Here is a 72,089-nt window from a genome sequence, read left to right as displayed (position 1 = left end):
ATGAAGTTTGGCACCATAAAGATTTGACAATGCTCTCTCTGTGCAGCAAGCTTTAAGGTCCATTATCAGTGATTCCAAAAATACTATTTGTATATATTCTTTCAGATGAATCAATTTCCAGCCCCCTACTGCCCTGCAAAGTTATCCATCAAGGCTACTAGAAAGAGCTAACAGGGGAGAGGCTGAAATGTACCTAAGCCTAAACAGCTTGCACATAGCCACCATAAGTGGCATTCCATCCTGGATGAAAATCTGAGTGAGTCACACTTAAAACAGCAAAGAGCTCTGATTTGCCCAGATTTATAACAAGCAAGAAAAATAACCAACATAAATCTTATGTCACTTTTCTCAATGAAAAACTTTCAGATCTTCCTAGAATAAGAACAACACTGTTATAGAAACACCCACACTTTTTGGGTTGTCAACTCTGATGGGTCACTTGGTAACTGCCCTGTGGTTAGTTCCTGGTTGGTACTACCTCAAGATTGTTATCTATAAGTCTGATTATAAATTTAAACAAAAATTATCTCAATAAATAATTAAAAATAAAAGAACCAGGAACACAGACAGGAAACACAGTGTCAGGTATCTACATTCAATGCAGGGAGGATGAAGATTGTTCAACTTTCCTACCATTGGGAGCCAAAAACCAGTTTTCTCTGAATTGGCAGGGGGTATTATGTTTTAAAAAAAGTTCATTGTTAGGTTGTGATATACTGTCTTAACTTCTTCTTTTGTTACTGTGATAAAAATGCCCTGAGAGAAACAACTTAAAGGTGGAAGGGTTTATTTTGACTTACAGTTCAAGGGTATAGTCACTATGGTGGGGATATCAAGGTTGCAGGAATTTGAAATGTCTGTAACATTGCATCCACACTCAGGACTCAGCAGATGGTGAATCCCTATACTTAGCTCACTTTCTCCTTTGTATACATTTTCAGATGCCAGCCCATGGAATAGGGCTACCCACAGTGGGTGGGTCTTCCCATTTTAATTAGTGTAAACAAAATAATCCTCCACACATATGCCCAGAGGACCATCTCTCAGGTGATCTTATGTCTCATCAAGTTCACCATTGAGATTAGCCATCATGATTCATCCCCTAGCCAACTTAACATTCAAGCATACCACTTTAAATCACAGCCTTGTCACCAATGTCTCATGTTTATGTCACAATCAAAAATATAACTTAACTTCAAAATCCCTATGGTGTTCTACAAGCTAATAGTTACACTACATCCCCATGTGTCTTAGTTGGACTTTCTATTGCTGTAACAAAATACCATGACCAAAAAGCAAGTTGAGTGAGTAGGTTGGGGGAAGAGAAAATAAGGGAACAGGATGGTTGAGCTGAAACATGGATGGAGAGGGAGAGCAATGAAAGAGACACCACGATAGAGGAAGACATCATAGGCTTAGGGAGAAACCGGGTGCTAGGGAAGTTCCCAGGAATCCACAAAAGGATGACCTCAGCTTAGACTACTAGCATTAGTGGTGAGGGTGCCTGAGCTGTCTTACCCCAGTAATCAGATTGGTGAATAACCTAACTGTCATCATAGAGCCTTTCTCCAGTAACTGACAAAAGCAGATGCAGAGATCCACAGCCAAACACCAGGAGTCCAGTCTAAGAGAGAGAGAGAGAGAGAGAGAGGAGAAGAATTCTATGAGCAAGGAACATCAAGATCACGATGGGAAAACCTACAAAGACAACCAAACCAAGCTAGTGATAACTCATAAAACTTAGATCAACACTTGTGGAACCTCCACAGGACTGGACTAGGCCCTCTGCATAAGTGAGACAGTTGAGTAGCTTGATCTGCTTAAGGGCCCCCCTGGCTGTTGGATCAGGATCCATCCCTGGTGCATGAGCTGGCTTTTTGGAGCCTACTGCCTGTGGTAGGACACCTTGAACAGCCTGAGGCAGTGGGGAGGGGCTTCTACCTGCCTCCAGCAAATGGACCAGACTCTGCTGAGTCCCCATGGGAGGCCTTACCTTCTTATAAAAGGGAATGGGGGGTGGAGGTTGGAGGGGTAGGAGGGAGGAAAAGGGGGAGATCTGTGATTGATATGTAAAATGAATAATTTTTTTAAAGCAGGTTGAGGAAAGGGTTTATTTGCCTTACACTTGAGCATTGAGGTCCATCCCTGGAGGAAGTCAGGACAGAAACTCAAGTAGGAGAGGATCCAAAGACCAGGAACTGATGCAGAGGCCATGGAGGGGCACTGCTTACTGGCTTGCTTCCCACGGCTTCCTCAGTCTACCTTCTTATAGAACCAAGGATCACCAGCCCAGGTAAAGCAACACCCACCATGGGCTGGGACCTGCCTCCTTGATCATAAAATGAGAAAATGTCTTACAGCTGAATCTCCTGGAGGCATTTCCTCAAATGAGGGTCCTTCCTCTGATGACACAAAAACAGCCAGTACACTGTGAGACCCTATTAAAAAAATACAATTTACATTGTATTTTAATCCAATCACACAAAATCAACAGTCCCATTCCAAACTGGAGGAATCTGGACACATCCAACAATGACTAGATCAAGCCAAGTCCAAGGTCCTGCAGATAAAATACAAAACCTTGCAGCTACATGTTCAGCAACTGGATTACATCTGATCACATCTCATAATGTAATCATCCAGGCTAAAATTGACCAGGGTACCCCCACTCCACTCTGCCATCTGCCTGCCACACATACAACCCCTACTTAATCCTTAAAACTTTCTTCAGTGCACATCCAGGGTATTGGTGAAATTATAAAGGCCACTCCACATAGTTAAAAGGGAGATTTATTTTATGGAGTAACTTACAAATGAAGGGATAGGTTGTAGGGTCTGGCAAAGGTATGGCGCAGTCTGGTGGTGTTCTCTGGAGAACTCTACTCAGTCTACCTCCAGCATCCAGCGTCCCAGAACCAAGAAAGCCCTCCTCTCGATCTTGGGTCTCCTGCTTCCTCCTCTGCCCCGCCTTATGGGCATGACCATTACCGAAGCCTCAATGGGGGTTGGAACTTCCAGGCCAATGCTGGGTTGGCTATCCACTACATCAGGGTTCTGGCATCTCCAATGTCCTGGGGTTTCAATTGCTACACAGGCTTTACCTTCACAGCTTCAAAACATAGCCTTTTGGGGCTCCTTATGAGGAACTCTGACCCTGTCACATATTGCTTGGTCTCTGATGCTCTTAAAACCATGGCTAAGGATTCCATGAGTCTATCAATGATCTATTATTTGTACCTACAAAACCAATCCACATGAACAACACTGCTGAATTTGATTGCCAGCTTCAGACATGTCTCCTTGGACCACAACTGTATCATCTACATGCTAACCCTGTGACACAATTCCCTAGAGAGTTTTCTTTTAAAGAAAACAGAGCCTGTTTGATTTATGCATTCTTTCTTCAAATAAATTTGTATTTTCACAAAGTGGAGCCTCTGATGGGTGGAACTTAGCCCTCAGGTAGCAGTTCATTTAATTATCAACAAGCAAGCAGGAAATCTCTCCAAATGCTTTTCAGATTTTTAATTTGACTATAATTCTAAAAGAAAGGGAGTGGCTCAAAATGTTACTGTGTATATGTGTTAACTATACTGTATTCCTTCATGTGATAACTATCTAATAATAAAGTTTACAAATTCTATTTTAAGCAATTTATCAAAACCAGTTACATTTAGCACATACAATACATATCTCTAAATACATTTACTGCAAGCAATTTTAAAATAGCCTAAATCTTAGAACTTAACCTCTCTGATGATCCTGTTTTCCTTCATTTTGCCATCCAAAAATAATTTAAGCAATGTTACATCAATACTTCTCATCATTAATGCCATAATAAATCTTATGCAGTAAGTATAATAAAGATCTATTGAGCATCTTCAAACATTTCTTAATTTCCATCTTGTATAACTTTGGAAAACAGTAAATGTCTCAGCCAAGGATTATATTTGGCAATAAAAGAAAAACAACATCTGATTGAAATTACAGCTAATAAAACATTTTTAGTTTTATCTGGAACTAATTAAGAAGACCAACTTCACATTGCAATGTTTACTAATCCTAAACTCTATGTAAAAATATTGCATTTTCAAACAATTTTTTTAGCTTTTATGGATTCATGGAAATAGAGAAAAAGTGAGATGCAAATTTGTTGGGGAGAAATTGGCTACCATGCTGTCTGAAAAGATTTGGAGAGTACACTAGAATTTTCTTATTCTACAATAAAACAGAAGTTTTGAGACATAAAATTGCAAATCAAGGAAAATAGAAAATATGGCAGAGAAAGGATGCATATAAAGAAAAAAAGAATGTTCTGTTAATATGAAAAGAGGTGAGTTTTACTAAAATGGATTGAAACCATGTATTTTAAATGGAATTCAAAATAGTATAAGTATAAAGGAACACAGTACTTCTAAATGTATGTTATTCTATCTGTATTCCTTGGATAACACACACACACACACACACACACACACAGAGAGAGAGAGAGAGAGAGAGAGAGAGAGAGAGAGAGAGAGACTATGTGCAAAATACAGATTTTAAAAAGTACACTTTCTGAGAGTGGGATATCCAAAATTTTTCAAGTTTTGCTTAGTGAACCAGGGCAAGATATTACCTGATTACATAATAACAGAAGAGGAAACAGTAAAGATTTAAAAATAAAGTGAAATGGTAACTTGTAACTTTTTCATTTCTAAAATAATATTACTTTTTGAGACAATAACATAATCACACTATTTCCTCCTCCTTCCAGACCCTTCCAGGTACACCTTGCTCTCTTTCAAAATTCATTATAATAATTGGTATGTGTGTGTGTGAGTGTTCCTAAATACATCAATACAACATACTTAGTCCATATAATATTATGTGTGGTCAGGTGGTGGTGGCGTACACCTATAATCCCAGAACTTGGAAGGCAGAGGCAGGTGGATTTCTGTGAGTCTGAGGCCAGCCTGGTCTCCAAAGCGAGTTCCAGGAAAGGCGCAAAGCGACACAGAGAAACCCTGTCTCAAAAAAAAAACAAAAACCAAAAAAACAAAACAGGACTCAGAGACCAGCCCCCAGCTTCTGTCCACCCCTTCTGTCCCATCTGGACCAGAGGTGAGTGCCTGGGGTTATAGCCAGAGAGGCAACTGCCCCTGGGTGCCACCGCTGGACACAGGGCACTCCGGGAGGACCTGACCAACTTGGCCCCAGTTTCCTGCCAATTGGCAGGCCCTGTGGGAAGGCTCCCCTTTTCCAAGACTGCAGGCAGACACTGCAGTCTACACACCCTGCTCCCACACCCATCTGAGGGAGACCCCAGCTACTTCCTGAGAATCAGAGACCAGCCCCAAGCTTCCATCCTGCGCTGGAACTCCCATCTGGACCAGAGACCAGAGGAACTCCCATCTGGACAAGAGGAACTCCCATCTGGACAAAATAAGGAGACCCCAGGGACTTCCCAAGACTCAGAGTACAGCCTTCCAGCTCCTATCCGGCCAGCACTCTCATCTGGACCAGAGCTCCCATCTGGACCAGAACTTCCATCTGGACCAGAGAGAGGCTACCTAAATCTATCTACATTGATAAGAACAAGAACAAACACAAGAGGAGATGGGCAGACATCAAGGCAGAAGTACATACAACAAAATAAAGAGTAATACAGCATCACCAGAACCTAGTCCTTCTCCAACAGCTAGACCTGAACATCACTGAATGGAAGAAGAAGAAGAAAACAACCTTATAAGTAACATCATGAAGAGGCTAGAGCCTTATATAGAAGAAATCAAAAATAAAGTAGAGGAACAGACAAAAATGGGAAGAACGCTATAAAAAAAACTAGAAGAAAGGACAATTAAAGCAGAAGAAAACAATAAGTCCTTGAAAGAAAATCATGAAAAAGCAAGGGAGAAAACCCAAGACCTGAATAGGGAAATAGAAAAAATGAAGAAGACACTAGCAGAAGGAATGTTGGAAATAGAAAATCTGAGTAAACAAACAGGAACTTCAGAGGCAAGTATAACCAAAAGAATGGAAGAGATGGAAGAAAGGATCTCTGGTGTTGAAGATACAGTAGAAGAAATAGATTCATCAATCAAAGAAAACACTAAAACCAACAAAGTCATGAGCCAAAATGTCCAAGAAATTTGGGACACCATGAAAAGATCAAACCTACAAGTAATAGGGATAGAGGAAAGAGAAGAATACCAACTCAAAGGCACAGAAAATACATTTAACAAGATCATAGAAGAAAACTTTCCCACTTTAAAGAAGGAAATGCCTATGAATATATAAAAAGCTTATAGAACACCAAACAGACTAGACCCCCCAAAAAAGCCCCCTCGCCACAGAATAATTAAACAACCAAACATACAGAATAAAGAAAGAATATTAAGGGCAGCAAAGGAAAAAGGCCAAGTGACTTATAAAGGCAAACCCATCAGAATAACACCCGATTTCTCGATGGAGACTTTGAAAGCCAGAAGGACCTGGACAGATATAATGCAGACACTAAGAGACCATGGATGCCAGCCTAGACTAATATACCCAGCAAAACTTTCAATCATCATAGATGGAGTGAACAAGACCTTCAAAGACAAAACCAGATTTAAACAATACTTATCCACAAACATAGCCCTACAGAAAGCACTAGAAGGAAAATTCCAACCTAAAGAGGGCAGATACACCCATGAAAACACAGGCAATAGATAACACCATAGCAGTAAACCCCAAAGAAGAGAAGTACACACACACTACCACCAAAAAATAAAAATAACAACAGGAACGAACAATCACTGGTCATTAATATCCATTAATATCAATGGACTTAATTCACCTATAAAAAGACATAGACTAACAGAATGGATATGAAAACAGGACCCATCTTTCTGCTGCATACAAGAAACATACCTCAAATTCAAAGACAGACACCTCCTAAGAATAAAAGGCTGGGAAAAGACTTTCCAATCAAATGGTCTTAAGAAGCAAGCTGGTGTAGCCATCCTAATATCCAGCAAAATAGACTTCAAACTAAAATCAATCAAAAGAGATGATGAAGGACATTACATACTCATCGCAGGAAAGATCCACCAAGATGAAGTCTCAATTCTGAACATTTATGCCCCAAACACAAGGGTACCCACATATGTAAAAGAAACATTTCTAAAGCTTAAATCACACATAAAACCCCACACATTAATAGTGGGAGACTTCAACACCCCACTTTTACCTCTGGATAGATCGGCCAAATTGAAACTTAACAGAGACATAATGGACTTAACTGATGTAATGGCTCAAAAGGACTTAATCGATATCTACAGAACATTCCACCCAAACAAAAAAGAATATACCTTCTTCTCAGCACCCCATGGAACCTTCTCTAAAATTGACCACATACTTGGCCACAAAGCAAATCTCAACAGATACAAAACAATTGGTATAACCTCCTGTGTTCTATCAGACCATCATGGTTTAAAGTTAGATTTCAACAACAGAAACAACTACAGAAATCCTACAATCTCATGGAAAGTGAATAATGCTCAACTGAATCACCAATGGGCTAAGGAAGAAATAAAGAAAGAAATTAAAGACTTCCTAGAGATCAATGAAAATGAATACACCACATACCCAAACTTATGGGATACTATGAAAGCAGTGCTAAGAGGGAAATGCATAGCATTGAATGCCCACATAAAGAAGCTGGAGAAATCTCATGCTAGTGACTTGACAGCACACCTGAAAGCCCTTGAACATGAAGAAGCAAAGTCTCCGAGGAGGAACAGACGCCAGGAAATTATCAAACTGAGAGCTGAAATCCATAAAATAGAAACAAAGAAAACAATACAAAGGATTAATGAAACAAAGAGTTAGTTCTTTGAGAAGATCAACAAGATAGACAAGCCCTTATCCAAACTAACCAAAACACAGTGAGAGAGCATCCAAATTAACAAAATCAGAAATGAAAAGGGGGACATAACAACAGACAATGAGGAAATCGTAAGAATCATCAGGATTAGTATTATTATTGAGATTGAGATTATTAGAATATGCCATACACATATTTCTAATCTTGCTTGAGATATTGTATTTATACCATTCATTTAACAATGTAATGCAATTTGCTAATCCTTGAATGTTAGTATTATCAACTATTAGGATATATAGAAATGAATCTTAGTGGTTAGACATTGCAATTGAACTTGTAGTCATATTAGGTGTGCTTTCAAGATCAAACAGATATATTTTAGATAGATAGATCATCTTCAAACCCTCAGAAACCTACAGAATGTGGCATTTAAAATGTTTTAATTACTTTGGAATTTTTCTTTTTTGCTATGACTATGAGACATGACAGCTTCTGGCAGTACCAATCTACTTCATAGAAAATATGGGCATTGAAGACACTGCATATGGAGTTAATTTTCATTGTGGCAAAAGTTAGCCACTGCACAACAAAGTATCCTCGAATCAACTGCTGACAAACAGGACAGACAGGACATGAAACAAAGGACTACCAATTCTTGCCAAATCAAGTGTGGTTGTGGCTTTAACAAAAGGCATCTTCTGAAGCCAGGACAATATGTCACCATCCCTGAAGTGAGTGGCCTTTGCAATCTGTAAAAGATACCGTGCCCATTTCTTAGAAGGCAGCTGAACAGGGAGTGGGCCGATGGCTTCTGATGTGCAATGGAACAGAAGATGAAACAGTTATTCTTGAAGAATAACTAAGCTCACCCCTCTCAATAGTAGACTGGCATTTAATAGAGGGATGTGGAGAAGAACGGGATGCCGAGATGAAGCCACATATACACAGCCAAGAAAAATGGACAGCTGAATTGAAAAAACATCAATAATTTCCAGAATTTAAAATCCTGAATCATGACATGACACTAATGGAATTCAGGTGTTTCTGGTACATGGACTGCCCTCACCTCAAATGTGAGGTCAAACTGTTGACCTTGTATACATCCTAGTTCACAAATGAGTCTGTTAGATACGCTAAGACTATAGGCTGAAGATAATGCCCCAACACTGTGGAGAAACCTCAGGTGACTGTCCAGGCAGCTGGCTGCTTCTGTCAACTCACTTTTTTTTTTTTTTTGGGGAAGCTGCTTGCATGCACTTCCTGTTTTTATTTTTTATTAGGTAGTATTATTTCCTTCTTGGGTCTCTGAGGGAGTTGAAGATCAGTTAGTTATAGTTATAATTATCTCTGTTAAGGATTTCAGAAAAACTCACTAAGAGCTGTAAGTGTATAAATTTGAAAGACGTTATAAGACATTTCTGTTAGCAATGTAAGTTAGGATATAAAGTGAATCAGGTACATTTTGGACTTACCAAATAGCATAGATAATGGAATTATTTTCTCTGAATTTGTCAAATGCAAATGGACTAGACATTGTTTAGGTATTTATTGTTTGTATATATGGTATATATAGTTATTGTACTTTTGTATATAGTTTTTCTTATATTAGTTATAACTTTTCCTTTTTTTCTTTTTATTAAAATAGAAAAGGGGAAAAATTATGTGTATGTATATATTTTGAGGGCTGATATTAAATTTGTGTGCTCTTCTCTGGAAAAGACTCTTGTTCTCAGCTCTCATTAATTGCCTGCAGACCTTCCTTTAAGTGGGGGTAGTGGTCTGTGACATTTCCCCTTTCCTTGTTAGCATGTCTAAAGTACCATCATTGTTCATGTCATATTTACATAATTCCATTTTACTGATAGCACTGTGATAGAGATGTGATAATGCCTACCAAAGAGAGAAAACACAAAGACCAAGGCATAGAGTCTACTGTCTAGAACTCTGAATAAAATCTTGCCATTCAGCCATAAACAGCATGTAGGTAAGTACAGTGCATGTTTCTGTTCTTTCTCCCTTGTCTGTAGAGAAAGGGTTTCTGTTTCTGTAGAAGAGATGATAAATTGTTGAAGTTACTAGCCATAAAATGTTTTCATTCAAAGATGTTTTTTAGACATCAATGAGCACAGTTTCCTCATTTAGGGAAGTCAGTGGATGTAACGTATATATTCACAAAAGAGATAGTTATTGTTATTTTTAAAGTTGGATGAAGTTGAATTAATGACTCTCTTTTTAGAAAATAAGTTTCATTTCTAATTTCTGATTATTATAATCTTTTATAAGCTGAGACTTTTGAAATTTCCATTGCCAAATATTTTCTTTAGTAAGGTTTACACAATACTTTGGTCTCTATCAAGTCTTCCAATGCTTTTCAAATGTCCTCTTGTTCTAAAAAGGCCTGTTGTGCCAATTTTATAAATTTTCATTGATCTCTGGGTCACATAGCTTATACTTGGCCTCAAAATTGTTGGGTTCTTAATCCTCAAGTATGCCCTTGAATGGTAACTCTTGGACAGTGTAGTCAGCCGATAAATGTGGAATCATCAAACACCTTCAAAGTAAGAACTGAAACTTTGAAAGACTAGCAGAAACTCAAGGATCTCAGTGTAGGTAATGGCTTCTGACCAAGATTCCAATAGCTCAGGAAATAAGGACAAAAAATAGCCAGTGATCCTGAATCAAATTAAAAGGCACAGGAAACAACTAACAGGATGAATAAAGAAACTATAAAATGTGAGAAAACTCTTCATGGCTATTCATCTGTCAATGGACTAATAACAGAGTCAGTAATTAAAGATCAATGATTGGGAAAATGATCAAAATAGACACATTTTGAAAGTAGGTAAATGACTAGTAAGTATGTGGAAAAAAATGTTCTACAACTTCATCTATCAGAGAAATTCAGATCAGGATACATTAGAATTCCATCTCACCATAATCAGAATGACTATAATAATGAAAAAAAGTTGGCAATAAATGGGGGAATGGAACTCTCTGTACAGAGGATAAAGACTGAAAATAGACCTGGAGAGATAGCTCAGTGGCTGGGAGAACTGGCTGCTCTTTAAGAAGACCCAGGTTCAATTCACACGTAACAACTCAACCATGGTCTGTAATTCCAGTTCCAGGAGATTCTACACCCTCACACAGACATACATGCAGGAAAATATCAAGCATATAAAATAAAAATCAATACATCATTTTAAAAACTGAACATAGAACTTCCATATAAAACAACCATACCACTCATATACCCAAAGGAGTCACAGAAACACCTGCTTAACCAAGGAATTGTGTAAACCTTACTAAAGAAAAGATTAATCATGCTCATAGTATCACTAGTCACAGTCCCAAGTAGTACAACAAACTTAGAGTCCACCCTCAGACAAACAGATAAAGAAAATATGGAATATATCCACAGCAGATTTTATTCGACAATAAATAAGAATGAAGTTATCTCTAATTGATGACCACCTTCAAATGAAAACTTAGTTTTCTCCAAAGGAATATCACTGGGGAAACCAAATATTCTTAAGTTAGGCTGCATTCCCAGCAGCTGATCACCAAGAAAAAACAAACTCAACAGCTTCTTTGGTGTTTCCTGTCTCATAACATCATGTCAGGGATTATTTGTTTGTTTGTTTGTTTGTTTGTTTAATATATATCCTCTTTTTAACCCTACAGTTCACTTGTGTGACTTCCAATTTACTGTTTTTATGAGATTCCTGAGTGTTTGAATGAGAGGATCTCTGTTTCTTGGGCCTTTTCTTGGGCCCTTTTCTGTGTGTTTGTTTTGTCCTATTGTGATGTGTTAGCTTTTATTTTATCTTATTATATTTCATCATACATTATTTTATTTATCATGTTCTCTTAGAAGCCTGTTTGTTTTCTGAGAGTCAGAAAAGGAGTGGATCCAGATGGGAGAGGATGTGAGGAGGAACTGGGAGGAGTAGAGGGAGAGGGGAACTGTAATCAGGATATATTATTTGAGAGAAAACATATTTTCAATAAAGGGAAACACTACAAAGCATTCAAAGTTGTAGGAAGTTTAGAAAAATAAAATAAGAAAACAAAACTCCAGTGTTTATCTTCTATTATTTCTCCTTACTCTCAGTATTGAATTCCCAATAAGCAAATTCTAAAATCAATACATTCCCAACAATCATTATTTATATAGTTAATCTAAATCTAATTCAAATTTATATAAATACAATCTACATAATGCATGATATTATCTTATACTGCAGGTTAATGACTATTATTTATATTTATTTAAGGAAACAGGAAATCAAATTTAAAAGTTCATGTAAAGATTTACATAGATACAAGATAATGAATGCTAATAAAGAGAATGAACAAATTTAAGTATAAACTTTTGCCAAGAACTGTGAATTTCTCACATTCTACCCTGTCTTAAAACCTGGTAAATTAGGCTGGCAGTTTTACAGACATTGATCCAAGCCATTTAAAACAGGCATCAGGAACCTTGTTGTAATGGCATTCTCCTTGCCCTCTGCAACTCACAGGACCAACAGTGAGTAAGGTGTATGTGTCCTGTGTGTTACATGCAGTAAATTCACTTATATCTAAAAAGTTTATGCAGGGCCAGGAAGATGGCACAGTGAATGAAGAAGCCAGAGGTCACAGCAACTATCTGCCATCCCACAATCCAACTGCAAGAAGAAAGGCAGAAGAGACTGTGCCTAACGTAGGCCAGGGTAGGAGCCTTAGCAACAGAAACAGGAGGGACTCTGCCTCGAACAAGGTAAAAGACCAAAAACTTGACTCCCAAAGAAGTTGGTTGACCTTCCCTTGAATGTAACATGTATGTGCCTGAACATACAATCACAAATACACACACACACACACACACACACACACACACACACACACACACACTCAAACTTTATCACTCTCAGAATGCAATGTTAGCATAGGCAGTGAACAAACTTACTTCAACCTTACCCTACACAAATACATCATATTTATTATACTAGACTAAAGGCAAATCTATACATTGTTCCCAAGAAGTCATGAAATGCACCAAGACAGCAGCACTCACCATGCAAACTTCCTAAAACACAACATGTAATGAAGACAGACAATGTCTCTTCTCACAACATGTCCAGAAACATGAGAAACTCATAGAAAGCTGCCTCCCAACATGACAGACTTGGTAATGAAGGAAACATATTAACTGTTGATATTCAGATATAGTCCAGAAATGAAACAAGCTCAGCTTTCCCAGGGAGTTTTGCATATATTCAGATCTGCTGAGGAACTTTTAGAGAATTGCACCATGGGCGTGGATCTGGAAGTAGGTAGGCATAGCAGAGTTGAATCTGATCCAAACACATTATTCTCAAGGAATTCATAAATAGAACATAATAAAAAATTACATAAAAGTGATGCTTTAAAAAAAGACATTATATATGATTACTCATATAGCAATTCAGTTGTATACAAGACTCCCAGCTTGAAAGGCAACATAGGTACCTGCTGTTAGTTCATTATCATATTGCCCTAATTAGTGGCATTTTTTTAAAGACGTTTTCAAATTAATGAAGTCCTGGTTCAAATGCAATATTTCATTTTAGAGTTGTTTAATTTTAAATTATTATTACAGAAAACCCAATTTGGTGATTACTGGTCTCCAAGCCATTGCTGAGTCTGTATTCTACTTCTTAGCTCATATAAACACTGAGTGTCATGTGAAAAACCATGGGGGAAGTTTTAAGTCAAGTTCATTCAAGAAGTAAGGAAAAAATACAGGAAAAATAGTTATGACTTGAGTTCTAGTTTATTTTGTATTTTATTTCAAATATGGTGGGCTGTTTATTTCAAGTCATTCATGATATTTAGCTGCAGACATCTTCAATTCTATTACACATGGTTTAATGACTATTTACTAGGAAAAACAAAATTCAACCTTTATCTTTTATTTTATTGTTTGTTTTCTGTAAAGGGGATAAAAGATCTTTGCACAAATGAGAAAAAAATGTCTCAAATATTTGCATTTTTTTCTTACTTAGTTTTCATTCATAATCATAAACTTAACTCTGCAATCCAGATAGATTTGGAGGGGACTGAGGAAAATGAGGTACTCAAAAACTTCAGTGAGACCAAATGGGGTGGGAGTGTTCTCCTGAGCTACAGAAGGAATGGTCTAGTGGGTAAGAGGCCACGAATCAAAAAGAGTTGTCTGCAGTTGGCAATGGTGATCATCTTGCTGGTCTTGCCATTCCTGGACCCAAGAAGCTCCATGGCTTACACATGTTCATGCCTTCTTTCACTTTCCTGAAGAACACATGTTTGCCATCCAGCCGCTCAGTCTTGGCGGTGCAGATAAAAACTGGGAACCATTGAGTTTGGTCCAACATTTGCCATGGACAAATATGCTTGCAGGACCCATATGCTTCTCAAATTTCTCCCTGAAGTTGGACCTGCCACCAGTGCCACGATGGCTTATGAAGTCACCACCGTGGCACATGAATCCTGAAATACTTCTGTGAAAGGAGGAACCCTATTCAAATCCTTCCTCTCCAGTACTCAGAGTGTGAGTTTTCTGCTGTCTTTGGAACTCTGTCTGCAAACAGCTTGAAGAAGATGTAGTAAAGGGTTCACCAACGGATGCAGTGTTGATGGAGTTGACCATGGCTGTAGCATGTGGCCACAGGGAACAGCGGTGTCTGCAAAGACAGTATTTGCATTTTCTATGGATAGTTTGTGTTTAAAAATATGTAAACGTGCATGTATTTTAGTGTCATTTCCACCTTAAATCATTTTCAGTTAGTGCAAGATATTCTACCCAGTGAGATTATATTATATGCTACATTAGAAAAGATATTTTCAAATATCTATTTTTCTTTTTTCTCCTTTTTTTATTTATTATATTTGTGATTTAATTTTACACATCAGCCATGGGTTCCCCTGTCCTCCCCACTCCCGCCCCCACCTCCACCTTCCTCCCCAGCCCCTCCCGTCCATTCCCATCTCCTCCAGGGCCAAGACTCCCCTGGGGATTCATTTAAACCTGGTGGATTCAGTACAGGCAGGTCCAGTCCCCTCCCTCCAGGCTGAGCAAAGTGTCCCTGTGTAAGCCCAAGGTTCAACTTGATATTAATACACTACAATTTTTATGATATGACTTATTATATAGTTTACTCTGCAATTATTCCTCAAGATAAAATTTCTTATCAGGAAAAACTCATAGGTTTCTCACCTGTATGTCTTCTATTTCCACTAGACAAATAATCCACATTTACTTATATAGTCACATTCCCATATTAATATAAAAAATACCACTCCCTCTACCAGTTTGCAGGAAGGAATGATTCATACAAGGAACTCTTGAAGAATTTTTTCAATTTGTTGAGAGACAATTTTCAATAAGTACATTTGGTACTTTATTATCAATGTAGTTTTTAAAGAATGAAAAGCTAAATTTTAAGCAAATATTATACATAAATAAATGATTATATCTCGATTTAGGTAATTTACTTGGCATATAGCAAATATGGAATTCAAATCTGAGTATGTCAGACATTCTACTCATTTTATGAAAATATTGAAGACCCTAAGCACAGTCCTCCCTGGATAAAGCTTTAGGTATTTGTAGATAGTTCTCTCTCTCTCTCTCTCTCTCTCTCTCTCTCTCTCTCTCTCTCTCTCTCTGTGTGTGTGTGTGTGTGTGTGTGTGTGTGTGTGTGTGTATGTGCCCTTGTTTTTGTGAGAAAAATGAATTATTCCCAGAAACCCTCATAAATGACAATGCTAGTACTGTTAAAGTTTGTGTGATTCCCAAATGGAAGCAGAACAAGGATGACATCAATGAGGACTCTAAAATTGACAAATGGACAGGAGAAAAAACTTGGGGCTTCAAACCTACACAAAGAACTTAGGGCAACTGAGAAAAGCTGGTAGTGGGAGAAGTGGTCCTTCCCATGGAAAAGCACACCAATTGGTTGTTTACTTCCAAACAGCCCTAAAATATATATATATATACAAATGACATTAGATGGATTCAAAGGCTCAAATTTAGGAATATATGTATATGCAAATGCCTATATGCACATATTAACATTTAGCTAAATATTAAAATATTTATTAAATGTTAAATAATCAGCAATTGATTTTAAAAAGGACATAAATTTGAAGGAGAGTGGGGAGGGGCATATGGGGGTTTTGAGGGAGGAAAGGGAAAGGAAGAAACATTGTAATTACATGACAATCTCAAACCAAAAACAGTGGGACAAAACCCACTAGGAATTGCAAAGACAAAATTACTTACAATTAGAAATCACACAAAAATGAATAGTGGATAAATCACACTCCAATGAGTCTCTTGCACCACAGTTAGTATGGGATAGAATATTTAATTTAACACATCCTTAAGTCTTTATAATTTAATTTATTTTTTAAATTTTGTAAATTCCCTATTTAAGGTCCCTTAGAAGCAAGTTTCTTCCAGAATATTTTAATTGTATTATACCGAACATTCCAATATCAGCCTCTCAATAATATTTTAAGCTAAACAAAAAGGGTACATTTGGTTGCTTTTTGTTGTTGTGTTGGTAAGTGTATTACCTCATAATGTTTTATTAATAAGAATCTTTATTTTTAAGAATTTTATATTTATATACTAGGAAATAGGATTTTCTTTCCTTGATTCCCCAAATAACACTCCCCAACAGTTTCTACTTCCAACTTTAGATCTTATTTTTAAACTCACCACATCCAATTAGTGTTGCCAATATGTGCATGGATTCGGGGATACCCACTGGAGCACAGGAAATCTACCAGTGGGCACTTCCACAAGGAGGAATGGTTTCCCTTTGCACACGTGTCACCCTCCAACAGTTTCTGAGTCAGCAGAAAGTCCTGGAGATCAGCTCCTTCACATATGCTGAGATTTTGGCTGGCTGTTTTGTGCACATATCATAAATGTTACCAAAGCAGCCAGAAAACTAGAAAGGAGCCTTGGAGAAGGGATGGAGTAACGCATGGAGAGCAGATAGTAGATTGTAGGTAAGACAAAAGTAAGGAAGTTGAATACTAGACATGGGAATCATTAAACAAGGAGGGGCCCAGAAGTACACAGGAATTCTGGGAGAAGGAAGGAGGACTAACTCAAAGAAGGGTTGTGAAAAGCCATGACAGCCTACTAGCCCACAAGTCAGTTAAGTACGTAATTGGAGGTTTAATAGAATACATGTGATAGGAAAGAATAGACAGGAATAACGGAGTAACAGGACTAAGAAGAAACGGATGGGTGCAGGGGAGAAGCAATGGAGAGATGGGTTGACCAAAACTACAGAGAAATATAAAATGTTTAATAAAACTCACTATTTAGTAAGCTAATTTCAAATTATAACTGTTTACAAAGAGTTTATATATAATTATCCTGTCTATGGGTATGCAATAACACTATCAGAATACATGGATTATCAGTGTAAGGCATTGGATGCCATAGTGAGGGAGGCCTCCAAAATTAAGTTACCATTTCTTAGACTACCATGAATAATTCCAGAGATGAATTTTTTACAATATTAATTTAATATTTAAGAATACTCCTAAACAAAACCGTGCTCAAATTTACTTATATATGGACAATCTCCAGTGGCCACATGAGACACAACAAAAGAGTGAAAAACAGCACAATTACTTAATGGGTCCCAGTTTAAGATGGACAGATGTGCTTCCAAGAGTTACCTTTTCCCAACATTTCTATATTTTTTAATTTGCCTCTGAATCAGTGACTACTCTTGTGCCTTTGAATCTGTTGAGAAAAGCAAAAATTAAATACTCTCATTTACTTTCCTAGAAGTCTTATATAATCATTCTGTCTAAAACAGATTTTACTTTTAAAAAAATCCCATGAAAGACATTAAAACTTAATATTTTGTAATTATTATTTTTAGATTATAATACAGTTACATTTCTTCCTTTCCTTTTCTTCCTCCAAACCCCCCCATACACACACACCCTACTCTCTTTCAAATTTGTAGTCTCTTTTTTCATTAATTGTTATTGCATATGTTTGGATTGAGCACTATAAACAATACTTACAATAAAAATTTCAGATAGTTTGATAAAGTAAACCATAATTGCAAAAGAAACTCAAGCCAGATACAGTAGCACACGCCTATAAATCTAGCATTGGAGAAATGAGGCAGGTGGAGCTGAAGCTCATGGTAAGCCCAGGTTTTATTAGAAAGAAAAGAAAAGGAGAACGGGGAGATGAAAATAAAAAAAAAAAAAACATAGTGTCAAGGGGAATTTAAAATATAAATAAGAATTGGTTTAGCTTAACATACTTATGCTAACTGCTTAGATAATCAGATGAATTAAAAGACATGACACACACGGAATTCCACAAATAAATGGTGGATACTGTCATCTTAATGGTAATATTTTTAGATACTCAAGTGTGAAAAAGTTCTGCACATAGACATAGGATGAATAAACCATTTTATTTGGACAGGATTTGTATAGAACAATAAGGGAACATGAACATAAGTACATGCACTCAAACCACACTCATATATATACAAATCCAAAACTAAACTAGGCAGCAGGATGAGTTCAAGTCCTAATTTTATAGCAGGGCCAGAGACCTGAGTGTTCCAGGTACAATGACTTCAATGCTTGTTTAATTTATCATCTAATTAATTAAAGTATCTGTGATGCTCCTTTGTGCATAAGTGAAAAATCATCACTTAATATGAGTAAAATATTCTGAGATATTTTAAGAGCCCTACTATCCTGAAAGGGAAACATATTTCTTGTTTGTTCTCTGCTTTCTCAATTGTTTTTAGTGTTTCCTTTTTAACCCAGCTTGCCAGGGAAGTAGCATTTTATAACTGGTTCTATTGCTAAGGTGCCCATATCTCTTTCTTACTATCAATCAGTATTTAGAATGAAAGACAAATGCACATCCATTTGAACCTGAGTGTGAAACAAGTGATGCTGGAGTGAATGGAAACAGCCTGGTAACGTCCTGCAGCTTTTACCATAGGTGAGTGAATAGGAAACACAACAAGGTTATTACTGAAGCTAAGAACTTTGTCAAAGGCCAGACATGTTTTATTGTGTTAGAAAGAGAAAAATATTCTATTTACTGTTATTATGCACAATCATAATACAGTGGTTCAAGAGTTCACTGGTGAGTGAGAGAATTAAATATGAGTGCATAGGAAGAGTTTCCTCGCTCTACAAGACATAGGCTTAGGTACTTGTACAGGAAAGGATATTTCCTCAAGCATAGCAATTGGATTAACTCATGTTTCTTTTACTGAGTTTTTTTTTTTTTTTTAATTATTTTGAATGGAATGCTTTATCTTCTGGTTCCTTCAACCTTTTATAATAGAACCTTCCTGTTTCCTGCTGGATTTCAGCATAGGTGATAGTGTTAACTTAAATGTATTTAAATTGATTGTCAAAACATGACTTGGTAAAAATCCATTAAAATAATCTCCCAAATGCCCTGATGCATTAAACATTTTAAGGTACACCATATTGCAGGAAGGGAATGTGTTTATCTCCATTTTATGAATAGTCTTCAATGGGAAAAAAAGAAGCCCAGAAATTGACAGCTGGTCCAGACAGAATTTCCAGAGACTGAGTGTATGCTTGCACAGAGCTTTTGTTCTGTTTGTATGGATAATAATATGGTTCCTTAATTAGTTTTGGAAGGCATCTATTGTAGACTGAATGTTATCTGGCAAACACTCAAAAGATGCAAGTTTACAATTTATTTTTCTCTTTGGTTGGATATTCCTTAAGAAGTGAATTTTAAATATTAGAAAAAACTATTTTCTTCATAAAACATAAAAAACACTGTAACAATAAAATACCTTTTGCCATTCTATTTAATTAAAATCTAGCTTTTGAAGACTCAAGTACATATAACTCAGAAAAAATATAAAATAGCTAATATACAAATTAAAAAGTACCAATAAAAGCAAGATATCAAAGATCTACTCATAGCAAAGTTTATATAATGAACCGTCTAAAATCCCTATTTACATATTATGAATTACTCTCTTCATTATTGCGGATGTTTTCATACAATATAATTCCCATATCTAATATCTGGTAAAAAAAAAAAAAAAGAAAGAAAGTGTTCTTGAAATAATTTTTGACAATCACTAGCTTTATTAGTCATTTAACAGCACTAACAAATAAATTATTTTTTCAGTCTTTTGTATCTTTTTGGCACCAATAATCCTTGCCTGTATAAAGGCACAAAACTTACTGTTTGTATTATACAAAATGTTTTTTAATATTTATATAACACTCATTGTATTCATGGTAGTCCTCTTATGAGATTCAGAACTTACAAAGGTTAACAGGGACTCTGTCTTCAATGAGCCTAGAGTACATGCCTTTAAAGTAAATACCTATGTGGGAGTCATTTCACAAAAATGTAAATCATTGATAGTTACAGTCCAGGGGGTAGGAAATTTTTACTTGGGAATAATTAAACCTTGTGCTGAACAGAATAAAGCAGGTGGAGAGCATTTGGGTTCAATGTCTTACACAATGGGGAGCAAGTGACAGAGGTACCTGCAGCAAGTACAGGAAGTTGAATAGTGAGATGTATCTGAAAATGGAACAGAGTACTAGTAGTTGTAAAAACACATCATGGAAAAGCCTTAAGTGCTTGTGTAAAGCATGGGATCTGTATTCAATGAAGGAAAATCATGACTTTTAAGAAAGAAAATATTCGGAGAACTTGTAATCAATAGTTTAGTGAATGAAAGTACTCTTTGAGAGAGCAAACAGCATAAAATAAATTCATTGTTTATAAGTCACTTTTTCCTTAGGTAAACTTCTTAAAATGCGTGAATTACATGATTATCAGCGACATGAATAAGCTGATGGAAGTACATTAAAATGCAGAAATGTGTACGAATAGTATCAGCATACAATGAGTTCTGGAAGCAAAACCATAAGCAGCACCCAAAACGCATGGTGATTGCAGAAGATGATTGCAAATTTTAAATATAACGCTAGCAATTTTCCATGTGGAAAAAATTAGTGAAGTGAAATATAAGTGAACAATTATCTGTAGGCAGAGTGGCACTCATCTCTCCAATTACAAGTTATATCATGTGTTGTTCCTAAGCATGTATATTCATATCTCAGGTGCATAGACTCTGAAATTTCAGGTGCATTTCTGAGTAGAGGCATTGTGTTCTACACTGCTTTCATAGTCAATAACTATAGCTAGTTTCACGCTTTTTAATGAGGTAAATTATCCACAAACTTTACATGAATCAAATTTCTGTACTTTCAAGAACATCAAAAATTCTACTCCAAACTCTTCAAGATTTGCATCATTGACTGATATAATTACTTAGTTTTGTCTGCTTACTGAATAGTTGCTACCTGAGAAGTGTGATAATAGCTAATTTTGCTCACTACACTTTAAAAATTATAGACTGTTAGAGAAAAATACAGGAATTTTCAAGTAATGTGGTTCACCAAAGGCCTTGTATGGGAGGAAAGTCCCACAAATTATTTGAGAAAGAGGGTTCTGTGATGAAATAAATTAGGAGACTACCATGTATAATATTTTCTTTCAGGTGGCTTTGGTTAATTTTAATAGTCAAATTTCCACAATTTAGAGTTACTTAGGAAAAGGGTCTTGAGTAAATGTCTTTTTCAGGTTTGTCTATGAAATTACCTTGATTGCTAATTGCTGTAGGAAGATCCATGACATTGTGGACAGCAGTATTCCCTGGGTAAGGAGAGGACACTTATATAGGACTAGATTGGACAGAAGAAAAATAGATGAAGCATGGGTATACTTGTTTCTCTCTAAAGACTAGTAGAGAAAGAAAGTGATCTTCAAGTTCCTGTATTGACTTCTCTACTATCATGTACTGTAACTGTGGAAGTGCAAGCTAACATAGCCCTTTCTTCCCCTGAATCACTGCTGGTCAGGGTGTTTTATGACCACAACAATAAATGAAACTAGAACAGATGGAACAGATGCATCGCTGATGTATAAGGGCTTGAGAAGGCAACTAGAAAACATCATACCTTCATTTCCTTTAAACCCCAATTTTTAAGTTATGTGTAAAGAATGTCCTTCAATTTACATAATTAATACTGAAAATGAGCTCTGCATACCCTTTCTCCTTCACAGAGCTCTCTTCTACACTCTCTTGTTCCTGCTCTTCATTCTCCGTTCCTCATTTCTCCATTCTAACAACCTGGTGACCTCCAGATGGTGTGGCAGGACATGAACAGCTTATGCCTTTGGCATGCACACTTTCAGAATCCTCTCTCTCTCTCATTATGTCACACCCAGCTGTAAATGACTCTTGTCCTAGCCAAGATTCTGTCTCTGCTTTAAGGTAACACACAAACTTCTAATAGCTTACAGAGCAATGGAATGCCAATGACACAGTAAGGGTTTGAAAAACACTGGTCTGTTAAGAACAAATCTCATTTTAAAATGCCAGGCTCCACATGTTAGGAGAAATGTGTAAGAAAAAATTTCAGATAGATTTATAAATTGCATTCACTAGTCTTTTATGGACTGACTTTTAATCTGATCACTTGTTAGGATTGCCAACTGGGTCTATTCTTTCATGGTAGTACACGGAAGTTATGTGAAACCAGGTTGATTGTCTTTTATATGGGCTATTAAATAAATGTTAATATATTAAACATGGCTGTTTTAACTAGTCTTTATAGTTTTCCAGTTTCCATACAGATTCCAGGTAATTATTCATAACCTTCTCATTAAATCTCAATGGATAAAATTGCTACTCTCCCCTCCCCTTTAAACTTACTAGAACATTTTGTTCCTTCTATATGAAAACTTTCCTTTGCTGTATAAAAAGTGAGTTTTATACCTGTGGTCTTTAGATACTTTAGTTCTGGTTAATTTTTGATAAAAATTATGTCACTCAGATTTTTCAGACATGCCTCACTTCTAAGGCTTTATGGAAATATTCTCAGCAGGTTCTAGAGTTAGATTGGCTGTATATGGACATATACCAAACCATCAGAAGGAATTAGAGCCAGCTCCGGCTTCTTACTTCTCTGGGGGAACCACAAAGAGAGCAGCCACCTCCTTCAAGCCCTTACAGCTCCCTGGGATATTTTGATTATTGCCTTCTGCAGTTTAAGACAGCTCCTCTCAGCGTGAAGCCTAGACTTCTGCACCAGGTCTGAGTCCCAGGCCTGAAATTTCAAAGACAGAGATACCTTCTCCCAGAATTCAGTATCCTGCCATCCTTTTCAGAGAAGACAACAAATTCTATTAGGCAACAAGGTCTCTGTTTGGGGGAAGCCTCTTCAGAGAGAATATAGGCAGAGTCCCTATGAGCTTATCTGACAGATTTCCTTGAGTGGGAGGTACATCTAAGAAGCCCCAGAAAGGGCTGTGGTCTTCTGTTGGAAGACATGATGACTGCAAGCAATCTTGATTCCAATTCCATCAAAGCTAAAGCAACCCTTTACACCTAGGGCTTCTCCATAAACCAAGCTGTGAGAGGACTCCTTTGAGACATCAAGAGTGAACCTGTGACCACAAGCTGGTACAGGAATATTTCCTGTCTTCTTCCCAAGCTACTTCCATCAGACGTCCATGGAGAGGGTCAGATTTACAATTGCAAGGCAGAATTTATTTCAAATGTGTATTTTCCATAGATGTTGCTTATTTCCAATCCCCCTATTATCCAGAAAGTTGAACATTGTTAATATTTATTGATCTTCATTGTCTCTTCTCATTTATGATATTCTGTTTGAGTATCTGTTTCTTTCATGTTGTGATGTTTTCTTTTTTTGCTTTTGGACCTTATGTTTGTACTGGAACTACTATTCTTCTCTTACTATACTGCAAATATCTTCTAGTAAGTGGAACTTTTTGTTGTTTTGCTATCATTTGTTTATAGCATTAACTTCATGCAGAATTATTTAATGTGGTAAAATTTATTAGCCTCTACCTTATATATTAAGAAATGTGATTATTTTAAAATAGATAACTATCTTCTCAAAACCACTGTGTTTCCAACCTGTTATTTAAAGGCTCATTCTTTTCCCTATGATTTTGCTGTGTCTTGCTCTGTTTAGAAATTTTCTGCCTGTGGTTGGCTCATTTAGCCTACTCCATTTTTAAGACATTTAAAATTTATTCTTTGGAAGTTTCACACACACACACATACACACACACACACACACACACACACACACACACACACACACAAAGTATTTTGATCAAACTACCCTCACTGTCCATTTACCTCTCCCAGAACCATCCACCAATGCCTCTCCCTCTCAGCTTCATGTTGAATTGTCCAATTAGTGCTGCCCACATGTGCATGGGCAACCTACTAAAAACCGAATCCCTGAAGAAAGCTGACACTCCCTCAGCAACCATCAGCTACCAACAAGCTCCTACTCTAGGAGTAAGGTCTCATGAGAGCCCCACCAGCCCGTGGTGGGACACTGACTGGCTGATTGTATGTAAGTTTGGGCAAGGGACCACAGCTGCTGTGAGTTCATGAGTGCCAAGACCATGTACTGTCCAGGGACACTTTCTCAAAGCAGTCCCCCGACTCCTGGTTCATACAATCTTTCTTGTCTCTCTTCAGCAGGGGGAGGGGTTGTGATACAGATGCCTCATTTGTGGCTGAGCACTCCACAGTCATTTGGTCAGTTGTGAGCCCCTTTATTAGCCACCCAGCAAGAAGAAGCTTCTCTGATTCTGCTTTTCTTTCACTATACTTTTAAATTCACTATAGCTTTTTAATGTTTATTTGTGTAAGGTAAAAACAAGGCTGATTTACTCATGACTGTGCAGTGTGAACTCACAGATTTTAATGCTACATATATTGTTCCAGACTTCTCTTCTCTAATCCTAGGAACCGCATTTGTGTTACGTTTGCCATAATGGAGAAAAAAAAAAATCCTTTAAAAACAAAGTCACAAAGGAAAAACCAAACCATTAGGTCATTGTGGGAATTTTCCCTGATGTGTATGAAAAGCATTACGAACAACAGAGTAGCACATAACATCATCCATAGACAGACAGACTGACTGACAGAGGGTTCAATTGGTATAGACTATGTGCATCGAACATTTTCTATAATCATGAATATTCTAATATTTTAAGAGATCAAAAGCTAGTGAATAAATGAGTTAGACGAGAAACATAAAAGACTTTTCACTTACTGCAGAAACAGGCATCTGCCTTCTTCACACAAAAGATCGATATTATCTCTAAGGCATCTCCAGAAATAGTACACAGTCAGCAGAGTATGTTTTTCTTCCGCAAAACAGGTGGGTGCTGGTGTATCCAATATTAACTAGAACCCAAAGCTGCTTAATTACAGAATACAAAAATGGTCTCTGAAAAACATTGTCTTGCTATTTCTTACTCACGAAGATATCTAGGAATAAGAACAGTCATCTCACAAACCATGGTGAAAAACACTTCTTTTGTTAACAAGTAGGAAAAAAAATCAACAAAAGCTGATTTAACACAAAGGTACTCTTAGAGTAAGACATAAGCTGGTTTCCAATAGAAGCATATAATACGGCTGTGTGAGGATGTCATCAACATGTCTCTGTGTCTTATTTCTGTATTAGTTCCTATCTCAGGAATAGTTTCCTATATGTGTGAAGTTATATAATATAGAGGTATGTGGTGTTGTATCCTCTCTCTGGACTGGACATCCCACCAGGATGTGATCTTCTGTGTCCTGACAGTGGCAGAGAAATCCCTAGGAATGGCATTTATTGAAAACGTTTGGAAGATGTGACTTGAATTTGAACCAAACTAGAGTAATTTAGAATGAAGATTAGATGATTCCCCAGAGGAAGTCAGATCATTTTTGTGAAAAGAATAGAGAGTGAATGGTCGTCAGACAAAAACGACAGATGTCCACCACATGCCCGACTCTCCTTGTTGCAGGCATCACGGGTCCCGTCCACTGAAGTTTCATCCCTCTAGAGAACACTTTGTATTTCAAAATTACTGTTTTCAAAAATCACATTAGACTACCAAGTATACAGCCGCCTTTATATTCAACACGGAGGGCTGTGTTAAACAATTAATACAGCAGCAGGTGCATGTCTCCTGAACAGAAGAAACGAACCTTCCCTACAGAAGCCGACCTTGTCAGATGCCACAGGAAGAAAACTGCTTCATGCACAGTTGAAGTCGAGCTGCATAATAATAATATATCACACAATTGCATGTGAGCTGTGCCAAATGCCAGGTTTAACAAAAATCAGTGTGATACTTCTCCTAGAAATGGAGCTAACAATTATTTTCAAATTTAATGCTAGTTAAAACTGATTGTTAAAGAACAATTTCCCCACACAGTGTTAGAAAGAAATATGTTTTCTTATTAATAATCATCTTAAATAAAGCCAGCATATCTCTACTTTTTTAGTTAATTTTCTGTGAGGAAATCACTCTATGGAACTTTGAAAAAGACAGACTGATGATGTCAAATTGCAATGATACCACTGGCAAGCTTCATACCCTCGGCAAAAAAATTCCCTACCACTAAGGCCTCAGTGGACTGAACCACAAAACAGGACCATCATCTCTACTTGAGCCCATAATTAATCAGGGGATTCTTAGAGTGCTTTTATTGAGCTCAACGATAAAGGGTATAAAATGCAAAATAAATCTCCGAGCATGGCTCAACTTTAAAGACAGAACGGCTCCTAAAAGCCCATAAGTTAAAGACTCGGGACTTAGTACAGCTCTATTAGATAGGGCTTTAGAGTGTGGGACTCACTGAAGGATGCCCTAGCCTTCAAGAGGATGATAATATTCTACTGTTCTTCTTTGCCTCCTGGCTTATGATATCAAAGTTCAGCTATGTCACAAGCCCCCACCACAATGTGGCACCCTTACCAGAGGCCCACAGAAATAGTGCCACCTGCTCTTAGACTTTGAGAACTATGGACCAAAATCAATCTTTCTTTTTGAAAGTTAATTGTCTCATATATTTCATTATAGTATGGAACGCTAAAACAAGAACAGCACAATTTACACATTGCAATAAAACCTTAATGACATGAAATAAAGTTGTACAAAAATATTAATACTTGATATTAGAGGTGTAACTCAGCAGTTAAAAGCACTCTCTGGTACTTCAGCGTGAACTCTAATTCTCTTCCTAGGACCCATGCCCCAACAACCTACAGCTTTAGCTTCCAGGGACCAGATACTTTCTTTTGTATACCATGGGCGCCTGCATGCAAGTGTCATAGACACAGACAGACATGATACATACTTCACAAATAAATATTTAAATTATTTTCAGTGCTATTATGGAGAAATAAAGACCATATCACCTTTATGTACATCTACTGCAGAAACTTCCTAGAATTTCTACATACAAAAAGAATTTAAATGGAGTTACCTTATAGTGGGGGGGGGGAGGTTAAAACACAACTAGACATCATATGCTACCAATTAAAATTCTCAATACCTGGAATAGGTTACAAATTTTTGAATTGTTGGTCAGTGGGGTCTGGGGAAATGTTACTGGTTACTGTGGTGGTTTGAATAGGTAGGGATGACTCCTATAGACTCATGTGTTTGAATGTTTGGATCATAGGGAATATTGCTGTTAGGAGGTGTGGCTTTGTTAGAGAAAGAGTGGAAGTGAGCTTTGGGTTCTCATAGGCCCAAGCTACACCCACTGTGGCACACAGTCTCCTTCCTTTGCCTGCAGATCAAAATATAGGACTCTCAGTTCCTTCTCCAAACCAGGTCTGTCTGTATGCTGCCATATCCCATTTCCTTCAGATTGTATTCTTCCTTCACCTTTTACTAAAATAGGTGCACTGAAGTACTGGGTTAGATTGTGGATTTTATCTCTGTTTGGTGTTGTTTTCATTGCTTAGAAGAAACAATGAATTCAAGGAACCTATTATATGAGGTCACTGCTTATCAACTGAAACTGCCACTAATCAGATGCAAATCTATGCGTCATAGAATCTTAAGACTCACACAAGGCACAAAGTGCTCATACATAAGATACAGACTTTCTGTCTAGCACACATTGGTCCCATCAGTACAAGTATGCAGTACTATAAAAGAACAGTGGTGGTTATATAAGGAACCCACTTCACTGTTCAAATCTCCTCTGCTACCCATCTCAACTTACTTTTCTTAAAGGCTCTCTTTGTCTCATATTGGAGATTAACCACACATCATTGCAATATCCCTGTATACATTCTTGATTCCTTATTTGACTAAGGGATCTTCAGAATTGTCAGAGTTACAATTATCTTTTATTACCATAGCCTAGCATGCTGCCTGGCAAGTAAGAGCCTACCACAAAAGTTTATCAGTTTTAATTTAATTCATAGGAAGTATTGTCAAAGCTTCTTAGGGATGACTTATTTCTTTCTTCAGAAACATTACTTCTTAGACAGCATTGTAGCCAAGATTGTCCATCTTTGGGTGCTAAATAGCAAGTGTGATGAATCTCCAGGATGGACCCCCTAAACACATATGTGAAAATAAGTAATTTGGGAGCATCCATATTTTCAAATATATTTTGGACCACCTCACTCAAAACATATAAAGATTAATATCACTGCCCTGTTGAAACTCATATTACAAGAACTTGGAATGGTGTGTGTCATCATTTTGCATATAAATATACATCATGAATCATCCTTTAATTTTACCACCTTTGGTGACCTGCTAGATTTGTAGTCATCTAGATTTTTCTTCAAGCATAGAAGAAAGATATTGCATAGAAAATAATGTATTTCTTAATGTGCTTTTGAAATTTTAATTTCAAAGGATTTCCTAGTTTCACAGCAGAAATACTAATATGAAAGCATTCCTTTATACATTTGATCAGGCTAAATAAATTTGTAATCAGAAATGCTTTTTGTCTACTCACGTCTAATATTATCCTGGAGTCTCCCACTTCAACTGTTTTCACATTTTCCGTGTGCTAATAAATGAAATAGAAATGAATAAATCTTTTAGCTGAAAGTTAAAGTCAAAGCATTTGAGCAAGACTTGAACTTAAAAGAGAAATGAGTTTGCTTTTAACCTCAAAATTGGTATTTTTCTTAATTTCAGAAGCTTCTCTTTCTCTAATTTTAAGTACTAGTTGTTTCAATTCTTTAGAGCTTTGAAAGCATCTTGACATTTTAACTTTTACAGCACTACTTCATAACTAATGCATTTGCTATGACTAAGTCAAAGAAAAGAAAGCAAAGGAGGAGAAAGGCTTGACAGCAGTGCCAAGTCTTTGTGCCAGTCTAGCACAAATGTGTCTGCCACCATTGCCCGCTATTGAAACTGTCACTCCATCAAGGACTTTAGGGATCTTTCTTCTGGATGGGCCAGAATAGAATCCACTTGTAATAACATCCAGAATAACTAACATACAGAGCCATGTTTTGACAGAAGCTTTGTATCAAAAACTCAGTATCACTAATGTATTTACTCTTTTTTTCCTTATATTAAAGACAGATTTGTTTTTCTTACACAATATGTTCTGATTATTGTTTCCCTTCCCTCTACTCCTCCCAGGTCCTCACTATCTCCCCTCCTACCCAGGTATCCCTCATTTCTGTCTCTCAGAAAGCAAGTGGGCTTCTAAGGGATAATAATAAAATAAAATAATATGAGATATAACAAGGCAAAACTAACACATTGGAATAGAACAAAACAAACCAACAGAAGGAGAAAGGCCAAAGAAAACAAGAGAAGTCACAAGAATAAGAGACTCACTCATTTGCACTCTCAGAGATGCAAAAAAACAAAAACAAAAAACACACCAAAAAACCCCACCAAGCTATAATATACACCCGAAGGACCCATGAAGGTCCTATGCATGCTGCCTCAGTCTCTGTGAGTTTACATGAGCTTTGTTCATGTTTATTTAGAGCGCCTTGGTTACTTGGCTTCTTCCTTTTCCTCCAGCTCTTTCACTCTTTTTTTGTTTTGGTTTTTGTTTTTTTGTTTTTTTGTTTTTTTTCTGAGAGAGGGTTTCTATATATAGTTTTGGTGTCTGTCCTGGATCTCGCTCTATAGACCAGCCTGGCCTCGAACTCACAGTGATCTGCCTGGCTCTGCCTCCTGAGTGCTGGGATTAAAGGTGTATGCCACCTCTGCCCACCCAGCTCTTACACTGTTTCTGCCTCCTCTTCCATAGGGTTCCTTGAGCTCAAAGGGGAGGGATTTGTGAAGACATTCTTTTTAGGGCAGAGTCTTCCAAGGTTTTCACTCTCTGCATATCCTCTGGCTGTGGGTTCTCTGTATTGTTTCCATCTGCTACAAAAGGAAGTTTCTCTGATCATGACTGAGCAAGTACAATGTTATTACTTTTGTAGGAGTCATTTTATTGAAGAGCAATATTTGGGTATTTGATTTTACCTTAGGTCCCTGGGCTTAGTCTCAGGTTTTTGGTCACCAGAGCAGTGTTAGATATGGGTTTACTCTACTTTTTAAGTAGGAATAATATGCTACTACAGAATAATATGTTAAAGCTTATAAATTATTTCTAGATTCACTATTATGAAAAGGCATAATAAAAATACATAAATAGGCAAGGTAATATATTTGAAAAGCCATGCAGTTGTAACAAGGTTCATAGACCTCAGAATTGATGGAGTTATCAAACTTCAACTCATGCTCAAGGAATCTGGCCTGCTTGTTCATCTTCCTTTCTTGGATGCCAGCTCTACATATTTCAGGTCTGGTTATCCAGCCCCTACAATTGCTTTAAAGATTTCAAAAAATACCTTATTGGTTCTTCTCCAGACTTCTGGAGTAGAAGTTGTTTCATTAATGCATTACTGTATACCACTCCCAAAAATCAAACAATACCAAACTATGTACATGTCAGTGTCTACCCAATGTGGGATACATTTATAAAATGTCAGATAGTTCTAATTCTACCATACTATATATTTTATACTAGAGATTCATTTCTGCCTATAATAAAGGGAATACAAAATTAGGACATAGGGAATTTCTACGTTTAAGCTAAACTCATCTGTGGAGCTGAGACAAATTTTGGAGGACTATGCAATGACTGTTATGCTGGCTTCCCACAAAGAGAAAGTAAAATAACTACCAGAGGTAATGAATTAGAGTGTTTCTGTCTATATGACAGTCATAATACCTTATTACTACATTATTGCAAGTAATGAATGAGCATTTTAAAATATAAACTATTATAAAGGCCTATCAAAGTAGATATTGGAATATGTTAATCTAAGACATGATATTATCTAATTGGTATATTTTCATTGGTATTATTTATTTTCCTTGAAAAGTTCTTTTCTATAAAAATTTTAATAATGGTCTTCTATAACTTATTGTGACTATAAATATTTGACAAATGGACACATTTACTTCTATAATATGTTTATATGGTTGGAAGTTATTCTCTAGGTGAGGAAATAATATAAACAACATGTGAATAAATTAGTTCACAGATCTTTTCATTGTAAAAGTGGTTAACCAAATGTGGTGGAAGAGATATTAAACAATCTCAGTGGTGTGTTCTAAGTTCAACCAAGTGCAAGTGGCTAAAAGTCTTGAGAACCATAGTCATTTATAAGTCTCCTGAAAGTACAGTTGAAGCACATCATTGATGAACTCATCAAACAGAAGCAGATGGTGGGTAAGCCAAGCACATATCAAGCATTTGAAATCAATGGCATTATAATTTACTTGTAAAAAATAAATAATAGCCAAATAAACAAATAAGCGAGACAGTAGAACAGACTATTTGGTGAAGCAACATTCCTAAAATTGAATTTTTCTTAAAATACTTGTCTCTTTAACTCTTTATAATGTCAAACACCTAAGTATCCTTCCCACTGTTGACAAATCAACAGAGGATTTGTTCATTGGTTTTATTAGGACCTCATTTTTTTAATGAGATGTAACACGAGAAAGTTTTATTTGTCCAAGCAATCACAAACATTGGTGGGTTTTTGCCTTTAGCAGCTGCCCAGGTTAGCACCTTACCGGATGTGTCATGTTAGAAAAGCTGTCCATATTTTTCTTTTCTTCCTTTACATCAGCAAATCTTGAACTACTTGGTGTTTCTAGCTTCTGACTTGTAGAGTGGAAATCTAATTATAGAATTGGACAGTGTTTCTAGCAGAAGGGGAAGGGGACCAAGCTAGGAGATGGAGAGAAACAACAATATATAAAAACAGGTGACAAAACACAGCGTTCGTTTTTCAGATTAATATAATTACAACTCTTCACTCTTCCCCTTTCCTCCAAACTGCCCCATATACCCATCCCCACTTTCCCTTAAATGCATGGCCTCCTTTTTTCACTATTTGTTATTGGGTATATATATATATATATATATATATATATATATATATATATATATATATATATATATATACACATATATAATTTTAGCTATATCCTGTTCAGTCCATATAATGTTACTTTTTTGGGACTCATTTAGGCTGGAGAACCAAGTGGTGCACTTCCCTAAGGAAGACCAGGTCTCGTGTTCCCAGCCTTCCTGGGTTGTTGCTTGGGTTTTAACAGCTCTCTGGGGGAGGGGGTGAGAAGGTGTGGCATCAACCACACAGGCATGGGAGACCATTGAAAGCAAATAATGAACTCATTTATTCAATAACAGGAAAGGTCTTATATACCCTCCTCCCAACACCCAGTCTGTGTGGTTGTCCCTCATTGGCTGAGCATGATCAGTAACTCTGCCCAGCAACTAAGGAACTCTGACAGCAACCAAAACCTCTAACAGTGACCAGGAACACTGACAGCTCTTATTGTTTGGCCCTCAGGCAGACTCCAGGTTGGCTCTTAAGGAGTACATTATGTACATGCCTTGACAACTGGTCTGGGCCAATTTCTCAACTCTGTGGGCCTATCCTACTACACTGGGTGACCTACAGTTCTTTGTGTAGGGTTGAGGCTTTGTAGACTTTCCCCATCCAGTTTGACGTGTCCATAGTTGTCTTTTGAACAGTGGGACATATGCAGCCATTTCTTCCAATAAGCACTAGTTGTTACTACTTTCATCTATTCATGCATTACGTCAGCAGTGTTGTTTTTCCAACTCACCTATCCTGCAATTGATGTATCACAGCAGAAGCTGCAGGGATGGCTCAGCACTTAAGAGCACTGGCTGCTTTCCCAGAAGACCTGAGATCAGTTCTTAGCACCCATGTGGCTTCTCACTACTGTCTGTAACTCCAGCTCAAGAGGGTCTAAAGCACTCTTATGATCTGTATGAGCACCAGATACCCATGTGATATATACAAATACATGCCAGCCAAGCATTCATATACACAAAATAAAATGAATAAATTATCTTTAAAGTATCACAACCATTTTTGAATAATTTTCAAAAATGTTAAAATGTGATTTAGAGTAATGATCAGGACAGAGGTCTGCAGTTCCCATGTCCAGTCACAGCTCTGCCACACACTAACAGGACCATTTGGTTAAGACCAATCACCCTAGACCTGCTTCCTCACCCTAAAGGCTTACCACAGAAGTCAGAAGTTTGGGAAGAAAATTTTTTAAAATGAACAAAGATATTTCTTTGTCTACATAGAAGAATGCCAGAGTTGGTTGCTAAAGGTATTTCTCTTTGTTTACTTTCACTCCAAAAATTATTTTTCTCAAACAACCGAAGAGAACCTCTTTGCTCTATAGTGTCAGCAATGCACACCTTCTATTCCAGACTGAGTCTGCTGCTGGCTGAGTTTAAGTATGGAAAATTCAAATTTGTGGGGTTTTTGACAACCCAACTGCTCCCTTAAAATTCACATCATTCTTGGCCTGTCTGTAGAATCTTCCATTTCTGTCTGTGTTGTTGTTTATGAAACTTATGTTGTTATTTACTCCAATATGCAATGGTTTGTCTTCCTTCTCTGTGCTGTGACTCTGGCTGCCTCTCATTCTTGTCCAAAGTTCTTCTCCCTAGACCATTCTTCCCAGAAATCAGTTCTCCTCTCATGCTTAACAATCTTTATCTGTTTAACATAAATTCTCTGTGAAGGTTCCAATCTAACAGGGGCCAGCGAACAACAAAAAAAATCTGTAACAAAGCAGGACATAAGAAACCTGCTTCTCCAGCTCTTACTCTGTTTGCTGTTGTTTCCAGATTTCTATCTCCAGTGTCAAATTGTCTCCAGGTTTTTCATACTGTGTAAGTGACATATTCCTCTGCCTGCTGGCAGATCAACCACAGAATTTGACAGAAATTACAGACTCTGTTTAAAAACCAAACTCATCACATTCTCTCATTAACATCAACTCTTAGACCAAATGTCCCTCTCCTCAGGCTTCTGAGAGCATTTAATGAGCTGATAATAGACATCCCCATCATTATTTTGTTAAACATTATTTGTTTCTGTTTATTTTTTAAAATTTTATTATTATTGTCAGTATGTATGCACACATGTGTATCATGGCAGGTAAGTGGAGGAGTCAATTAGTCCACTCATTCCATGATGGGATCCTGCTCTTAAACTCATCAGGCTCATGCAGCACACTTTATCCACTGGATCATCTTGCCAGCTCTGTTATTGTTTCTAAATCTCTTTTTCAATTTCATAAAATTTATTTTAACTTGCTTTTTAAATTTAAAATAAAGTTAAACAATTGTGAAATTTACTATCATTTCCTGTAGTAAGAAAACTTTCTTCAAAGAAATTTCACTACTCACCCTCCAAATGCTGGGACAACCTGACCTCCATCACCTTTGAGGGACTTCCTGTCAAAGATAATTGCTTCTTTTTCCTGAAAAAGAATTTATTCATGATTGGAACTTGCTACAAGCTAAAGTGGATGAATTAGAATTTGACTTCACCTATTCAGTAAATTTCATGAAAAAAAAAAGTCTCAGACCAGACCTAAATTATGCACTATTTAAATATTTGTGATAACAAGAACAGTGCAGTGCCCTGTGTGGAATGGAGGGGGTGTGGTTACCAGGATTGGAAAGTCTCCCCTGATTTTTTTTTTCTTCCTGATTTTATTTATTTATTTTTATTTTTATTTTTTGCTTTTCCATACAGAGTTTCTCTATGTAGCCCTGGCTGTCCTAGAACTCACTCTGTAGATACTCAGAGATCCTCCTGCCTCTGCATCCTGAGTGCTTGGATTAAAGGCATGTATCACCGCCACTCCATCTGGTTTTCTTCTTGAACTTACTAAAACTTCTTAGACAATAGAATGGCCTTTGTTACCCACTTTGGCCCATTTCCTCACTAAACTGAATTTTCCATACCTAATTCTAGTACTTTCTTACTATAGACTTAGATAAAAGCAAGTTATGTGTTGTTTTTCCAGAGTACAACACAAATGATCTTAAGTCCAAGGCCTTAAGTCTTTGTTTGCCTATGAAATGTCACAAGCCAGACCTCCAATATTGCATTTTCCTAGCATTCTGGTCTCCCAAACTTCCACCAACATGATCCATTCAGCCTTGCTGACAGTATTCTAATTCTTTTCTGCCCTGTGACCCTAAACCCTTCCATATACCTTTCATGAAGCAATTTAAAGGTTATATACTGTAGGATTAGATTTATCACACCAACCCATTTCTGGTACCAAAATTCTGTACTATTGTTTTTTCATTGTTTTCATAAATATCTGACAAAAGTTATTTAATGAAATAAGAATTCATTCTGGCTCACAGACTTTTTTTATTAACTAAATTTTTTTTCATTTATTTTACATCCTGATTTCCCCTCCCTCTTCTCCTCTCTTTACCTCCTTTCCTCCTCTCTGCCTCCCCCCATATACTGTTTCTATTCAGAAAGGCGCAGGCCTCCCATGGGTGTCAACAAAGTATGGCATATCAAGTTGAGGTAGAACTAAGCTCCTCCCTTTGTATTAAGGCTGGATAAGACAACCCAGTATAGGTGATAAGTTCCCAAAAGCCAGCTCACGCGTGAGGGACAGGTCCTGATCCCACTGCTAGGAGTTCCACAAACATACCAAACCACACAACTGTCACACACATGCACAGAGCCTAGGTCAGTCCCACGCAGGCTCCCTAGCCACTGGTCCAGAACCTGTGAGCTCCTATGAGCCAGGTTAGTTGTTTTCATTGTTTCCCTTGTGATGACTTTGACTTCCCTTGCTCCTACAATTCTCTGCCCACTCTTCAGTAGGATTTCTGGAGGTTGGCCCAGTGCTTGGCTGTGGATCTCTATATTTGTATCCATCAGTTACTAAGATGAAGGCTTTTCAGTGACAACTAAGATAGTCACCAATCTGATTACAGGAGATGGCCAGTTCAGGCATCCTCTCCACTATTGCTAGAAGTCTTATCTAGGGTCATCTTTGTGGATTCCTGGGAGTTTCCCTGGAACTAGGTTCCTCCCTAACCCTGAAATGCCCCCTACATCAAGATATCTCTTTCATTACTCTCCCCCTCCATCTCATCCCTCCCCAACCCACCCAACCCAATCTCTCATGTCCTTATCAACCCAGGAAATCTCTTCTTCTTCTCCTTCCCAGTGAAATCCATGAGTCCCTCTTTGCCCCACCCCTTGCTACCTAGTCTTTATGAGGCTGTGGATTGTATAGCCTGGTTATCCTTTACTTTACAGCTGGTACCCACTTATGAGTGAGTAAATATCATGTTTGCCTTTCTGGGTTTGGGTTACCTCACTCAGGATGATTTTTTCTAGTTCCATCCATTTGCCTACAAATTAAATGATGTCTTTTTTTTTTTTCAGCTAAGAAATACTCCATTGTGCAAATGAATGCACCACATTTCTTTTCTTTATCCATTCTTTGTTTGAGGGGCATCTTGGTTGTTTCTAGGTTCTCACTATTTCAAATAACACTGCTATGGACATAGTTGAGCAAGTGTCCTTGTGGTATGATTGAACATCCTTTGGGAATATGCCCAAGGTTAGTACAGCAAGGTAGCTTGATTCCCAGTTTTTTGAGAAACTGCAATGCCAGTTTCCAAAATGGCTGTACAAGTTTGCATTCCCACCAGCAGTGGAGGAGTATTCTCTTTGTTCCACATTCTCTCCAGCAGATGCTGTCATTAGTGATTTTAATCTGAGCCATTCTAACAGGTGTAAGATGGAATCCCAAGGTCATTTTGATTTGCATTTCCCTGATGGCTGAGGATGTTGAACAGTTCTTTAAGTGTATCTCAGCTATTTGAGATTCTTCTGTTAAGATTTCTCTTTTAGATCAGTACCCCCTGTTTTGATTGGATTATTTGGTATTTTGATATCTAGTTTCTTGAGTTCTTTATATATTTTGAAGATCAAATGTGGGGTTGTTGAAGATCTTTTCTCATTCTGTAGGCTGCCATTTTGTCTTATTGACAGAGTCCTTCATCTTACAGAAGCTTTTCAGCCTCGTGAGGTTCCAGTTATTAATTGTTGTTCTCAGTGTCTGTACTACTGGTGTTATATTCATTGGTCTCCTGGACCAATGAATTCAAGGCTACTTCTCAATTTCTCTTCTATCAGTTTCAGTGTAACTGGATTTATGTTGAGGTCTTTGATTCACTTGGAGTTGAATTTTGTGTAGTGTGACAGATATGGATCTATTTGCATTATTCTACATGCTGACATCCAGTTACCCAGCACCATTTGTTGAAGATGCTTTCTTTTTGTCATTGCATGATTTTGGTTTCTTTGTAAAAAATTAGGTGTTTGTAGGTGTGTGAATTTACATCAGGGTCTTTAATTCAATTCCATTGATCCACCTGTCTGATTTTATTTATTTATTTATTTTTATTAATTAATTTTTTGTCTTATAGTTTTAAGATATACTTCATCATGATATGGTATGAGGCAGCTGGGCACATAGAATCCACAGTCATAAAATAGCGATGCATAAATTCTATTGAACCATTTGCTTTTTCCTTTTTGACTTAGTCTGTGACCTCAGCCCATGATATTGTTTCCCCCATGTTTAGTTTGAGTCTTCCTTCCTTAGGGAAACCCTTGTGGATATTGCCTCAGAGAATTACTCAGATGTTGCTCTCCTGAATATTCTAAATCCTCCCAAGCTGACAACGATAATTAACCATAGCAAGTACATTGTTTCATCTATGCAAAGTGAATAAGTCCTACAGATCTACTTTTAGCATAGCATATGTAGTTGATAATATTGTGTTGTTTGCTTAAGTTTAGTACGATAGATGTTGGGTTATCATCAAAAATATAACAGAGAAAACTCCTATAGTTAATGATTATATGTATGGAACTATAATGTAATGATCTCATAGGTATGTACTTATTTTCAAACACAGACATGTATACTAGTTATGTATAGCTGTTGGTGTATTATCAACCATTCTGCAATCAAAATAAAAGATAAATAAAAATAAAAGTATAAATCATCTGTTATCTACTATTGCCAAATTGTATGACCTTAGCCAACTTACCAACACTCTGAACTTCAGTTCTTTTGGGATTACTGTTAAGATTAAATGAAAATATAGTGGCAGTTTGTTAAAATACTGTTCTGTCTTTAAGAGTATATAAGTATTGGTGAAAATATTTAATGGAGTACCTGGGACATATGAAAAATAGTATTAAAAATAATTGGTATTAATGCTGCAATGATGATTATCATGATGAGAATTACATTGGTTATCATGTGTTTATTGTGAGAAAAAAACTACAAAAAGCAAAATGGAGAAAATAGTTAATTCGACTCACAGTTTCAAAGATCCAAGGCTGAATAACTCATTATCTTTCAGGTCAGTAGCAAAGGGAATTATCCTATTGGAACAGCATAGCCGAGGAAGGATCTCATACCACAGGACAGACAGGAGGCAGGGAGCATTATGACCCTGCTCATAGGCTCCTTACTTTTTCTTCCTTATTTTATTTTTTTTTCTAGTTCCAGCTAAGTCAAGACTACCTGATGATGCCATCCATATCCATATCCAAGCTGGTCTTCCTATGTAATTAATCTTCTCTAAAACAATCCCATGCATCCAAAAGAGTAATGTGTTAATCTTTTAAGCATGTCTCAATTCAATCAAGTGACAATGAAAATTAACCATCACAATAATGAAGATGCTAAATTCAAAATTAAGTGTTCAAATCCTAGTCCAACTGTGTGGTACCTGTTCTCTGTGTAAGGCTGGCAATGTTTCTGAGCTTGCCTTTCTTCATTTGTAAATAGAAATAACAATTTCCATTTCTCTAAACTTTTGAGAATATCCAATGAAATAAAGTTTACAATGGTGCAATTTAAAATATAAAGTCATGTACCTAGTTTTATGTTGGCACAAATGATACTGTGCCTAACCATTGATAGACTTTGAAGTGAAGTCAACAGAATTTTAATATGTCTCCAGATGGATGAAAAATAATTGGATTGTCTCATGAGACTTTCTCAGCTATCAATAATATCTGCTTCAACAGTGAAGTGTTTCAAAATCATAAATAATCTCTCATTGGAACAACAATAAGAGGAAAGCATTTATAAAGTAAGGTTAAAGAATAACTTAAAACTCTGATTTATATCTGGATGTATCTGTATGTATATAGGAGCTTTGAGAGCAGAGGGATTTCAAACAGAGGGCAAAGAGCTCCAACTGTCAGGATAAGGACATAGATGAAGTGATACTGGATCAGAGAAACTAGATCATTCTAACTCCTTTATTTCACTAATCAAAACTATTGTTAAGATGTGGGGTGCCAAATGCACGGCATAACATAGACAATGAGAGTTCTAACTTTCCTGCATATAGGAAGTCCCAAGGACCATATTCTAACCCATAGCTACTCCAGAGGTTCTCTTCAATGGAGCCATGATACTTTTCAGAAATAGAAACAACTGCTAAACAAATAGCCAAGTAGAACAAGCCTCCTGTGACCCCAGGCAAACCATTTAACTGCACTGAGCCATATTCTTTCCAACAGTGAAATAATATTACCCCCAGTTCACCTCTAAGGAGTTGTCAATATAAACTAGTTATTTATCAGAAAGTGAAGGGATCCCAGGATGAAACATGCTTTACAAACCCAAAGTATGATCACTTTATAATTTATAAGTCTTGGAGAGGTTTTGTTTTGGTTTGGCTTTGAAACTGAGACCTTGAGTGGTTGTTCTACAAAAACATTTTCCCCTGCTGTATCTTTTCACTTACATGAGAAAGAGCTGTAAAAGTGAAGGGTCTTGCTATGACTTCGGTATCAACTGCAGAAAAGATAGAAACTGTGCAAAAAAAAAAAAAAAAAAATCTCTAAAATAGCTACCATAGCCATGACTGATATTTGGCTATATCCTACTGTGATAGAAATACAAGATTTATACACATTTGAAAAATATTAGTTGAGTTTATTCTCTATGCCAGAACATGTATAAATGCTAGTAATACGAAACAAAGATTAAGAAAGGTCTGGCCTTGAACCCATTCTAATTAGGAAAACAAACACGTAAGGAAGGAGGTGGAAGACAGAATATGTAGCAACTGTTTTCTAGCGATTATTAGAAGGTGGCAGTGGAAGTCACTAATTCAGTCTTTGATTGCTTTGTCTGTTTTTAATTATCTTCACACAATAATCACATATACTTGTGGTTGTTAGAATATTTCTGATCAGTGTCTGAAAAAACAGGCTATCTCCATTTTAGGCTAAAAAGCCATCTTATAGTAATTTCTGTTATAATTAAACCTCTGTTTTTCAAGGATTCTACAAATGGTTCTATACTGCTTGTTCCAAGAATGGCAATCATGTCTTTGTTTCAAAAATTTGTTTATGACCATCTTGAACCCTACTTTTGTTTCAAAATGTTATATGGCTATCTGTTGTTATGACCACCTTATTATGCCCATTGCAATCATATTTTTGTTTCAGGAGGTCTTTATGACTAACTTGCTCTGCTTATGTTCTGCTCCTGTAGCCTACCTATTTTGCCCACCAAATTCCCCATTTGGAAAGCCCCTGCCTCTGAGCTATAAAAGTCTTGTCTTCCTCACAGCCAATGCTGACCTCTTGAATCCCACAGAGGGAGGTAGCCAGCCTAGTCTACAGAGTGAGTTCCAAGGCAGCCAGAGCTACAGTGAAACCCTGTCTCAAAAATGTGGAGGGGGGTGGGGGTTAATATTGTTTTCTTATGTTAAGAAAAAAAATCTAAACTGTGATTTGGTAATGCAGACCAATTTAGAAGAATCAGAATTTAGGAGTTCAAGATAACGAACAGAGGTTATAACCCCTGCTGTGCAAGCATGAAGACCTGAATTCAAATCCTGAGCATTCGTGTTAAAAGCCAGGCATGGTCTTGTATGCATATAGCTTAGTACTGTGGGGGACAGGGACAGGAGGATCATAATTACTGGCTTCCTATCTAGCTCCATGTTCATAAGAGACCCTGTCCAAGTGGAATAAGACAGAATGATAAAGCAGGACACCTGGAGCCCTTCTCTAGCCTGCAGACATGTATCTCTATCTATCTATCTATCTATCTATCTATCTATCTATCTATCTATCTCTATCTCTAACATACACACACACACACACACACACACACACACACACACACACACACATTCAACATCCAAAAAATAGAAACAAACATTAAAAAAAAAGAATGAAAGAAAGAAATTGGGATTTCACAGAGACCCTTTGTCTGTTCCTGTCCAATGTTTTTACTCGGTTATGGAACAGATTAGTGTAAAGGGAATGGTGGCACCAATAGCATTACAGTATGTAAATGTAGGCCATAACAAAGCTTCCTAAAGAGAGAAAGAAAAAAAAAACAGATTAACAAGTTGGCTAAATCAGCTGCATATGAAAAATTGATCAACAAACTACAAAATAATGAACAGCCCTAGGATATTTCCACTGCCTGAGAAAAGAAAACAGATTATTTCTCATTTTCCAATCTCTCTGCATAAACACTGCAGACACTTAGGCCTCTATGACCCTGAAGAATTTCCAAGTCAAGGCTTCCAAGACAAGCTAAGCTCACAAATAGTTCAGACTGCCAGGAAAGGGCTGGGGGAGCTGACAGAGAACAAACTGCCTGCTGGGTTGTGAACTGTCAAAACTGCAGGCAAAAAAAAAAAAAAAAAAAAAAGGATTGTTTAAACAAGCTGTTATTTGAAGGCAGCAGGGGAAAGGGGGAATTCTTGGGTTCCTCTCTACCTTGAACTTCAGCTCCGGATTGTGAAGGAGTAGGGCGGCTTTATTTAGAGTAATGGTTTAATCAAAGCCCACATTTCCATGAGCGCCTGTCATTTTTCCTCTGCGGCCAGCTTAGCTTCCAGCATGCCAGAGACCAAAGGTTCCGCTGGCAGAACAAGGCTGATGCCGCCTAGCTGCTGCTCTTCCAAAGCATCCCACAAACCCTGCCTTGGGTTTCTGGGAATCCAGGAGCCCCAAACCTCGCACAAGCACGGCCATCAGCGGCAGAAGCGGCTCTCAGCAGATTCCTCATCTCTGGCCAGCTTCTGGTTTCCCTTTCAAGGTTTTTAATTGACATTTCCACTAACATCAGGCTCAAACTTGGTTTGTCAGCATGAATGTGTTTTGCTTCGCCTTTTAAAGAAAAGCTTAAAGCTCGGTAATTAAAATGCTGATTAACTTTTAAATACTGAAGTGTTTTATTCTGCTTCTGAGAACCTCAAGCTTCAAGCTGTGCTTTTATTTAATGTGAGGCCAGGGGTGTTCCTACTTATTTTCAAATGTGGAACACTAAGAAAAAGGGCAAGTGAAGCTCAATTGAATGCACAGGGGATGTTATGATCACAAATGAAGCCCAAGGATGAGTATTAGTGCTATGGAGCATAAACCTTTGCAAATGCCAGTGGATGGGCGAGATTGGAGCACTGACCTTCAGAGATGGTAAGGGGGAGAATAGCCGAGAGATGAAACTGGAGAGGAGGAGAGGTAATGGGAAGGAGTTTAATTTGTTTCCAAACCTATAAGAACTTGTTGAAGGTTTTGAAGTAGGTAACTGATGTAATCTGTGTGTTTGAAAAACATCTTGAAACTTCCTTATGCATATCAGGGAGTATATGTGTACTTGATAGTTAACTTATATGATTCCTGGCCGTGCATCAGAGTGTATTCTACAGTCTTCAATAGAGCAGGGTTTTTTTTTTTTTTTTGCTCAAAGCAAAACCCCTTGAACTAGGATAGAAGCCAAGCAGCAGGATTACAGCATCCCTGCTTCCAGAACACTAAGTTGTGCAGAGCTAAACCAATGACCAAGCAGCTCATGGACCCTGGTGTTGTCCCGCACATACTACATAAACTGCATTCCATAGAATTGATAGAATTGAGTTTACTTCCTAGTGCTATAGGCAGGTAATGGTGTCACGGATGATGACATCTGGTCTTTCTACCAATATTCTATTTCCTGGTAATTAGAAAATATGAATACATCTAAATGTACACCAAAGCCTTACATAAGCTCTCCCATATTGGATAACCAATTGCTTTGCTCATCTCAGGTCTCAAGGGAAGACTATTTCTTCAGCCTTCAGCATTCTTTTGTTGTTGTTTTGTTTTGATCGATCCATTCATCCATTCATTCATTCATTCATTTGCAACAGGGTCTCTCTACATAGCCCAGGTTGTCCTGGAACTCCCTATGTAGACCAGACTGGCCTTGAACTCACAGAGACCCTCTTGCCTCTACTTCTCAGGTGCTGAAATTGAAGGTGTGCACCACCACACCCTGCTAGTTCTCAGCATTCTTTAGTTAGCTATAGTTCTTGTGTGGCGTTGCAGCTTCCTTGACTTTCCTCTCCCACCATGTATTGTTGTTGTCCTTTTCAGCTTATAATTAGCCAGTCATGTTGAGGAGACTTTACACAGACTGAGCACGTTGTATTTAGGAATACATATGTATGTACATAGACTCATAACAACAATCAATGAAAAAGATGCCATTAATTGAAAGAGAACAAGGAGAGGTATATGGGAGGGTTTGAGGGAAATGACAAAATTATATTATAATCCCAAATAAGAGAAATAATTTAAAAAAGTATTGATAATCAAAATAATCTCTAATATAGAGAAGGTGAAATCCTCTCTATTTTCCAGTGTCTCACAGACCACCATAATATTGTGTCACTTTCCCAAACCCAGCTTTGATTCCATAATTCATTATCATAATCATCCCTGCATACTGACCTCATCTGATGCCACTTCCCTCCTGCCCAGCAAAGATCTGTTATTCACTAGATTTGGTTTTATAATTTCTAATTTTAAGCACAAGAGTGACTTTGCACTTGAAATTTGCAGCAGCCAATATCAAACACTGTGTGCATCCTGTCTCCTCCCACAGCTAGGTATCTCATGCCATGCCCAAGCAAACTATTTGGAAAATTTAAAAGATGCCTGAGCTCTAAGTGAATTGATCCTTAGGGAGATTATGATAAAAAAAAATGGACATGCTTTAAATTGTTTTCATAATGTAAAGTCCAAGGTTGAAGAACCACCAACTTTACCACTTTCAGTGGCTGACTTTATCCAATTCTGTGGTGTGAGATAAACATCTAGGCAAGCCCTAATGATGCAAGTTTATATTCCCAGCTATTACAAAGGCTGATGCAGGTGGATCACTAGTTTTAAGCCAGTCTGGGTGACAAAGTTCAAAACCAGTCTGGGCAATTCAGTAAGATCTTGTCTCACAACAAAAAAATACAAAAAGGACTGGGGACCTAGACTGGAAGACCCAGACTGACCATGCAAAGATAGTTCCTAGTATTGAGAAAAACAAAAGAAAGACAGGAGATAGAGTAGTTACAAAAGGGAAGAAAAAAGAAGGGGAGAATAATGAAGGAAGGAAGGAGAGAAGAGGGAGCCAGGAAAAGAGTGAGGGAAGGAGGAAGGAAGGAAGGAAGGAAGGAAGGGAGGGAGGGAGGGAGGGAGGGAGGGAGGGAGGAAGGAAGGAAGGAAGGAAGGAAGGAAGGAAGGAAGGAAGGAAGGAAGGAAGGAGGGAGGGAGGGAAGGATGGGAGGAAATGAAAGAGAAAGAAAAGATAAAGGGGAGCGAAGGAGCAGGAAAGACATCTTTTTGGGAATTCTTTCATCTTCCTAGAGAACGTCTACAAACCCTGTCAGTTCTACCTGCATATTGTTACCTAAAATCTCCATCTCCAACCTTGCACCTCACCCAGGCCATCAGTCACCCCATACTCATTCCCATTCATCTCCATAACTCATTTTTATCTCTATTGAATCACTCACTATCCAGCATCAAGACAGATTCTTCAAATGCTAAAACTCTTGCATATTACCTCTTTGCAATGTAAAGACACAATCTTATACATTAATATAATACAAAGTGTTTGCCAAGGCCAATAAGACCAGTGTCCTTTATTCCCCAGTTCACAATCAAATCTCCTTCTCTCTGTGTCTCTCTTCTCTCATATGGTTCACGTGAATCAGGAGCCTCTAGCTTCTTCCTTTCTTATAATGTATTGCCTTTTTCTTCTTAATACTTTCCCTTTTTGTGCCTATTTCTTTTAAGTTTATTTGTTGATATTTAAAGGCTTTATGTCCATGAGGTCATTAATCATGTTGAATTTTCCTTCACTACGAACAAAGTGCCAAATTTGGTCCTTGTCTCTTGTTACAAAGGAAATAGTTATGCACCAAATGGGCAATATTTTGAAAACAAGTATAAATTTACTTCTGGTTATTTCTAGACATTCCTAGCAATTTTATCAAGGTTGAGGGGATAGCTACGAGAGTCTGGAAGTACTGAATGACCTTAGTGTGATTCTGCAGCACCTATGAAAGATGCAAGGCATGGTTTCCATAGGCCTCAACAGGCATATCCCAAGAGCTCAATATGCAAAAGGGTGAGCATATGGTTCAGTGAGGCACCCACCACAGGATAATATGGCTATGGCAGAGAGTGACAGAGGGAGACATCTGAACTGCATGTGCACACATGGCCATGAACAGCCTGTGAACTCTCATGAGTTCACCACAAATACACACACACACACACACACACACACACACATCATGGAATCACAAATTCTTTTGATGTTTAACAATATTTTTAAAAATTAAGACAAACTATTTCCTTCACTATAATCATAATGATGTCAAATTATACACAAATTCTAGAGGAAACACTTCCCATTATTTTATATTACCAGCTAAGCCATATGTAAAGTGTTCTTTTTCACAGCAATTAACACATTATTTATGTTCCTTAATTCCCAGAGTACAGCCTAGTCTGTAGTTACAGTATATTCATATTTAAGTGTACGTCAGAATATATTTCAATTAAATAAATATGCTGGTTTTGTCTGGCATTTCTGATTTTGTCACTTTGACAAAGCTGAGATGTAGTAGTTCAATTTTATTAATCAGTTCAGATTCAGTCATCTTGTGTATAAACCAATCTTCATTTTGAATATATTTTAAATTTAATTTGCTTTACAAAATTTTATTCTATCTGTCTGATTTATTCTTTGATAAATTTTTTAAGTTGCATGCTGAACTCATTAATTTTCAGTGTTTTTTTATATTATAAAAATTAAAGACTGTATAACCCAGTAAATCAAATTAGCAAACTCCAACCTGTAGGTCGAATTCAGACAAATTTTGCGGCACATCCCCAGTACTATGATGCTTTGACTGATTCCTTGTCGCTCTTAGTCTTCTAGATTCCCTCCTTTGTTTCTTTTTTTTTTCATTTTTAAACATTCATAAGTATCTTCTAAAAGAGAACATGTAACAGAGACCACATGCAGTTCACAGAACACATGCTCTCATCCTTTTCAGCTAGTATTTGTTTTACTAATCACCGGGTTTTTTTTTTTTATATATAGTTGTATTCTACATTTCTTTGGCATTTAGAATTGGTTAATGAAGCATATGAATTTGCCGTTGTAATTTCTTTGACTTTGAATTCCTTAGAGATGTGTTTACTGATACTCAAGTCAGAATCACTTCATATTTATTTCACTGTTGATGCTAACATAACTTATCTGTAGTAGGATGACTAGGTGTGTACAAGATACTTGAAAGAAGTCCATATTTGCTCAGTTCTTAGACTACTTTCAATACTTTTCTATCATCATGATGTATTTGGAAGGCATCTTTTATTTTATGTGAATTTTATAACTATATTCATGCCAATTAGATGTGGGCATTTAATTAGTTTGTCACCATCAGCTGTATTTGTGATCTTTGAATCATTTTCTATTATAGTGAGCATCTCCTGCCTCAACTGTAAATGTGAACATTAATCTCCACACTGCTAACCATTTTTGCTTTTTGTGTCTTAAAACCATATTTGCAGTAGCATAGATGTTTAAAAGTTTTAAATTTCTTGGTAATTGGAATCTTTAATCAGTTACATATATAATGGAGCCATTATTGGTAATGCTCTTTGAAAATTTTCTTATTGTTTACCTATGTGTACAGTGACTTTTGTGTGTGAATGTGGACACACACTTGCCAAAACATACATGTAGAAGTCAGAGGACAAATTTCAGGAGTCTCAGTCTACTTCCACCTTCTTGAAGCATGGTCACTCCTGTTTTTTCCGCCATTCTGCATACTCCAGGCTGGCTGACTTGAAGCCTTGTCGTAATCTCCAACTCTGATTCCCATCTAGCTGTAGGGATACTGAGATTGGAGATGCACACCACCACTTGTAGCTTGGCTATGGGGCTTCTGGGAATTGGGTTTAGATCATTAGGTTTCCTAAGCAAATACTTTTACCCACTGGACCATCTCACTTTCCCTAGAAATACTTCCTTGTCTTCGAAATACTTGTGTTAGATCATCCTCTACCAGCAGCAAGTCCTGTGAATATTTCCCTACTTTATCTCTCAACACCACTCTACTTACAACCTTATTAGGACTTTGTAAGTAGAAGCTAGTCGCACTTTTAAAAATCTACACATAGGCCTGACATCTTCTTACCAGAACACACACTATTTAAATTTAATTTGATTAGTGACATATTTGAAGTTCTGACTGTAACCTTATTTTGTAGTTTGTACTTTAAGTTTTACTACTCCTGCTTAATGTTCCATTTCAAACTTATCATTGGACTTATTCTATATTCTTCTGCAAGTTAATAAGAAATGATGTTATGCACTCTAAGTAAAGAAATGTTCGAGCATATTTCTCTTCACAAACATCTACAGTTAATGAATATACTTACTGTTCTCTTTAACAAGCATATCACATGTCTACAACAGTTCCCACTAAGTATTGCATATTTAGTATCAGTTCTGCCTTGCTTATTCCATCTTCTATCAAATGGTATTATGTTTTTATTAAAAGTCACTCTTAGGCATTGTGTTCTGATGGTTTCTCCTCCCTCAAGCTCTTCCAGATTCTCACCTCTCCTCAACCACCCAACTTCACCTTCTTTCTCTCTTTCTTTGGAAAACAAACAAACAGGCAAATTTAAAAAAGAAAAACAGCAAAACAAAACAACAAACAAGCCCAAGAAACACACACACACACACACACACACACACACACACACACACGCGCGCATCATAAAAACATAAAATTGGAAGCCATAAGATACAAGTGAAAAACCAGTAAACAAAAAGTGCCCAAACAAAGCTATATGTAACAAAAAGTCTACACAAATCCCATTAAGTTTATTATGGGTTGGAAACAAAAGCTGGGCATGGGGCCTACCCTTGAGTTTAGTTAATATACTCAGTGAGACTCCATTGGAGACAACTAATTTTTCCTCTGCAAATTATATTATTGACATTCACTTTTTGCTTAGAATTTGCTTATATACTTTATATATTCCAGGAATCTAACGTATTCTGTATGGAGTTAATTTACCCTGTTCATGGATTGTAAACTTGGAAATTTGACTACTCCAAACTTTATTAGACTAAAATAATCAATAATTAAAATGCTTGAACAATCAATGATGGACATATAAGTATCCATAACAGTAAAACGTTGAATTTGATAATCCATATGTGTCCATTTGAGTTTACAACAATGTGATACTCTCCCTTTTTACTGGGTTCTGAGACTGTGTATCCTGCTCTACCTAGACTCTCAGAGTGTTTGACATGCTTATGTTTTGCATTGATGTTGTCACTGTTTAAATTATCCCTGAGCATAATGTTGAATTCTAGGTTAGTTTTTTTTTTTTTTTTTTTTTTTTTTTTTAGTGCAAGGAGGCTGTGATATGCCTACCAGAGCAAATGCATGTGAGACAAAAGTTATGTTCAGGCCAGAGTTACAGTGTTGTTGGCCATGAGTTCAATGCTTATGAAATAAATAAGGTGTTCTTAAACAGAAACAAAAGTGAAGATTTTTAATGATTGCCTGGTGATGCTGTTATTAAGAAGAGGCTATCAGAAAACTAACTGTATTTACTATGTGAAAAATTCTCAGAATTCAGCATTTGTGGAACGTTGATGGAAGGTAATCACAATGGATAAGAGGGATGTATCACATTTTTGGTTTTCACTCTTCCTAGAAAGCATTCTTCAGAAATTTTTTTATCTATGTTTTGAAAGACAGTTTCAATATATGTAGCATTTAAATTGAAAATTATTTTTGCTCAGAACATTGCAAATGTTTTTCTACTGTTTTCTGATTCTCTTCTTATTAGAAATTACCCAATATTTTGGGGAGACAGGCCTCCAACTGGAAATCTCTCATTACCAAATAAAGCTTCTAGTATCAGGAATGGGTTACATCTAATAGAGTTCTTGGCCAAAGGGGTCCCTTGGGAATTCCAAAACCACCCAGGTTATTACCAAAGCTATTGGTGGCTCTCCACAAATGGATGGTAGAGAGAAATCTATTGCTGAAGAAAACCCCTATACATTTCATACAACATGGTGAAGTTGAGCTGGTACCTACTGAGAGTCTTTTCCCCTGTAGACTAGTGTTCATGGTAGTGGAAGGTACTCTGCATCTACCAAAGGAGAAAGGTAGACACCAAACAAGACACAAACCTTTTGATCTATGATGGTGCCAGATATGGTAGTACAATAGTGTCACAAAAATTGTGGGAGTAACCAACCAATATCTGGTTTGTGTTAAGGCCTACTCCATGAGATAGAACCCGTGCCCAATGCTGCTTGAGTGGTCAAGAACCTAAGACTAGATAGACCAAGTACCTAGGGGAAAACCAAATGTTACTGCTCTGCTAAAGTAACATAGACATGAAATGACTCCTAATGACATTCTCCTATCCTCATAGAGCTATACCTTGCTCAGAGAAACTTTCTCCTGCAGCGGATAGGAACAAATACAGAGACCAACAACCACACAACATTCATAGAGTAAGAGACAGTGGAACACTCAGCCCTAAAAGCAAGATTCCATCAAATATTTCCCCTCAGGGCTCACTTGAATGCTATAGAGCAGGAGGCAAGAAGAGTATAAGAGCCAATGAGGATGGAAGACATTCAAGAAACAAGACCCTCTAAATCAACAGGACTGACATACCAATAAACTCACAGGGACAGTGGCATCATGCACAGGGCCTACAGTAATCCATACCAAATAGGGTTCTAAAGCTGAAATAAGACATGGACACAAACTTCTATCCCTAACCCAAAAACTGTCTCCAACTGATAGCTACTTGCAAATAAAAAATCAATTTTCTCCAAAGTGGTCTTGCTGGGAAAAACAAAAGACATTCCTAAAGGTAAGCCCCAAGACCAGCAGTAGAAGGCCAATGTAATATCAACTCAACAGCATCTTCAGAGGTTTTTGTCTTATAATGTTAAGTCAGGGATTTTTTTTTTAACCTCACTGATCCTTTGTGTATGTATTATGACTTCCAGTTCTGTGTTTCTATGGGATTCCTGTGTGTGCAAAAGTGAATGTCTCTGGGTGAATATGCATTTCTTTGGCTCCTTTTCTTGTTTGGTGTTTTTTGTTTTTTGTTTTTTGGGTTTTTTATTTTTGTTTTTGTTTTGTCCTATTCTGATTTGTTTGCTTTTGTTTTTATTTTATTTTATTTTATTTTCATTATTTCTTAGATGTGTGTATGCTTTCTAATCAGAGACAGAAAGGGTATGAACCCAGATGGGAGTGGAGGTGGGGAGAAACTGGCAGAGTAGCAGGATGAGAAACTGTACTCAGAATATGTTGTATGAAAAAAAGTATTTTGAATTTAAAAGGTAGAAATCAGCTAGTAGGCTAATTGTATATAACCTCCTTTTCTCTCCATTTTGAAGTCCAGTAAAGACTAGTGATTTGAATCAGTTCTAGAATGTGGATTTTACAGTTTTGTTTGTACACCTCCTAACTCTGTCTTTCTGGAATATTACAGAGATTAGCTTTATTAGTAGATGTATTCTATCTAGTCAACATGGTAAGTCTTTCCCATCTTCTACTTTTTTTATGGTTACCTGTGAACCTTTGCTTCAGATAAGTCACTCATATTCTCTTCATCTGTGTAATTCTAAATTTTAAAAACTCATTGAATTTCTAAAATCAATTATTATTTATAGCATTTACTAGTATTAAAATTTGATTATTTTCCTAAAACAGTTGTATTATTTTTAGTCTCTTGTTCTTTACTCAATGTGAAAATTTATATGTAATTTTAGATATTTGCCATCCATGAAATCTTAGTTCTTGTGTTTGCTATTCTAGCTGATTCTTCTAAATTCAGGAATACTTAGAAAGCTTACTTTTTTTTCATGGTCCTAAACCTGTATCTATGGTTAGTCACTTGATGTACCCAAGTGCTTCCATCCAGAGTTATTATATTTAGTTTTTCCAGTTGTCTGGAGACAAATCTAAATTGAGATCAATTCAATACTGTAGTACTTTTTTGTCAGACTTTTTTTGGACCACCTGCCCCCAAATAATGAGACCTGGACTTTTTTTTTTTTTTTTTTTTTTTTGGTTTTTCAAGACAGGGTTTCTCTGTGTAGTTTTGGTGCCTGTCCTGGATCTCGCTCTGTAGACCAGGCTGGCCTCAAACTCACAGAGATCCACCTGGCTCTGCCTCTCGAGTGCTAGGATTAAAGGCATGTGCCACCACCACCAGGCCATGGACTTATTATTAATTATGAAAGTTTGGCCTTAGCTTAGGCTTGTCCCACTCACACTTATAACTTAAATTAACCCGTTTCTGTTTATCTAAGTTCTGCTATGTGGCTTTTTACCTCTCCTCCATTCTGTAAGTCTGACTTCCTCAGTGTCTTCCTGGCTTCTCTTGAGTAACTCAACTCATCCTTCTGAGTTCCTCTCTCTGCACAGAATTCCCACCCAACCTCTCCTGCCTGGCTATAGGCTGTTCAACTTTTTGTTAAAACAATCAGATACCTTAGGTAGGCAATGTTAACCAGCAACACATCTTCACACAGTGTGATAAATTATCCCCAACAATTTAAACCAAGTTTCCAACTAAATTTATGTTTTAGTCAGTTTGGGCTGATATAACAAAGTAGCATAGACTGACTACTTTATACAAACCAAAGAAAGAAATTATTTTTTTCAGACTGGAAGTCCAAGATGCAAATACCAGCAGAATCTGGCCAGCTTGATAAAAGCCAATTTTTTCTAGTCAGTGGACAGTAGCTATGACTCATTGTGTCCTCACATGAAAGCAGAGACAAAGGCACTCATTGGAGTCTCTTTTATAAGGGCAATTATCCTATTTGTGAGGACTTTGTCTTCATGACCAAATCATCTTGCAAAGGTCCCACTTCCTAGTATTAGCACACTTCTTAGTTTCTTTTTTATTTCTGTGATAAAATACTCTGAAAAAAGCAATTCAAGGAAGAAATTATTTTAGGTCATAGTCGAAGGACAGTCCATCATGGTAGGAAATGGAGATAGCAGGAGCTTAAAGCTGCTGGTCATATTACATCTATATTCAGAAGAGAGTAGTAAAAGCATGAGTGATCTCTGCTCCCTTTCTCTACTTGCATAATCCAGGATTCCAGCCCAGGAATAGCACTACCCATAGTGAGCAAGTCTTCCCCACATCAATTATCTCAATGAAGATAACACACACACACACACACACACACACACACACACACACACACACACACACCAGGCCAGGTGGAAGCCCATCTCATAGATATTCCTAGATTTTTGTCAAATAGACAACCACCACAGTACATCAAGATTACAGCATAATAATTTGAGCATGGGGGAGATGCAAACCCTTAGTCTACCATGTATTTATTCACTCTATGAAAATTCACTCCCTGATTTAGAAATACTCAGTATTGGTAATTTCTTTTCCTAGTCAATCCTAAGCAAAGAATGATATGGGCTCTCCGCACTCATTGAAAAGTAGGAGTTTCCACAGGTCACCACTCAGGTGCCTACTCTGGGAAGATCTTGATCTGTATGCAAAAAAAAGCATCTCTAAACTAAAGGGCATCATAACAGGAAAGGCTCTCAGTGGTGAACCCCATTTTCAGAGAACACACTCTAGAGTCAGTATTTTCACTACATTCAACAGTTTTCTGAATCTACATGTTCTTGTTTGTATGCACTCAGATGTGGATTAGGGATTTTTTTTTTTTTTTTAACCACTTCATTTGACATATCACTATAGCTAGATAGCAAAAAAAAAAAAAAACGGAAATCTAAATGACCATTTCTGAGTTGTTGTTGTTGTTGTTTTAAGATTCATTTATTTTCATTTGATGTGCATGAGTGTTTTGCCTGTGGTGTGTGTGTGTGTGTGTGTGTGTGTGTGTATACCATAAGTGTGCTTAATGCCCACAAAGGCCAAAGAGTATGTCTGGTCCCTTGGAACTGGGGTTACAGATGACTATAAACCCACCAAGTTCGTACTGGGAACTAAATCTGTGACCTCTGCAAAAGTAGTTAATCTGATTTTAAAAGGAGTTAATTCTAATTTGCTGAGCCATCTCTCTAGCCCTAAATGTCTGTTTCACAGATTTCTTTTTATATTTTGATTTTGATGAAAGTGAACAAAGAATAAGAACAACATTCATATTACAATTATATGTCCTTTTTTAAACCAATAAAAGTAAGAATGAAATAGCTATATGAATAAAATACCACATTTCAACAAAACTCTATTGAATTAAGAAGCTATAGAAAAACTATGCTGTGACACTAGACATCCTATTTTACATCGGCAAATATAATGATAGACTGAATAGTTTAAATCGTCTTCTTATAAAATTCATATATTTAACATAAACCCAAGTTGACTGTCACTTTCAGAGATTGTGCCTTGAATGATCCACCAAATGTCAAATGTGGTAGAGACTTGATCAAAAAGGGTTAGTATCCTTGCAAAAAGAAAAGATCTAAGAATGGGTGTACACAGTTGAGGGGTAATGGGAGGATAGATCAAGCAGTGAGCCATCTCAGCTTAAAAGAAAACTTATTCTGATACAAATCTCAAATTCTAGACTCTGCTGCTGCTATATTTTATCTCAAAAGTGAAGTAACTGCAACAATATCTACCAAAAGTGTCCTATAATTACACTCCAATGCATCATTTTATGTAGATGCCATAATCAAGTCATCTTCATAATTAGTATTTATGTAATTTTCAGTGAATTGTGACAGTTCTAATCTATTGTACATAGGAAGAATGTCTATAGTTTTACTCTCCTTGGAGACATATATCTAATTTTTTTCTAATGTCAATAAATCATCAACTTCTCTTGTACAGTCAACTCAATATCCACCAACATAATAATAATGCTATATTTAAATCTGCTACCTTCAGTGAACTTAAACATTTCTATCATTAGACAGCAGCTAGGTTATATTTCAGGCAAATATGGTGTGAAATTAATTAGGTATAAATTAAATTTCATTGCTTTCAAAAGAGACTAGATCTATAATAAAAGAAACTTCATTTATCTTGAGTTAATTGATTAAATGATATAGTATGTAATCAAATTTTAACATAGTCACTAAATTTTTTCAGTAAGTTATTTCATATATGAATCTTCAAATCTTATTCAAAGCAATAAATCATTGTTACGATCAAATTAGTAGTATGCCCCATTAAGATTTTGAATGAACTATTAATTTTAACATTGTAACTAACCAATTGAGAGTTTTATGGTTACATATACTGTTGTTCATCATCTTTAAATTGTTAATTGTTCAAAATAAAATCCTGAAGCCATTTCTTAAAATGTTCATAAGTTTAATATTTTCACTTAAAATATTTACTAAATAATCTTTGAAAACAAATAGTTTTCTAGTAACCAAATAACAGAAAGCTTAAAGCTTAGTATTGTGACGTGAATAAAAGCATACTTGTGATTAAAATAAACATTCTTGAAGATCAACAAAAATGTAAAAAAATCAGTCTACCAAACAACTATTAGTACTTACATTTTTTGCCCAGTTCATTCTGCTGTGTAGAAACAAATCAAGTACTGTTTATTCAGAGGAAGAAATGAAAAGAAGCGTAAGTGCTTCAAGTCTTTGGAAAGTGTGCATTGTCCCATATGTATGCTCACATGATGCTTGACAATTTGTGAAAACAGGATAGAGAAGGCAATTGTGTTTCAGAGGTCAAAAGCATCCAAAAGGAACACAGATTAACCAGGATGGTGGAAGAAAACAGAACAAGAGCAGCATTGGGTCATGTGTTCAAGTGAAGTAAAACAGAGACAAAGCAGAAGAGAATCAAACTATTATCAGGCACAAGAGAACACCAAAAGCAGACTCTAAGTCACTGTGAGCATATCCCAGATTCCTTAGATGCTTGTTGATTAAATGACCTCAGAGAAGATTTGCTGAGTCAGTCAGTTAGTGAATACACACATGTGCTAATAGCAATTCTGCCTTTTGGCCTACTCTGGTGTGGAGGGGAAAATAGTCAACTATGTATAAAACAATAAGGATCTCAAACAATAGTTTACTATGAATGAGGTCAGGGAAACAAGAGCACCCTCTAAACAGGGCCAGAGTGGGGAGTCAACAATGTGAGATGCGGCTGTGTGATGATAAAGATGGAAACCAGATCTTGTGCATAGTAAACAAATGTTCTGTCACTGAGCTACATCCAGGGCTGAAAGGGAAGGGATTCATGGAATGAGAGTAGGGTTATAGAACAATGAGAAGAGAGATCTCAACACCATTGACACCTAAGTCAGGATAAGCTTGTCATTGTTACTCTGTGAAAAACTGTTGATGAGATGTATGGGCTCTGAAAAAAATGCCTGTCAAAACATGGGATGTTGTTCCTTGGAACTTCGTCCTACACTGGTTCATAGCACTCTTTTGAAATACTCATCACTCTTAATTATCCGTCCTCCCACTACAACTCGACACTTGGTGATGAAAGGAACCATTCCTGACATTTCATTACTTCTCCTGGCCCTCAGGAAGAAGCTTTGATACATGATACATAGGGATAAAGTGTGAATGAAAATGGAAATAGAAAGGGAGGAAGAGAGTGAGGCAGAAAAGAGAGAAATAGTCTTGTGGCCAATGAAGAAGGGCAAAGAAGCAGCTATTCACACCGTTCCTTAGGCTGAATCCATATGTCAATGTCCAGGTGCCATGGAAGTCCAGCAATCTTATTTTCATGGTTTCTGAATCACTGTCATGTATTATTTTTCTCCATAAATGCATTCTTTCCTGACAGTTTCAGTAATTCAATATTTTTTTAATATTACTCATCCCTGTAGTAAATAAAAACCAAGAATATTACTAATTTCATTCTCATTCTGTGGGCCCAAGAATAATAAGATTATACATTTAAGAGCCTTACTTCATTTTGTTCTCCTAAGGAAAGACCTTTCTTTCCAAGGAGTAGAAAGCTACAGCTTCTTGAAACTCCTGTTCCCCTTTGGGATTAGGTACGGAAGGCAAGTAACCTATGGTCACTCACTGATCTCCTTACATTAATAACCTCACTCTGTAATCAGTCTAGATCTCCCATTCTTTCATAAATGGGCACCTAGAATAACATAATAACCAAGATGTAGGCAATTATATGTCAGTCATCTTAATTCACCCTTACGTTTATTATTAGTGCATGGAAAAAGCATATAAGTCAAACTTCCTCTGTGCCTTTGTGATGAGGGAGCAAGACACTTGTCTTCCTTTTATTTTCTATATTAACTTGAGAGCCTGTCCTCAGCTTCCTGCAAGTCTGACTATGTAGAGACTCCTATTAGATATTCCCTGGAAGTCTCTGAGTCCTGTTTATCAACTACTGGAAGAGATCCATCACATCTGAGTCACTGCAGCATCTCAGAAGAGGAAAGTAGGCCATAACAACTGCTTTCAAGTTGTCTTCAAATCTGATCAGATAAAATAAACTAAATTATGAATATGACTTTGAAGTATAGTTATGCATTTGTACAAGGTGAACTATGTTCTATAGTGAACATTGTGGTGGCGGAGATTACTTAAGACTACTGTCCTTATTTAACATAAGAAAAAGGCCAAAGAAAGTTTGTCTGATTTCAGAACTAAGTTTTCAATAAGCAGACAATATGAAAATATTTGGACAATGGCTACCTTCCATAGTCAATGACTTAGAATACCAACTCTAAGTCATTTGTTGTGAGTCCTCTTATGGCTCCTGGAGACATGTAGTAGATGGTCTGCTCCATCAAGTGATAGACTATAAAACATTAGCAGCTCTCAAAAAATAGTTTACTGAACAGTCATGTGTAATCTTCTGTAAAGGAAAATGTGATTAAGTAGAAAATCATCTTCAAATATATTTTCTGTTAGAAAAAAAAATGTACTCACTTATTACATAATTTTATTGCTTACCTGATTCACTTAATTCCTCTATTTCCTTGCAAATGACTTATATCCTAGAGTGAGTGAGGGTGCCCAGGGTGAGGCAGGGGAGTGCGTTAAAGGCATGTGCCACTAAGATGACTTTGAGTTTGATTTCCCAGGACCTATATGGTGAAAAGAGACTTGTCTTCCCAAAACTGTTCTCTGACCCTGACACAAGCTCCTGTCATATGACCCCCACTCCCTCACACAAAATAAGTAAGCATAACAAAATATTTCTAGCCTTTAAACATGTAATGACTTGATTGATTAGCTTATTAAAAATGGTTATAATCCAAAGTCTCCTATCCTTCTCTACTATTCAAGTTAATTTAATATGTAAAGTTATCTACTGTCCCTTAAAATAACAAATAAAAATGAACAGCAGGCCAGAGAGATGACTCAGCAGTTAAGGGTGCTTGCTGCTCCTTCTGAGAATCTGAGTTAGGTTCCCAACACCCTTATCTGGTGGTTCATGACCTCTTATAACTCCAGTTCCATGGGATCAGGTGCCTTCTTACTATTAGTAATGGTAGCTGATGTATCTATAAACTAAGAGACAACAGATCACTCTTACAGCTCATAGAAATGCATCTGAGCTAGTAGAGGCAATTCCAGTGTTTTCAGTGGTGATGGCCTTCCTCCTCTGAAACCTGCTTCTGTTCACAGTTTCTATTCTGGTCTTCCTTTTTACAGACTTTACATTCAGGATTGAACAGCTTTCAAAGAGAGATGCTTTGTGTCTGAACAGTGGGCTCCTTTTCTCAATGCCCCAGTTGACAGAGCACAAGAATACTTAAAAGGGAGTTTACCTAGAAAATGCATTTGTCATATTGGCAAGAGTCCACACTTCAAATGCTAACAGCTCTCTCCAAGCCTTGGGCTGTCAGCTAATTTCAGCTAAAAATGATTCCTACCATGGATTTCTTCATTAATTATGCTTAAGAACCAGTTAATTGTCAGCATGGTTTTAAAAATAACTTTTCCAAAGCTTCTCCAGTTACATCACTATCCTTTGTACCTTGCCACTGAAGACCCAGGATACCTGAGTGTCCCGCTCCTCAGGACAGTGTTGTCCTGTTGTCTGTGGTAGTTGATCCAGAGTGTGAAGTAGCTTTGCTGTGCAGCCAGCAGGCCTTTCTAAAAACCATCCTGTTTATTTTCTTTTACTTCTGAAGATGAAGGAAAATATTTGGAGAGCAGCCTTCTCAGCATGGTCATCGTGGTAAATATCATTGTCAAACGATGAGAATTAAGTCATTTACTCCCCTGAGGGGTTCTCTCTGTCTCTCTCTGTCTCTCTCTCTCTCTCTCTGTCTCTCTCTCTCTCTCTCTCTCTCTCTCTCTCTCTCTCTCTCTCTCTCTCTCTCTCTCTCTCTCTCTCTCACACACACACACACACACACACACCAAGCAAAACTGGAATAAATAAGTAACGAACAAAAATAAAAACAGAAGCAAAAACACCCACATCATCAGTACTTTTAATAACCCTCAAATTAGTTGATCTATAGCTCAGAACAACACTTCAACACTTCAGTGTTTCAGGTTGTTAACCACTGTGTCTTAAAAAATGAAGCATGTTTGCTGTCATTTCCAAAAAGTCTTTTCTTCCTTTATGAATTTGGCCACAAAGAATTTCAGAGATACCAATGTGGGTTTGTTAGCATGCAACAGCTAAAGCTGTCAGGCCTCATTACCTCCAAGACAAAAATTACGTACTAATGTATTAAATGTTCAAATAGAAACAAGCACCATCTCCATTCTGCGGTAATGGGATGACACCAGCAGCCTGCAAGCTGAACTACAGCCTCCTCCCTGCCCCCTCTGCAGCACGGAGCACAGAAGTGGAGAGATGATAAACATCCCAGTCAAAATGGAATTGCTGGATTTAGTGCCAAGAGGACCCAGCCGCGCCACTGTTCCTGTCAATGCGGCGCATTCATTTTAACAAACCCCATTTCGAGGGGTCTGTCATGAAGCAAATACACTTCTTATCTGGCTGAATATTAGCATTTCAGCTCCCAGCCTATATTTATCTCCTTTAAAAAAATGAAATAGAAGTCAATTTCAGGGGTTTGTTCTGATTCTATAAAACAAATTGTTTTCAATGATTGCATAATGATGTCATCCTGGCTGAAAGGGATTGATTTTTTTTTTTTAAGTATTTTTAATTTCCCAGCTGCTTTACTTAAATTTTACTTTTGTTTCCCTCTCAGGTTTGTATCTGCAGACATCATAGATAAGTCCTTGAACATATTTTGACTCCTCTGAACAGAATGATGAAGTCACATTTTAAAATCCACCGCACTGACAGCCAGGGTGAACATTCCCTCTTGGCTATTCATCTTTCATACAAAGCCACAAACAAAGAGTCCTACATTTCATCTCTTCCTTCCCGAGTTTAAGCTAAGCAGTGTTATTGTGTGAGGGTGTTGTTGTTGTTGTTGTTGTTGTGACTACAGACTCCTGAGAGACACAGACCAGCAGAAAGGAAGTGGTGGCACTTGCTGTGTGACAGGCAGCTACATTGGTCTGCCATAGTAAGAAGACAATATGAGCATCTATTTGGACTGATATGAGTCACACTTCAGTCCTCACCAGACACAGCGGAGCATATGCCTTCTCTCTTTCCAACCTAGACATTTCTAAGATCCCAGACCCCCAATACTGCACGGGAAGGCTTTGATCACTTGAGAGCTGTGGAGCGAGACTGACAGGTGCAATTCCTGGTCCTATTACTTTCCAGTCAGCGGCCTGGCCTCAGTTTCCTTTAATGTGAACTGGAAGGAGGAACACCTACTTTGAACATAAAGCTACTGGAGGACTGGGGGAGAAAATGAGTGCAATTCGCTCAAAACAGAACATGTCGTATTTGGGAAGTTCAGGGAGTGTTGATAATAACTGTTTATTTGGAAGTCGATTTGATTAATCTATTAAATATTTTCACTTGCGAAAATGTTAAGCTTTCCATTCATGGAATATACATTAGCTTATTATACTTATAGCAATCATTTCCTAAGATGTCTTTCCCTTTATGCGACTTTTACATACATGTGTCTGCTCAACTGTCACCAGCTTTCAAGTCATGAAGTTTTAGGTAGTTTTGAGTTCAGGTATCATAGGGACACTGCACATCCATTTTCTTCCTCCACCTCCATTACTCTATCATGCTTGTAAATCACTCAAAATAAAAATGAAACATTTTGATGTCAATTCTTCACTGGTGGTTTAACTGTATATTTTATTTCTGCTACTGCATTATAGTAAAAATGGATGGCTGCGTAGTATAATTTAACCAAACAACCAGAAATACAAATGTGTGTCCTACTTTACCTTTCTGTGGCTAGGACAAAACATCTTGACCAACCAAAAGCAGGAAGGAAAAAGAGGAAGAAAAGGTTCATTTTAGCCGGCAGATCATAGTCCATTATTGAAAGGAGTCAGGACAGGAGCTCAAGGCAGAGAAACAGAAACTGAAGCAGAGAATGAGCACAGAGAAACTCTGCTTATTGGCTGGCTCCCTACAGTTGTTCAGTTTGTTTTCTTTGGTCATTTGGCCATCCTGGTACCCTCAACCTGCTGACTTACACAACTTGCGGTCACCTTTCCAGGTCTACAGTGGGCTAGGCCTTCCCACATCAATAGGTATAAAAGACAGCGTAATTTAAGCAGAGAAAATCACCTGATGTATAAGGAATATTGAATGTACATTGTGTTGTGGGAGCTTCTAAATGGTCAGATTGTATTTTGTCCTTAAATTATAAAGAGTGGATAGATACCAATGGTTTAAGACAAAAGAAATAAAATGGTTTAAAAATCGAAAAATTTTAAAGTGATAATCTAGCAGCACAATGATAATTGTATTATAATGAAAAGAGATGAGGTAAGGGCATATCATTAAAATCTTATTTTAGAAAATAATTAGTAAGTGCCCTATCCAAAGGTCTCTAGGCAATTTTTCATAAATCTCCTGGTAAATGTCTATTATAAAACATTGTTCAATTGGGTCCTTAATAACGTAATAATTGGTGGTGTACAAATTAGACAGTGGGGCAATCTCTTTCTTCTGTACATTCCAATTGGACTGTGTTCTCCTAGCCCTAAACCCCTGAAACAGCAATTATGACAATACTCCTTTCAGTGCAGTATAGTGTGCTGTGTAGGGTGCCACCAGTGTTTCTGCTCTGTGATGGAACAGTTATCAGAGAGTAAGCCAATAACTGATGGCCCGGGGTACTCTGAGACTATCACAGACCATATGAGGCTCTGGGTAGCCTTGAAAGATGTCTCTTTTTCTCCAGGTCCCTGGAGATTAGGTAGAATCCTGACTTTCACAAAGTAGAATCTTTGTTTTGTCTAAAGGGTACAGATTTTCTTTTAATAATCCTTTCAGTAACCCTCTGAAGGAAAGCTTCATACAAGAATCATCCCTCCTATGTTTACAGATGGGAACCACAGAGACAGGGAGATTGAATGGCCTGCCTGAGGTCATAAAGCAAGGCAATTTTAGAGATAGGAATAATTGTCTCTCCTGGTCCTCAACCCCATGGCACAAATGCTACGTCACTGTGAGTCTGTTCCACGTGAGCTATGTGAACGTCAGTGAGTACTGAAGAGAGGCCCACACTGCTGTAAATACACACCAGCATTAGGCTATCACAGAACAAAATCCAGATCTCTAAGAGAAAGATTATAGGGTTGTGCTCCCATCCCCTCCTCTTCCCCTATTTATAACTTACTTTTGAACTTCTATTTCTAGTCTAAAGACTTAAAAGCTTTTGTTTCTTCACTGCAGCTAATGTTCAAAGGATAAGTTCTGCCCAATGGAACAGCATGCCTCTTTGGACCAAATAATGCATTTTTCACACCTCTTGACTCTCACAGCAATGTTATAATGTGTTACACAAAGTGCTGAAGTTCCAGATAAGATATTGAAGGAACTCAGTTCTTAGTTAGAAATGTGTTCTTCTGTAGGTAACAGGAAGCCAACTGCCAGAAACTTAAACAATGAACATAACTATTGTTTATTCAATAAAAATGTCTGAAGGTAGACAGTCTCAGGATTGATTTAGCAATATGAAACTGCCATCCAATACCCAGGCTTCCATGTAGCCACCTTTTCCATAATTATTCTTACCTTGTAGCAATAAGGGGAGGTTAATGTTAATCCCAAAGATGTAAGGAAAAAGACCACCAAGCCAAATCAGCATGGCCAAATTAATTAAAGCAAGCTTTTCTATTCATGTACACTAGCTGCCTCTCCCTAAGACAGAGTTCAAGAGGTCAACATGGGACATGAGCAAGATAAAGACTTTTAGCACTCAGAGGTAGAGGATTTCCAAATAGAGGACTTGGCAGACAAATAGGTGAGGTTACAGAAGCACAACATAACAAGTTGGTCGCAACAGCCCCTTGTGACACAAAGACATGGTTGCAAGGTGGTTATAACAACAGGCAATCATAATAGCCTTTTGAAACAAGGCATGGTTGCTGTTGCCTGAAACAGGCAGTACATAACCATTTGTAGTTAAGGTTACAGGTGAGGCATTGCCTAATTCTTGAGAAAACTATTTAATCAGAAACAAGAATGAATATAGTTTGTCTTTACTATAAGATGGCTTTCAAGTCCAAGACAAAGGCAACCTGGGTCATGATTTAATGTGGACTGGTTATTGCATACTTGGTCAGGAAAGAGAGAAGAAGTAGGGAGTAGCCACACCAGGAAATAATTATGAACTCCTTCCTTTGGAATCAGAAAAAAAAAATTCTATCCCATACACCAGACCTGTATCTTACTTTGCAAGCAAATTTGAAATAATTAATAACAATAAAAATGTCATGACCTGGATTACTTATTGAAGATAGTTTCACATTAACTTATAGCTTTCACATACCTTGTATCCTTTCAGCAAAATAACCTCTAACTTTTCAGTCATTTAATAAAATACTAGAAATAAATATAGGAAGCTCATCTGCTTTTCATACTGGCACAATGAAGAGATGTCTGTGTGTAATTGGGGCCACAAAACATAATTGAGTTGTCTACCTATAGATCTGAGGAGGCAAAAATTTCCCTCAGGTGTCCTTAGCTCAGAAAAGACAAAACCATCAGGATTCAACAGAACTCCAATTGGCAAATATGTATTGCATAATGCAAGACAACATTTGAAATGGCACCTCAGAGCCAACAATGTGACAATTTCCAATTGCTACTGCCACTCTGCCTTTTGCATTTTAATACAAGTGTTTTATTTTCTAGCCATGCCCTGAGGCAAGTCAATCAAGAGTGGCACCTGGTTTCAATTTGATAAATAAAATAAATAATGTTGTCCACTGTGATATCTTAATGCCAACACATAAAAGGCTCTGTGTCCTCACACCCACAATCTCAGACTTACTAAATGGTCACCATGGTAAAAAGAAGCTGGTTCCAGCTCCTTGTCCTCCACCTTGGTCTCATTGACAATCTCATGATGCAGTCACCAATGGCATATAAGCAAACCTGTATTGAAACATGTAAATGGTGGCAGGTCCCATGCTAAGTACTTTACATTCCTGTCCTAATTTAATGCTCACAGGAGATCTGTGAGGTGGACAAATAATCCTATCTTGTCAGTTAAGAAATGGAGAGTTAGACACACTGGATAACTTCAGGAAAACATACCTTAGGTCATTTGTCACAAGGTTGGCCTTGGAATTAGTTCCACAATTAGCACATCCTTGATAAAGCCCCTCCAGTTCTTATTAATCCTCTATATAAGAAATCCTTCTCTTTGTATTCTAACATTCAACAGCCACCATTACAGAAACTTCTTAAACTAGTAAGCAAAGGTACTTCTAATGTAATAGTATGTTTCAAATTGCATAAGGCTTGCCATAGTGCAGATCCTTAATCGTTATTTAATTGAGATGTGTTTTTATTTGTTTGTGAACTTCCTTTTACCCCCAGGCAGCATTACCTTATTAAAATCAAAACAAGTGCCATGGGAAGGCTATCACATGGAAGCCTTGGGCCCACATTTGCCATGTGCAGTAATATTCTCTCACAAGGCAGGCCTAGTGGTTACAGGCACCAAAATGGAGTCAAACAGTTCATAGCTTAATTGCCTTCTAAGTTTTTATCGTACCGAGAAAAGTCTTGACCTGGTGAGCAAGCTGACAGAAAAAATATGTCTTCTTAAAGCCTTCTGACCTTGAAGCACTCATCTCACAAAATTTTCTCCACCCACAGGCCGATGTGTTTATCCATCATCCTGTGGGTGAAGGAAAATGAGTCTACTGAGATGCATTTCACTGCAAGAATTATAGATTTGAAAAGAAAGAAAACTACTTGGGTGCGGTTGCAGCCTGTTTGTTGGTTCCAGAGGAATATGATGGAAAAGCCAGGGAAATGTCGCAGAACTAGCATTCCCAGGGCCTCACTGCTTAGCTCTATGTCCAAGAGATAGCTGGAATCAAAGGAATAGCTGACATTCATGTCCAAAAATCATAAAATCTCATAGCAAATATTAACTCAGCTTTGCCCAATAATGCTAGCTTATTAAGGTATTTATTTTTGATAAAATCTGTTATGTCTTGTTCCTCAACTTCAAAAATGAATTAAAAAATATTATGTCTCCAAGAACCACACATTCACACACACACACCGTCCATCCACCCATGAAAAAAAAATTTGTGGTAGTTTAAGAAGCACTACTTATTCTCACTAGCCCTTGCTTATCTAATTCAAACCTTATGAATGTGAAAATACCAGTAACAACTATAATCATTCTCATTACTAGTGGTAGATATGTTTATAAAGCCATGGTGAATGCTGAATTATCAAATATTGAACCATTGAACCTAGGAGAAATACGGGGTTGGGTTTAAGAACCCCAGGTCACCGTCATCAACCCATGACTGCTTAATTTTTCTAATGTGTTTTCTGTAAACAGACACCTTATTTAAAGTGTACTAACCATTTTGTTCACATGAACTCAGAGCCAGTAATATTTATGTGTTAAAAGGCTTATTTAACATATTTTTTCTAGTAAGTCTTTTTTTATTCAGGAATACCAGACATGGAGCTTTAAGCTCTGGGAATATTTGAAACAAAACAAAATTATCAATAGAAAGCACAGATATGCAAGAATGTGACACAATATAGAACATAGAAAGGGTACTGTATTATTAGGTTGAAGCAAGAAGATGTACTTTAACTTTGTCCAATTTCATTTGGGAATGTGGGGGAGAAGAGGGCCCAAATTTCCACTTTTCTTACATTTGTAGATTTTTAAAGGCTGGGAGCATGGGTTTTCAATTGAAAACAACTTTGAGTAAGTAAGCAAATCTGAAAATACACAATTTGTGAACAATAACAATCAAATATACTTGCTCATATAACTACAATGGCTAAAGTTTGAGGAGATGGTTCAGTGATGAAGAGCATAGTGCTCACTCTTCTTGCAAGGGATGCAAGTCTATTCTCAGCATCAAAGGTGGAAGGCTCACAACCACCCATAACTTCAGCTCCAGAAGGATCTGATACCTCTGGCCTCCAAGGACATTGCACTCATATCTACATACCCAAAACTCATACACACACACACACACAGAGAGAGAGAGAGAGAGAGAGAGAGAGAGAGAGAGAGAGAGAGAGAGTCAAACTATCTACACTTGTTTCCAAAGGTAAAGTTCTTTAACATGATCAGGTCTTAAGATAGATTCCTACTAGCAGGTGGAAGGTCTGTAATATCTCTGCTTTGTTACTGGCATAATTCTAGGCCTGAGAAGGCAGCAAGCAAGCAATACTTCTGCTGAGATAGAGATACTGATTTGCAAGCACCCACAAAAGAAAAAGCTAAATTACTGCTGTTATATAGTTCCTGAATGGCTTTTAATCATTTCCTTATTCACCAAACTAAAATTGTAGGAAGTTTATGCGATAACAAATAAGATTGCTTCCTCTGGAACCAGTCTCGGGGGTCACAGGTCAGAGGTCTGTAGCTTGGTCTGGTGCAAGAGCAGGGAACACAAACTTGTGTTTGCTTCTCTTTGAGGCCTCTCAGAGCAGTGTTTTCTTCTGGCTAGATCATACTGGGACAAGGGAATGAAGATAAGGCAAATCAATCAATAGCCTCCATTCCCTCAGCTTACTACAAAGCTAAAATGCATAGGAGCACAAGATGAAATTGTGAAAGTGTATATTCATGTTGACATAGTATTATTGGTGATGCCTCATGTTAATATGTTATTATTGATGATGGGAGCAAAATAGTTCCATTTTCATGTCATCAGCTTCATGAGACAGTTGTTTCTTTTCCCACATGTTTCCCCAGTCTTCCCTGAAGGTCCAAGGATGGGTGTTGAGAAGCCTAATGTTCTGAACACATGCTTGAAGCTGAGCTGGAATCCCTCTCCTGCAGTTTAAAGATTCCAGACCATTAGTACAACTAGGAAGCAGAGCATTTATCATGCCTCTGCTAACAGAAGGTAAGCTGAAACTCAATGCTGATACAAAGAATGTATGGTCCTGGAATTGAATTTTTAATGTACAGAATTAAGAAACGACAACACAAGTTCATTTGCAGATAATCTCAGCCTGAACAGCCAGTGTTGAAAGTAATTCACCTCTTCCCAAACCCTCATTGTCAATCGTGGTCGCTTCATCCATCATCCAGTCAGCCTGTGACAGGGAGAGTTTTAAATCATGTCTTGAAGTCAGTTTTTCATCATCCACTCCTTAACCCTAACCATCCAATTCTCAAGAGCTGGAGGCTGCATATTTATGTAGCCCTTACTTACTTTTACTAAGTTCTATGTGAGCCCATCAAACTATCATTAATCTCATTATTCTGATTTAATCATATAAAAAGTGAACCAATGAAGCAATTGTCCTATGTACTCTCATGGTAGCAAAGCATTTGTTTTCTATGTTCTTCGTATCAGTAGAAGTATAGTATTTCCCATGCTTGAAAATATTGAATTTGAAGTAGATATATTTTATATAGTAATCAATTATAAATTTATCAGAGTGCTACCACTGATACAGTATTTCTTACTGATTTACTAATTGTTTTAGATACTGTCTCTTGCTGCTCAGGCTGACTTTGAACTCCTTATGTAGCTGAGGATGACTTGAATAGAATTCTGAGCCTCCTGCCTCCACCTCCAGCATGTCCCCATGGCCATTTCTGCAATTCTGAGGGATGAAGGATGCTAGACAAACACTCTACCAACTGAACTACATCTCCAGTCCTGATTCACTAATGTTTTATCAACATCTATTATGTGAAATTCAGAATCTACTTCAATATTCTCCCAAACCAACTACATTATATGGGACACAAGAGCAGCCCATCCTATGTTTATTTCAGCTTTGTTTAGCATTCTCACACATACTCAAATGAGCTCCCATGATTTAGGGCCTTGATTTTAAAGGAGTGTGAAGTTAAGAAGTCATAAATGACAGGAGATACTTAGGGAAATATAATTCATAAATACAAGCATGACCCAGAATAGTAACTAATAGTCTGAGTCCTTCACATCAAGAAAAATTCACCAATTTATCTCAGTTTTCAGAACCAGCAGGTATAAGGTAGGTGCTAGTGTGGTAAATTATCACTCCAAATGCTGGTACAGAGAAAGGTGACCTGTGAATCTTTTAAAGTAAAAATATCATCATCTTGGCAATCTATGATGAACACTAATTTTTCGAATGAGTATAAAATTAGTCTTGCCTAACAGTTTTGCCTTCAGATATGATTAAAGTCTCTCGCAACACAAGAGGTGAATATGAATGTTTACTTTTTAGAATGACTTCCAGAAAATGTTTATGCAAACATAACCAAAAGAACAAACAAAGGAACAGGACAAAGTTGGTTGAATTTTTACAGACTTTGTGTGTGTGTGTGTGTGTGTGTGTGTGTGTGTGTGTGTGTGTGTGTGTGTGCTAAAATATAAGGTAACATGGTGGCTGTGTGGATTTTGAGATTTGGGAAATAGTCTTTCACTTTTACCAGCTACACCTGCTTAATATGAAGACATTCTCTGGGTCAAGATCAATGCATCATTCAGTCCCTGAACACTGTAGGGAGTCTGCTGGTTTCTACACACCAGGATGTAAGAAGGGTGGTATTTATGAACATTCAGGCCACATTATGTAATTCAAGTAGTAACCACTACATGATTTTTCCTGTGTCCAGTGACTAATGTTGCTTATATCATCTCATAATTTAGTGAAAGAAAGCAATACCAGTTTTAAGTGTTTGCTTCAGGTCGACAGAAACCAGAAGTCTCAATAATATACCTCAACTTGGAAAAGAAAGTGATTCTACTGTTACACATGAGAAATTTGAGGCTTGGAAAGAAAATATAAATTTTAAAAGTGATACGCAATTTGAAGAAAATGAAACTAGAAAGGAAATCCCCTCAGCATGAACTATACACTAGACCACCCCTCTTCAGTCTTTCATGTTATGAACATTTTTCTGTCTTCAGGAATCCACTCTGTTAAAGCATATACCCTTGGAAGGATTGTATCTGGTGTAATCATGCCTTCATTCTCAGTCAGGACACTAGAGCGAATTATTTTATACCAGAGTAAATCCAGTAACAACTATGTAACTAGAACACAAATCAATTAGACCACTTGTTTCTAGTTTCACCAAGGGCCTGCCTGCTCTATGCAGTTCCCCCTCCTGCTATTTTGCTACAGTATGCATGAGCTACATAAACTTACAAAATCATAAAGGGAAAAGAAACAGAGTCATGTTTGGGAGGTTCTGATGTACACAACTCCCAATGTCCCCAGAAAAATATCCCTGGTATTATTTTTCACACGCTTCTATCTATTGTTTCATTGATTGCAAATGACTTTGAATATGGACTCTTCAGTGTGTTACCCAAGTATTTTTCTCCTACATAAAACATGAAATTGTCAAACTTTGAGGGCTATACAGTCGACTGCAGCCAGCAGAAGTCATTGATTCCTGCATTTATTTCTTCCAGATTTCAAATCTATTTTTCATGCTGCTTGTCACATTGGGTTGACACGTGTCACAAGATGTTGCTACATGCTGAAGCGATGCATAACCATCACAAACTTTTGAAAGAATAATACATTTTAAATGTTTATCCATTTACTTTGGTGTGCACAAGCAAATGTTAAGTATTAACATTTATGGGAGTAATATACATTAATTATATCTAAGAAATGGTAATAACAAAAAAATCAAAGAAAGATTCCTGATTAATTTTTTGCAGACTATAAATACATTAAGCTATCAATTTTCATTTTAAAATGGCATTGAGAAGTTAGCAGATAATAACCTTTCAACCTTTGTCTTGTTATCATGGATTCTTGCATTTCAGTCCCTGGGATTCTCATTTAATTGTGGTACTGATTTTCTCTGAGCTATCTGGAGATCCTTTCGTTTACAAAGGATCAATTTTTCTCATCTTTTAAATCTTGCTTCTTCTCTAAAAATTGTTATGAGCTACAGGAAATGAGGACTATAAGAGGAAAGAATAATCCAATAATATAACATTTTTCCAAGTACCCCTGTAGTCAGTCTCTCTCTCTCTCTCTCTCTCTCTCTCTCTCTCTCTCTCTCTCTCTCTCTCTCTTGCGCATGCATGTGCACATGCACACATGTATACACATACAATGAAATTGAATTCATACATAGCTGCCACACAAATCTTGTATGTATGTTCTACTTATAGATGGAGCAGTAATGTTGATACAGTAATGTTGTTAAAAGGCAAGAGGCAGAGCTTGCTATACCCTGGTGACCCATGGTCTAAGAAAGAAATCTAGGTAGATTTTAGGTCAAAAGAATATAACAACAATAATTATACAATGAAAAGTCATGAATTCAAGAGGTTTCAGAGGAGATATGGGAAGAGGAAGGGATACAACTGATACAAATACAGTGTACATATGAAAGTCTCAAACTTTAAAAAAAAATAAAGACTCATAAAATTATACCAGTCCTTTCCATCTCATTATGTCTGCAGCACACACACACACACACACACACACACACACACACACACACACACACAGGGTAGGGTCTAGCCTCACACCCATGTAAAAGCACAGATAAAAAATACTGCTATGATCTTTTCATTGGGCAACTTTGGTATGTGTGTGAAAAGTAAACACAAATTGGGACTGGAGAGATGGTGAGGTTTTGAACCCCTTACCTTGTAAGCCCGAGAACTAGAGCCAACACCCAGCACCCATGTGAGCCGTGAGTGCTGGCTGGGATTGGCAGCCCACCTACAATTGCAATGCTCAGAAAGTGGAGAAAAGTCATCCCCTGAACAAGCTGGCTAGCAACAGCAGCCAGAGTGAGCTAAGCCTCAGTCAATGTGGTGGAGGATGATTGGGAAAGTCTCCTCATGTCATCTTTTGGCTCCCACAAGCACACTACAGTGCACACATACATCTATGCCCACACAAATGTAAGTACACATATACATATACACACTGCATGCACAAACATGTGCATAGAATAAAAATAAGTAAGAATAGACACAAAACAAAGATGAGTTTGACATTGGTAAGATGGAAAAAAATAAAGTATTCTGTGAAAATATATTAGATACTAATTTTCTATATCATTACAGTGCCTCTCTCTTGATTCTTGGCTTTGAGTTGTCTGAAAAATAATTTACTCACTACATACCCCTTATACAGGTTAGTATTTACTGTTTTCTAGTCTTTCTATTATTATTATTTGTGTTTCTTTGCTACACAGTCTCATGTAGCCCAGGACATCCTCAAACTAGCTATGTAGTCAAAGATGATCCTCCCATCTCTACCTTTTAAGTGCTGGACTCACAGACCCGCACTATTGCAACACCTAGCTTTCTGGTGCCACTTGCATCAACTCCTGGGACCTGCTGTTACTATTGCTGCACAATTTTAACTTATTAGGTTGGCTTACAGACAAGTACCAATGTTTGAAGTATAGACTCATCAAAAACAACAATCCCATATACTTCAACGCACATCTTTAGGTTAGAGCTGGGGACTTGCCCAGGTTGTCACTCCTTACTTGCTTCCCCAAGCCCAGTTCCTTCCTACATTAACTTGGCTCCCTCTCACGCCACCTTGAGGGGTTTGCTTCTTTGCCTCTTTCTTAAAATACATTTTACTGAAGTAGAAAAGAAGAAGGTTGGGTGTGACTTCTTCCTAAGAAGAAAAAATGGGTAAAATCCAGTTTTTGTAGTTCACTCTTATAGTCACAACTGTCTGGATGAGTGCATGGAATGCCACATCTGCTTTGTTTACTATTATGTTTCTGACAATGGGCACCACTCTAGAATATTTGCACACACCAGAGACTTCTTTTTCACAGTAACTAAAGCTGGTTTTTATGGCATTTGTCTGTCTTGTCATCCAGATAGGAAACCACAGATAATGCTGCAAATCTGTTGTTCTCTAAACTGGATCATGTCTCCAACTCCTATATGCTCCACCTAGAACTAGTTTTATATAGCAGCGATTTCTTCTATTCTAGTCCCAAGGGAAGCTCTATTTCTGCATTATTAGTCACCAGTTCAATTCCAGGTGCTGCCTTTCTTTA

The sequence above is a fragment of the Onychomys torridus genome, chromosome 6 (genome assembly GCF_903995425.1).
Source record: "Onychomys torridus chromosome 6, mOncTor1.1, whole genome shotgun sequence".
NCBI lineage: Eukaryota > Metazoa > Chordata > Mammalia > Rodentia > Cricetidae > Onychomys > Onychomys torridus.
This window is presented reverse-complemented; position numbering follows the sequence as displayed.